General features: G+C 44.9%; 1 protein-coding gene and 1 pseudogene across 1 annotated transcript in view; one reads left to right on the top strand and one right to left on the bottom strand.

Moving 5' to 3' along the window:
- LOC125545147 overlaps positions 1-4,780 on the top strand; it is a 5,115-nt gene extending 335 nt beyond the window's left edge. Inside the window, exons 1-8 of the mRNA XM_048709027.1 lie at positions 1-22; positions 813-957; positions 1,033-1,183; positions 1,267-1,392; positions 1,473-1,553; positions 3,112-3,304; positions 3,397-3,667; positions 4,225-4,780. The exon at positions 1-22 is cut by the window's left edge and continues 335 nt beyond it. Coding sequence (XP_048564984.1) covers positions 1-22; positions 813-957; positions 1,033-1,183; positions 1,267-1,392; positions 1,473-1,553; positions 3,112-3,304; positions 3,397-3,667; positions 4,225-4,430 — 1,195 coding nt within the window. The 3' untranslated portion in view covers positions 4,431-4,780. The remainder of the gene's footprint in view (positions 23-812; positions 958-1,032; positions 1,184-1,266; positions 1,393-1,472; positions 1,554-3,111; positions 3,305-3,396; positions 3,668-4,224) is intronic.
- Positions 4,781-12,525: 7,745 nt separating this feature from the next.
- LOC125546982 lies at positions 12,526-47,744 on the bottom strand (annotated as a pseudogene).
- Between the last annotated feature and the right edge of the window lie 24,345 nt (positions 47,745-72,089).

Raw genomic sequence — 72,089 nt, 5'->3', positions numbered from 1 at the left:
GTTCCGCAACATCCAGCTCCAGGTACGCCTTTTGCCCGGGTGTCTCCCTGTCAATTGTGGGCGTCATTGGCGGTGCCTGGCATGGGTTGGTGGTGGTTTAGGGTTTAGGAGAGGGTTGCTTAAAGATCTTTACTTTTTCGGATTGCGGGAGGGTTTGGAACCAGGGATGTGATTTATGAGTGCTAGGCGAGGAGGAACTGTGGCCTGCGGTCATGCTTAACAGTTAACAGGAGAAAATTTAGATTTTTGAACTACTTGTTTGTACAGCCTTTTTCTTGTGCGCCAGCTTCACTTTTGGTTAAGTAACTGTCTGACTGAGCTGTTAGGGTGCATCCTGGAATCACATCAATAGCAGTGTATTGGATGACACTAATAGGAGAAAGGATTACTTCTTGGTGTTGTATTCCAATGTGTCGACGCCTTGAACGGCCATCACTGGGATAATTTGGTCTGTATAGGAGGGCATCTTATAATTTGATGAAAAAATTTGAACTTGGGCCATGAGGCCTCGCTTTGGCATTTCAATTTCCCAGTCTTGGAAAAGGATAACATTTCAGGTAACTATGAGAACATGGAAGTCATGAATAGGTTTCACAAGCTACATTTCAATGGCTGATTCAGTTAGTCTGCTCACTCACTCTATTTTGAGATTAAACCTTGACCAGTGAAGTTTGCTACCGTTCACTCACTCAGTTTTTGGCGCTTAATGCTCAGCGAGTGTTGAATTGCCTGACAGTGTGAATCTGCCAGTGACATGCCACATGCTATCTAGGATTCTTGATTTGTTTTATTTTTCTCATTCTTATTTGTAGGAAGAATTTGATACATATGATCCTAAGGAGAACAGTTCGCTACTACCTTACTTGAGGAAGCGGTCTGAAATTATCGAGATAGTTGGAGCCCGTGATATTATCTTTGCTTTATCACAGCTGGGAGTATGTGCTGCGTTCAGTAGAGGTACGCCTGTTTTGAGCTTTTGTTAATGACTGGTCCTGGTTCAAACTACCATCCTTATATTCTCTTTGTTTCCAGTGACAAACCAGCGGATTTGCTTTCTGAATGGAAGTCCAGATGAAGTCATCCGTAGTTTGTTCTATAACAAGAACAATGACTCTCTTATAACCGTATCAGTTTATGGTTCTGAAAATTTCAGTGCTTTAAGATGCAGGACAACTCGAATCGAGTGAGTTGACTTCCTATGATCCTGTTACACCGCTAGCCTTCTACTTTTGCCATATTATAGCTAAACAACATTTTACTCTCAAGGTATATACGCCGTGGAAAGCCAGATGCTGGTTTCCCTCTTTTTGAGACAGAATCGTTAAGGTGGCCAGGTTTCGTGGAATTTGATGATGTAAACGGAAAAGTGCTGACTTACTCTGCTCAAGACAGGTGATTGAACTACCTACCTTTCTAACAGGAAGAAAATATACTTTGTTCAAATTATGACACTGTGTTCTCATTTGAAACAGTACTTACAAGGTGTTTGACTTGAAAAATTACACACTTCTGTATACGATATCTGATAAAGATGTTCAAGAGATAAAAATCAGGTAAGGAAATCTCTCTTTGTTTGTTTTTCTAATTTACATTGTTCACATTGTGCAATGATCCTGTTCTTGTTTCTATGTCACCTGGCTGTTCTCGTGCAATACTGACAGAGTATTTTTGTTTGACATCTTTTTTTCCTCATATTAGAAGTACAAGTACAAGTCACCCCTTTACGCTCAATTTGGGGTTGCTGAACTGTGTTGTGCTGAACTTATTTTATAATCTGCTGTGAGAAAGTAGGTGTGGAGATAGACAAAAGTTGATTAACCAAACAGTCAATGAAATAGGCAAAAGCTGGTTAGGCAGACACGAGTATCGTAATTCAACGTGATGGCAAACAATGGCCTTAGTCCACGTAGTGACTGCACAGTACATTGGTCTGAATTCTATATTAATCTGGAGACCATATTATATGTGCAACAATTCTGTTCCAATGTTTCTCCTCTCACCTTCAATCTCATATATGTTCTAGGACGCAAATTTTTTAGCAAGTTAACTAAGAAAAAGAAGCAAAGAGCAGTAACCAAACACCCAATTATCTCAGCAAGCAGTAACAAAACACCCAAGGTCTCAGAAAGCAGTAACGAAACCTTAAATTATCTAAAAGCAGTTCAACCCAACAGGACTATCATAATCAATGCTAAATGGATTCTAACTTCATGGCTGAACGGTGAGTTGTCCTCTTTTGTAAGAGATACTTATGAGTTATGACTGCTTTGATTCTAAATGAGCTCTTGTATGAAACCAGCAATAGAAGATGGCACAGTTATAACTTGATATTGTTGGCACATTTAGAAATGCCATTCTCAATCCCTACCCGTAGGTTATGATAACCGAGGTTTCAAGATAAATATGTGTGGTTGCACTAGTGCTTCTTTGTAGAAATGATTGTCACTACAAGCCACGATTGACATAGCATATACCATATCTCTTGCACTATTTTGTGCAGCAGCAACAGGGTACCTTTCATGTGAATTGTACCACGTGAAACGGTATCATGGACGGTTTAGAGGATAACTCAAATGCATGGCTTTTCTTGTTCCCCAAATTAAGTTAGGTTTGGTTGTTATCTACTAATTGCATCCAAATGTCCATTAGCTATCCATTGTTTGGGGCTGGACTGTATATAAGCGATGCCAGCATTACCTCTCAACAGGAAACAATAAAGAATAAACAAGTACTCCCTCTGTAAGCTAATATAAGATCTTTTAGATCACTAAAAGATCTTGTATTAGTTTACAGAGGGAGTAATTTTTTCCTCTAGTCTCCTGTCTTCTCTAAAAAAGCCATGCTGCTGAACTGCCCTGGTGGCTGTATTTATTACGTAAAGATCTAAGGACCATCACATGTGCATTATGTTTGCTTTATGGAGAAGCTAATAGTTAGCATGTGGGGATGAGAGAATTGTTTCTTTGCGACTTCCAAGATGGGATTAGTGTACCTCTTTTCTTTCAAGAGAAGTTGGACACATTCAGTTTTATTTCTTGTGCACATTTCTATTCACGAGGAATTGCTCACAAAATTAGTTATAACTTATTGCTTCTTGTTTCCTTCTCACAGCCCTGGTATAATGCTATTGATATACTCTAGAAAAAAGGGCTATATTCCTCTTGAGATTCTTTCTATTGAAGATGGTAAGCGCTTGAAGTCATTCAGGCATCTTCTTCATCGCAACAAGAAGATCGATTTCATCGAGCAATTCAATGAAAAGCTTCTAGTTAAGCAGGATGGGGAGAACCTTCAAATTCTTGATGTAAGCATTTGGCCTGTATTATAGGTCGTGGGAAATAAAGCAAACCAATTTTCTATTTCTTATTTGTAACGAACTTCTGTGCAATGCTGCAGGTAACAAACTCTAAGATAACAGAAGTGAGCAGCAATGAGTTTGTGACTCCATCAGCTTTTATTTTTCTGTACGAGATGCAGTTGTTCCTGACCTTCCGTAATCGATCAGTATCAGTTTGGAATTTCCGTGGTGAACTGGTGACATCCTTTGAGGATCATTTGTTGTGGCATCCTGATTGCAATACAAACAGTATTTACATAACTAGCAACCAAGACCTAATTATCTCTTACTGCAAAGCTGAACCGGATGATCCATCTTCAGAAGACAATGGTAAACTTTAAACTTTCTGGTGCTTCAACATGTTCTGTTGAAATGTTGATGTGTTTAATTGCTAATTGATTTGTTATGGTTGCTAATCCTTCCTGGCAATGCATTTACCTTTATCCATTATACTCCTCATGTTAGACTTAGTCGCAAGCACTGTCAGTTTTCTCTTTGACGGGAGGCAGTGTTCCCGAGCTTTTTAGTTTTATATAAGTTTGATGATTCATGCATGCAATTTCAGTGCTGATCAAGTGTGTGTCACCAAAGTTTTATCTCTCCGTTTTAAAAGTCAATACAAACGCCAGAATAGGTGTTTATTTCGAGTAGCTGGTAATCACTTGATTTTGCGTGTGATGCTTTCCATAGATTCTCTACTTAGTAAGAAAGATGTGTCAGGAAGCATGTTGATGGATGCGCACGTTGCCTAATGTGCCTTTTTGTTTTGAAGTCATGTTTTCAAATGTATGCTCGAAGAAAATCTGCTCTAACTTGCTGCCTTAGATACATGGGGATGATGTATCTATCCCTGCATGATCTTATTTGTACTTTGCATCCTTGTGCAGCCTGCTCTATAAACATCAGCGATATATTGACTGGGAAATGCATGGCCAAGATAAAGGCAGGGAACCTGTGCAAACAGAAGTCGTCGAAGTTCCTGTGTACGCCTCTAGAGGCCCTCGGCGACATCACATCTCTGTACTACGATGAAGAGCGTGAGGAGATCATCACCGGCAACCATCAAGGCCTCATCCATGTGTGGTCAAATTAACAGCTTGGTCCAGTGCAGGCAGGTTACATCAGGCATCAGGGGATCCTCGTTAGTATATTTAGCTTGTAGTGGCACCAGTTTAGTGGGCAGCCTGACCTAGCCGTGGGTATCTTTCGCCGCATGGGCCTTCATGTTGGGAATGTTTGTGTATAGTACTGTAGCTCATCCATCGCCAGCCTCTTAGCTATTTATCAGCTGCCGAGTTGACATTTGTCATGTGTTTTTTGGGGGATCCGTGTAGCTTTAGGAGATGCTTATCATAGGGGCATCGAAGAGGGAAGGTTTCGGGTGTATCGCATGTAAGCATTATTGACCTTTAAGCTATTTATCCGATTCTGATTTTGGAGTGCTGTTCGATGTGCAATTTTTGTGAATTCCTCTTTAACATTACTTGTTATATGTGATGATCCCAAAGGTCTACAGAATGCCCTAAGAAAATGTTGGCATTGTTTTGAGCACCTCCTGTCCCTAACCCTAGCTGCCGCCCAAAGGTCTAATCCGTGCCACCGCCTTCTCTTCCTGTCCGATGGCCTTGGCAGCAGAAAGAGGAGCGAGGGCCTGTCTGATTTCTTTTCTTTTTCTTAGGTTTTGTTTTTGTGGCGGCGTACACTAAGGTGGCGGCGACGATGTCGTGCTCCAATAAGATCTCTCTGTACCTCGGCGACGTTTGATCTGGTGTCATTGAAGGGCTTAACAGAGGTAAGTATTTTCCTCAGTTATAAAACCAAGATTATCAATCTAATAGAACCAAATAACACTATGTAAATAGCACGTGTATACAAACAATAAATACTTGCAACCCAACATGTAAAGGGATTGTCAATCCCTCAACGGTATTCAGATAGATTAAATTATATGAGATTTAATAAATAGATCTAACTAAAACACACAATAAAATAAATAAAATAAAATCGCGGCAAGGTATTTTTGGTTTTAATATATGATAGAAAATAGATCCTGGGCCATAGTTTTCACTAGAGATTTCTCTTGAGAAAATAATATACGGTGGGTAAACAAATTACTGTTGTGCAATTGATAGAAAATCAAATAATTATGGTGATATTCAAGGCAATGATCATGTATATAGCCATCACGTCCAAAATTAGTAGACCGAAATGATTATGCATCTACTACTATTACTCCACACATCAATCGCTATTCAGCATGCATCTAGTGTATTAAGTTCATGGAAAAACGGAGTAATGCATTAGGCAAGATGACATGATGTAGACAACTCATGTATGAATAAACCCCATCTTGTTACCCTTAATAGCAACGATACACGCGTGTTATGTCTTTTTCTGTCACTGAGATTGACCACCGCAAGATCGAACCCATCACAAATCACCTTTTCCCATGGCAAGATAGATCAATCTAGTTGGCCAAACCAAACCAATAAATCAGAGAAGAAATACGAAACTATAACAATCATGCATAAAAGAGTTCAGAAAAGACTCAAATAATATTCATGTATAGATCTGATCATAAACTCAGAATTCATCGGATCCCAACAAACACAACGCAAAAAAGAGTTACATCAAATATATCTCCAAAAACATCGAGGGGAACATTGTATTGAAGATCAAAAAGAGAGAAGAAGCCATCTAGCTACTAACTATGAGCCCGTAGGCCTGTGGTAAACTACCCACGCATTATCGGAGGGGCAACAAGGATGATGAAGAACACCTCCGTGATCGTGGTTCTGGAGCTTGCGGCGACGGAAAAAGTATTTCGTCCACTCCCCTAGGGTTTTTGGGATTTTAGAGTATTTATAGAGGCAGAGGTAGGTCAAGGGGGTGCTTGTGGGCCCCACTACCCATCAGGGCGCCAGAGGTCCCTGGCGCACCCAGGTGTCTAGTGGGCCCCATGGGCCTCCTCCCGTCTGCTCTAGAAGCTTTCAGGGTCTCTTATCACTAGAAAAAAAATCTCCAAAAAGTTTCGTGGCAATTGGAATTCGTTTGGTATTGATATTCTGCAAAGTAAAAAACAAGCAAAAAACAACAATTGACACTGAGCAATAGGTTAATAGGTTAGTCCCAAAAAATGATATAAAGTTGCTAGTAAATGTATATGAAACATCCAAGATTGATACTTTAATAGCATAGAACAATCAAAATTCATAGATACGTTGGAGACGTATCACCCACCGTGCTGCACCGGTGAGCACACCTGTGCCCAATTCACCTTGAAGTGGCCGCCGATGAGCTCTAGGCCACCCGCCCAGAGGAAGCAACTGCAGACCTTGTCGATTTCCTTGAAGAACTTGATTGGCACCCTGAGCATGGTGAGCGCGTACGTTGGCACGGCGGCCAACACACTCCAAACAAGCAGCCTTCTGCCGACCATGGACAGTAGACGCCCCTTCCGCCATGCAAGACGGGCTCGAATTTGGTCTAGTATGAATTGGAGATGTACCAAGCATAGCCTAGAGATGGTGATTAGCAGGCCTAGATATGTCATTGGGAAGCTTACAATTCTACCTCTGAAATCGTCGAGCACATAATGCAGGTCTAAGCCCTCACATCTAACCGCGGCAACAAACGTTTTCTATGGGTTTATCTTGAGGTCCGCTGCGTCACTGAATAGCTCTAGGATGGCCATGAGGTTGTCAATTTCTGGTCTACTAGGGTCGGCTAAGAGGACCACGTCGTCCACGTAGAGGCTGACCCTAGTGTTGACACAGCAGTCGGGGAGGGGGGCTAACGATGGTAGGATAAATAGCAATGTCGACAGAGGGTTTCCCTGGTGGAGGCCGCACGCGTGCATGATGGCTACACCTGGCACGCCTCTTAGGATGCAAGACGATGAGGCTGAAGACAGCAGGAGCGCGACCCAGTCGCGCCAACATGCACTAAAACCTAGCCGCTACAGAAGCTCATGCAAGTAATCCCAGGCTACAAAATCAAAAGCTCTGGCTATATCCAATTTAATGAGAAGCGCTGGTTTTCGATTTCTATGCAGAGCTCGAACAAAAGTTTGCACATACATGAAAGAATCATGTATGCATTTCTTTTTCTAGAATGCGCTTTGCACCAGCGAGATGACGCTCTGGATTACTCCTAACAGACGAATCGAGAGCACCTTAGCCAGTAGCTTGCTTATCGAGTGCATACGACTGATCGGTAGGTAGTGCCCAATCTCAGAGGCCCCATTTTTCTTCGGGAGAAGTGTGATCATGGTCGTGTTGATTGACTTGCATTTGCACCTCCCAGATGATAGAACTTCTGAAACACATGCATGATATCATCTTTGATAATTGGCCAGCAAGCTCTGTAGAACCCCCTCCCCCTCCCGAAATCCATATGGCCCTGGTGCCTTCTCGATAGGAGACAGTTTGATAGCATTCCAGACCTCATCTTCAATGAACGGCATATCCAACCCTGCCCCATCGACTTATGGCAAATTCAACTCCTCCCGGTTTATCGTGTGTGACTGTGCATGCCTACCCCCAAGCAGGTTTGAGAAGTGATCATGGATGATCCGAGCCTTTTCATCATGTTCAGCAGCAACGTGGCTCCCCTCCTGCAATGAATGAATGTGGTTTTTTCTTGTCCTCGAAATTAGCTTGGCGTGGAACAATTTAGTGCTTGCGTCGCCAGTGCGCAGCCAGGTGATGCGCGATGCATGCCTCTTCCTTGTGCGCTCGAGCTCAACAACGAGGCCTAGGATTCTGTGTTTCAACATCTTCCGGAGTCTGAATTCTGGCAATGTTAACTGCCTTCTTTCCTGAGCAACATCTAGTCACAGCACTTGTCGGATTCAGGGCTCCGCAAACCCAAGAGGGTTCGAACTCTGGACTCGAAGGTGATGTTGGTCTCAGGCGTCGCCCGACCTAGAGGAGCCCCCTGCTGCGGCTGGGCGGCCCTCACTTGCCGAAAGAGCTGTTTGACGTGGCGGCTCGAAGCCGGGGCCTGCGACCTACCGATGATGGATGCAACCACGTGATGTGCTAGTTTTGCAAAGCGCGCGATGAATAGGCCGCGCAACTCCTCCCATGAGGTCACCGAGGACTCCGGCAGGTTGAGCAGCCAGGAGCGTGGTACGCCCGTGAGGGCCATGGGAAGCCAGTTCGACATGACCTTGTCATCGCCGCCCGCAGCCCAGACAACCTGTGCGTACAGCCGAAGGAACTCTTCGGGGTCCGCCGCGTCATCGTACCACGGGGGCAGCACTGGCTTGAACTTCTTCGGCCACTACACCTGCCTCAGGCTGGGGGTAAATGCCCGGAGGCTTGCAGCGCCTCCATGGCGCCCAGCGGCCCGGCAGGCGGGGCAGCTTCTCCCATGGGAACCAGGAAGCGTAGGCGAAGCGAGGTTGATGAAGAGGCAGGACTTCGACACACCCCCTACCTGGCGCGCCAAATGTCGGATTTAGGGCTCCGCAGACCCAAGAAGGTTCATACTCTAGGGCATGCATGAAGAACTCGACCTCTCAAGCTTGCCTACGCGTTGCCCAATAGCCTAGCCTAGCCAGACTCACGTGAAGGCGAGGGAGAAGATGATCACATCAGTTTCCCCAGGTTTGGGCCACCTTGCGGTGTAAAACCCTACTTCTGCTTTGTGGTGGATTGGCCTCACGAGGGATTGAGGATGAACTAATACAAGGGATGAACAACCTCGCGAGGTTCGGGGGTGAGGGAATGAGTCGATCATCGACCGTCCCCCTCTATGGTGGTGGCTAACCTATACTTATAGTGGCCTCGGTCCTCTTCCCCAAATCGTAGGCGGGAATGAATCCCACAATGGCCAATTTGAAAGGGGGCAAGTAGTACATCTTATCCTGATGAAAGTTGGTCTTCGCTTGCAAAGCTTCTGGTCGTGACGCAGCGGTGGGCTCGACGATGACATCTCAGTCCTGCCATGCTGGTGGTCTTGGTCTCGTTGCACCGGAATGGAAGCCTTTGCCAGATTCCTCGGGAACCCACGTCTGCGCTTGCCTCCTTAGCACCAAAGAGGAAATTGCCTCCTCTGCGCCCGCTGGCGCCCGCCTGGCCTTGGTCGTCCTAGCTTGTGTCATCGCAACCTCACGAGGTTGGGTACATGCATAGAAATCTCTGCTCCTCAGGAGGCAGCATGGGAAGGCTGATCCCTCCGGAGGTCCTGGTGTCATCCGCCTCGCGAGGGTCTTGTCTTGATGGCCTTGGAGGTGGGCGTACCAGGCCATCGAAGGAGCCATGCCGCGGGCCACAGGTAGGCAAATCTGGGTACCCTGGTTCCTAGAACACCGACAACACTACCTCTAAAGCTATGTGGAATTTCAGACGTGCTCCACTGAAAAGTGATTTTCTCCAAATCTTAATATCCGTTGCTACCCGCTTCATTTTGATCTTGATCCGTATATATGGGTATATGTGATTAATAGGGTGCTGCCAGGATCGTGTCACTGTTTTGTGGAAATGGGGAAACTTGGGCCAGAAATTTTCATATCTGAATTTTGCCTTTCGTGGCGGTGCAACGGTGCAGGCCAGCAACAACTGGCAATGATCGAAGATAGAAGTTGATGCAGCCATCAACAATAGCCCTGGTGTTCCATCTCCCATTGCATGCTGCAAAAGAATTTGTCTATGCTGCACATTGTTGGATCCTCTCTTTCATTTGTCCATGTGAACTTTCTGTTCTTGCACTTTATCTCACGCAGCCCTGCACTGTTAGTTGTGTTTCCGAACCTCCCCATCATGCGCCTATTGATGTTGTTGTTGCTTTTTGCCCTTGCTTCAAAAATGATGTTGAAATCACCATAGATCAACCATGGCTCTCCGGCCGTGGGGGAGTGAAAGTGCAACTATCCCTTGGTGGTTTTGGTAATTCCTAACAACATATAGCTCATTGAGCTAATGCTACTTGAAGATAAATATTTCAGGAAAAGCTCAATGATTGGCATGGCATGGATTAGAAAGTGGACCCCTCAAAATGCTAAGGACAAAAGATTGTCTCAAGCTCAAAGCACAAGACTCTACATTTTACTTTTAGTGATCCAATATCACATTGAGTCCATAGGAAAAGCCAATACTATTAAAAGGGGGTGAGGTGTTGCTTAATGAGTTGCTTGCTCAAAATGCTTAGTGATATGCTCCAAAAACCCTCAACTACTTTCTCATATACACATATGTCCCAAACCAAAAGTCAAACTCGGCCTCACCGAAATCTTCTATCCGGCGCCACCGAGTTCACTTGACATAGCTACTGCCAGAAACCCTAGTCACTTCGGTCTCGCCGATAGGGATCTCGGTCTCATCGAGATGGGATTGCAAACTCTCTGTTTCCCTTCGTAACGTTTCGGTCCAACCGAGATGAGCGATCGGTCCCACCGAGATTGCAATGCAAACTCTCTGTTTCCCCTTCGTAACGTTTCGGTCTAACCGAGATGAGTGAATCGGTCCCACCGAGTTTGCGTGACCAACTCTCTGTTTGCCTATTACCAAAATCGGTCCCACCGAGTTTGTGTAATCGGCCTCACTAAGATTATGTTATGCCCTAACCCTAATGGAATCGGTCCCACCAGTTGACATATCGGTCCCACCGAAAATCCTAATGTTCACATTTTGAACTAAATCGGTCTGACCGAGTTATATGATTTGGTCCCACCGAGTTTGGTGATTTGTGTGTAATGGTTAGATTTTTTGTGGAGGCTATATATACCCCTCCACCCACTCTTCATTCGTGGAGAGAGCATCACAACATGCCTACACTTCCAACATACATTTTTTGAGATATTCCATTCCAACCACAAGTAATCAAACAAGTAATCAACCTACACTTGTGTTGAGGTCAAGATATTCCATTCCAACCACATAAATATTGATCTCTAGCCTTCCTCAAGTTGCTTTCCACTCAAATCGTCTTTCTACCAAATCAAATCCTATGAGAGAGAGTTGAGTGTTGAGGAGACTATCACTTGAAGCACAAGAGCAAGGAGTTCATCATCAACACACCATCTATTACCTTTTGGAGAGTGGTGTCTCCTAGATTGGTTAGGTGTCACTTGGGAGCCTCCGTCAAGATTGTGGAGTTGAACCAAGGAGTTTGTACGGGCAAGGAGATCGCCTAGTTCGTGAAGATCTACCCTAGTGAGGCATGTCCTTCATGGGCAATGGCCATGGTGGGATAGACAAGGTTGCTTCTTCGTGGACCCTTCGTGTGTGGAGCCCTCCGTGGACTCGCGCAACCGTTACCCTTCGTGGGTTGAAGTCTCCCTCAACGTGGATGTACGATAGCACCACCTATCGGAATCACACCAAAAATCTCCATGTCTACATTGCGTTTGCTCCCTCCAAACTCCTCCCTTTACCTTCATATGCAATTTTTTTACATTCCGTTGCTATACTCTTAGAATTGCATGTGTAGGTTAATTACTTGTTTGTGCTAAGTTGCTGAAACCTGCCAAGACTTAAAATTGGGAAAAGGCTAGATTTTTATTTGGTCAAGTAGTCTAATCACCCCCCTCTAGACATACTTTCGATCCTATAGGGAGGGGGGTGCAGCACTGGCCAGCTCACGGAGGAAATCCTCCTTCTGACCATCCTCTGATGGCCCATACACATTGGTTAGCCAGTACCAGTGTGAGGAGAGCAGCGAAGTTACTTTTCCTATGATTGAAAACTGCCTGGCTGCATGAGTTTGCACATTCAGAGAGGACTTGTCCCAGAATATGGCCATTCCTCTGGTTCCAATTGCAAGCAACACCGCACATGCTTCCAGGGCCGAGCCACCTACATCTCTGACCATAACCGGCGACCATAGCTCAATTTTTATTTCCTGCAAATAGAGGAGGCCGATCCTATGTGATGAAGCTATTTCATTGATAGCCAATCTCCTTGCGGGCGCTTTCGAACCTCTAACATTCCAAGACATAATTGATGGGTTGTGGCTACTCATGGGGACACAAGAGATCACTCCGCCAACTGAAATTTCTACTAAGAAACGAACAATATACATCCATGCTAACAGGGGGGCGATGACAGCCACCAGTAGTCCCAAGATCATGCTATCGTCTATCTAGCCTAGCCGCAGTTCCATCACAATACATAGATAAACCTACTCAAACCAGCCTAGGGCTGATTGTTTGCGAAGCCTATCTAAAGATGTAACTAACATGATCACACATTGACCTCCTTGGTCCTGGCATCTCGGCCGACCATGGCAACAGCGATCCGGAGAGCAGCAACGTCCATGTCGGTGAGCTTTGCGATGGCCTGAGGGTCGCTCTCTGTCAACAACTCATCAAAGCGCTTGATGAGGGCCACTGCAGCCTTTGTCATCATCTTGTCCTTGGGGCCTAGTGCACCAAGCTCCTGGATCATCCTGAGCGTGGCCCGCTGCGCCACGAGCATGGCAGAGTGGATAGCCGCCTGCCTAGCACTCTATCTTGTCGGCACTGGACTCTCTCCGCATTTTCAAGTGCCTTCATTTTGGGCTGCTCATTGAATGTGATACCAATTTCTATGTACTCTTCCTTAGTCTCGTCAAAGTATCCTGAATGGTTTCCATTCCAGAAAAATGTGACATGGCCAAACTTACCTGTTTTAATGTCATGAATAAATAAAAAAAATCATAAATACAAATGTGTAAAAACATAGGATCAATGTCTAAGCATGGAATGAACTTTAGAACTCAAAACAACTGAAATAACAGTTTGCAAACATAATAATTCCCTCACAATTACCAGAATAGGGGCATCATCAGGCCAATAAAAGCTCAATGACCTTTCCAAAAAATACTCAATTGTAGATAATTTCAAGTACTGCCACTGTAGTTAAGCTTTGCCCCCGAACAACTATACTAATAGGTTCCAGAAAGTACGATAAACCAAAGGAATCACTTCTCTATTTTGGTGATTGAGAGATGATTAGCAACAAGTGTAAAGCCTCATCTGACCCCGTGTATTCACATTTTACCCAGTACTTGACCCACATTTGTTTTCAATGGGAGTATGCTATACTGACTTAAGTAATGTTGCATGTGATCAAGCACTGAGTCATGACTAACTAACGACCAGGAATTATAGTATAGAGATGAACATGAAGAACCAAGTGCCTTAGCATTTTTTTTAGAGAAAAGGCTATTGCCCGACTTTATAGATAAAGCCATACGAATGAGTACTGGATGAACAGAGATCCACGACAAACCAAGTCTCACAGCCAAACCACAGCGAAGACAAACAAGAGTTTATAGGCGGCACGCAGGCCCAAATGAGAGAAAGGGGCATGCAGGCCACCACCTATACGACAAAAGAAACGACAGCTACGACGCAACATCATCGGCTGGGGAGGACAGCAGATTGGCAAACGCCTGCACTTTGGTGATCAACCTCTCCAGCACGTCACGGTCCTCCTCCCTAGTCAATAATTTCCACCGCTGCAAGAATATAGAAATTTTGAACAAAACATGAACAGGTTTGTTAGGGAAGACACCCTCAATAGTAAACTTGTTCCGAGTGGTCCACAGAGCCCAGCAGAGGGCACCCATCCCAGTCCAAAATAACCTCCTGGTCCGGCCACTCAGGCCATTCGAAATGGCTCGCACATCGGCAAAGTTGCCAGGAGACCAAGATCTCGAATACCAAGATCGAACACACCCCCAGGCCAGTAGGGCCAGTTCACTCTTAAAGAAAATGTGGTTAGAATCTTCGAGGGAGGAGCATAAAGAGCAAAAAGTGGAGCCAGGCCCATTCCTTTTCTGAATCTGGTCAGCCGAGGGGAGCCGGCCCCGAAAGGCTTGCCATAAGAAGATTTTAATCTTAGGAGGAATCCTAGCCAACCAAATACACTTGAACCTCGAGGAGGCAGAACCAGCTATAACACGCCTATACAGAGACTTGACCGAAAACTTCCCCGAAGCCAAATGAGGCCAAGAAACGGAGTTCGCCTCCTCCAAGAACACATGGAACAAGGTAGCAAGGCGATGCTAGTCGCCTAACTCTTCAAGAGAAAGGGACCTCCAAAAACCCAGGTCCCAACCGTTAAGAGATAGCTCAGAGATAGAGATCTCGGGGTGGGAGCAGTAAGAAAAAAGAACTGGGAAAGAGGACGCCAAGGGGGCGTCCCTGGTCCACCAATCCAACCAAAAACGAGTCGAGGCTCCATCATTGACCACGAACTTGACATTGGAACGGAACACATCCCGAACCTTGACAAGGTCTACCCAAAACCGTGAAGCCCCACTAGGAGTCGCAAACATAGGACTACCATTCGGGAAGTATTTTGCTTTTAAGATACGAAGCCACAACGCATCCGGGTTAGCCGTCATGATTCTCCACCACCATTTAACAATAAGACAAGTGTTCATCGCCCGGGTGTTCAGAATCCCAAGCCCCCAAGGCTTTTAGGTCTGCAAATGATGTCCCATTTAACCAGCCTGTATTTACGCTTGTTCTTAGCCGAATTCTAGAAAAACACACCTCTATGTTTATCAAAGACCGCATGTGTCCCTTTGGAAAGTCTAAAGAAGCCCATGGAAAACATTGGGAGGGAAGAGAGGCAAGAGTTGGTGAGGGCCACTTTGCCCGCAACCGAATTGTATGTGCCTCGCCAAGGGAGAACTCTGGTCCCCACCTTGGCCACCAGAGGCTTAAACTTGCTAGAGAACAGCCGCCAAGGGGAAATAGGGAGCCCTAAGTACTTGAAAGGGAAGGTACCCATGGAGCAATTAAGCAAGCGGGAGATCCTCAGAGCCTCCGCTTCATCTACACCCGTAACAATGGCCTCACTCTTAGAAAGATTGATTTTGAGCCCCGACAAGGCTTCAAAACACAGGAGAATAAACTTGAGATTGACAATACACGAGCCATCAGCCTCCACCAGAATGATCGTGTCGTCTGCGTACTGGAGATGAGTGAGACCCTGAGGTATTAGCTGGGAGATCACACGAGAGATATGGCCAGCCGAGGCCGCCCTGTTCAGCATGCAAGAGAGTGCATCAACAACAAAATTGAACAAGATGGGGATGCCGGATCCCCTTGCCGAAGGCCGCGACCGTTGGCAAAATAGTTGCTGACAGAGCCATTGATAGACACGATAGTGTGACCCCCAGAAACCAGTTGCATCAGCCGATGTACTACTCCAGTCGAAACCCTTAGCGCGAAGGACTTTTCTAAGGAAATCCCAACTTACTGAATCATAAGCTTTTTCGAAATCGAGCTTAAGAATTAAGGCTTTGGAGCCCTCTTCCCGAGATCACGAACTACCTCGTGTAAACACAGGAAGCACACAGGAAGCCATCGAGGATAAACCTACCCTTTATGAAGGCAGGCTGGGATGAGTTGATGGTGCAATGAGCCATAGGGGTTAGCCTAGTCGCCATGCACTTGGCAAATAGAATGGAAAACTAGGTACTTGTCTGCAAGCGAAGGTGCGGACACCATTCTTCACCAAGTATTCTCTAGATGTCCTCTCAATCAAAGGTGGGGAAACAAGGTACTTGCTTGGAAGCTTCAACTCACCATCAATTGAAACATCCCAACGTACTTAATTTTTGGTACATGAACACGGTCAAATTTATCAAAATCGGGAAACTCTAGTGCTTTCTCAAGCATAACCATGCGATCAACTCTGAAATTGAAAGTCACAATTGCATCACCGTCTACTATAGGACCAACCGATTTGTCATTCTCATCAACTATCACAAAGGGGAGCAAATACTGATCATTGGCCTTGGGCTCTGCTCTTAGAGTCTTCACAACTTCAAGTGCATTTTGGAATTTGTATGCTACTTCTCCAAGTACGTGGGCATCCCACCCACACTTGACCACACTCCACTCATTCTGCAATGTATCAAAAAACATGACTTCAATTTCACCAAGAAATTGTTTATTTTTTCAACTAAAATATAACATGACCGGGGTATGAAAATAAATCTTGTGAAATACGGAGTAGCTATGTAATATATACGTAATATAACAATAAAGGGAGGAATATTTCTGGGTTCTTCTTTTGTCATGGATTTATCTATACCTAATAATAATGGAAGGAAGATTTCTTTGTTCTTCTTTCATCACCCCTTTATATCCATTAATTTTATATTAACCACAAAGGTTGACACTTGAGATTTAAAAGAAGGGCCGTTTATGATCGTATGTCCGGACGTCAAGTTTTTTACGTTGAGTTTTTATCTGTCGTCTTGCTTGTGAGCCACCATGCCCACAGGAATCAATCAAGGCATGCAAAATGTGTTCGAGTAGGAGAGACCATGAGAAATAAATTCATAGCATTGGTACTACATGTACTCATGAGTACATCCAATAGGGATCCAAGTTCTGATGCCGTAAGGGCATTTCTAACCAACCCCCTATCCGGTGTTAGAGGAGTAAATAATCGGTTTTATTCCTCTAATGCGCACCTAACCGATACCCAGTCCATTATAAGGGAGTAAAAGTTATACTCTGACCCGTATCCCTTCCCTATTTTTACACCACCACTCCGTCTCGGAGTAAAAATCTCGCGCCTCTCTCGCCTCGCCCTGCTGCTCCTGCGCTTAGCCGCCGGGCCTGCGATGCCGCCCCCGTTCCCGTACTAGTCGCAGTTTCGACGAGCTCCGCGCCATGGCCTCCATGGACGAGCACTGTCGCAACATCCATTGCTGGGAGCACCATGAACACGTTGTTGATGAACCACTTCATGTTCCCGTCCAGCTTGTTCTGCGTGTTGAGCAGCTCGATGCGGCGGTCCGACGTCACCGGCGATTGGGGGTGCGCCGACGCGAGCTTTGATCTGGTGAAAGTGCAACTATCCCTGGGTGGTTTTGGTAATTCCTAACAACATATAGCTCATTGAGCTAATGCTACTTGAAGATACATATTTCAGGAAAAGCTCAATCATTGGCATGGCACGGATTAGAAAGTGGATCCCTCAAAATGCTAAGGACAAAAGATTGGCTCAAGCTCAAAGCACAAGACTCTACATTTTACTTTTAGTGATCCAAGATCACATTGAGTCCATAGGAAAAGCCAGTACTATTAAAAGGGGGTGAGGTGTTGCTTAACAAGTTACTTGCTCAAAATGCTTAGTGATATGCTCCAAAACACCAAAAGCACGCTCGACGCCCTTCCTAGGTCTCTCTTGCTCTTGGGAAAATCTTTTCCTCTTCGCTCCGACAGGGTTGGGGATTTTCTTCAATAGTGGTCCACTGAGGATAGATACTATCACCAAGGTAAAATCTCGGTGGCCGTTGATGGTCAAGGGTTGATGGTAAAATTAACCTGGTAGTAGTTGTGGCCGTTGATGGTAAAATTAACCTATAGTGATCCGACCTCAGACGGTCAAATCTCTGTGCTTCAGTGTCATCCCTGGATCGGTAATGCTGACACACACAATACTTGAATGGATTTATAACAGAGTAGCAAGCTGATACGTCCATTTTGCATCATATGACAAGAATTATATGAGTTGTTGTTCTAAGAATGATCATGATGTCCTCATGTCCGTATTTTATTTTTATCGACACCTCTATCTCTAAACATGTGGACATATTTTTCGATTTCGGCTTTTCGCTTGAGGACAAGCGAGGTCTAAGCTTGGGGGAGTTGATACGTCCATTTTGCATCATGCTTTTATATCGATATTTATTGCATTATGGGCTATTATTACACATTATGTCACAATACTTATGCCTATTCTCTCTTATTTTACAAGGTTTACATGAAGAGGGAGAATGCCGGCAGCTGGGATTCTGGGCTGGAAAAGGAGCAAATATTAGAGACCTATTCTGCACAGCTCCAAAAGTCCTGAAACTCCACGGAAAACGTTTTCAGAATATATAAAAAATACTTAGCGGAAGAGATTCACAAGGGGGCCACACCCTGCCCACGAGGGTGGGGGGCGCGCCCTACCCCCTGGGCGCGCCCCCTACCTCGTGGGCCCCCTGGTGGCCCTCCGGTGGCCATCTTCTGCTATATGAAGTCTTTGGATGGGAAAAAATAACAAGCCATGTTCTTGGACGAAACTCCGCCGCCATGAGGCGGAACCTTGGCGGAACCAATCTAGGGCTCTGGCGGAGCTGTTCTGCCGGGGAAACTTCCCCCCGGAGGGGGAAATCATCGCCATCGTCATCACCAACGCTCCTCTCATCGGGAGAGGGCAATCTTCATCAACATCTTCATCAGCACCATTTCCTCTCAAAACCCTAGTTCATCTCTTGTATCCAATTCTTGTCTCCAAGTCTAGGATTGGTGCTAGTAGGTTGCTAGTAGTGTTAATTACTCCTTGTAGTTGATGCTAGTTGGTTTAATTAGTGGAAGATCATATGTTCAGATCCTATATGCATATTAATACCCCTCTGATTATGAAAATGTTTATGCTTTGTGAGTAGTTATGTTTGTTCCTGAGGACATGGAAGAAGTCTTGCTATTAGTAGTCATGTGAATTTGGTATTCGTTCAATATTTTGATGAGATGTATGTTGTCTCTCCTCTGGTGGTGTTATGTGAACGTCGACTACATGACACTTCACCATTATTTGGGCCTAGAGGAAGGCATTGGGAAGTAATAAGTAGATGATGGGTTTCTAGAGTGACACAAGCTTAAACCCTAGTTTATGAGTTGCTTCGTAAGGGGTTGATTTGGATCCATATGTTTCATGCTATGGTTAGGTTTACCTTAATACTTTTGTTGTAGTTGCGGATGCTTACAATAGAGGTTAATCATAAGTGGGATGCTTGTCCAAGTAAGGGCAGTACCCAAGCACCGGTCCACCCACATACCAAATTATCAAAGTACCGAACGCGAATCATATGAGTGTGATGAAAACTAGCTTGACGATATTCACATGTGTCCTCGGGAGCGCTTTTCTCTATATAGAGTTTGTCCAGGCTTGTCCTTTGCTACAAAATGGATTGGGCCACCTTGCTGCACTTTATTTACTTTTGTCACTTGTTGCTCGTTACAAATTATCCTATCACAAAAGTATCTATTACCACTTATTTTAGTACTTGCAGAGAATACCTTGCTGGAAACCGCTTATCATTTCCTTCTGCTCCTCGTTGGGTTAGACACTCTTACTTATCAGAAGGACTACGATAGATCCCCTATACTTGTGGGTCATCAAGACTCTTTTCTAGCGCCGTTGCCGGGGAGTGAAGCGCCTTTGGTAGGTGGAATTTGGTAAGGAAAAATTTATATAGTGTGCTGAAATTTACTGTCACTTGTTACTATGGAAAGTAATCCTCTGAGGGGCTTGTTCGGGGTATCTTTACCCCGACCAGTAGAGCAAAGAGTTTCTCCACAACCTACTGAACCTACTGAAAATGAAAATGTCTGCTTTGAAATTCCTTTGGGTATGATAGAGAAACTGCTAGCTAATCCTTATGTGGATGAAGTTTGTGGATTATTTAAGCTTGTAGGTGTACCCGAAGATGTTGTTAATAAGAAGGTCTTCCCTTTATCTTTGAAGGGAGATACATCGACATGGTATAGGCTATGTGATGATATGGGGTCTTGGAATTACAAACGATTGAAATTGGAATTTCATCAGAAGTTTTATCCTATGCATCTTGTTCATCGTGATCGCAATTATATATATAATTTTTGGCCTCGCAAAGGAGAAAGCATCGCTCAAGCTTGGGGGAGTCTTAAATCAATGTTATATTCATGCCCCAATCACGAGCTCTCAAGATAAATGATTATTCAAAAAATTTATGCTCGGCTTTCTGATAGCAATCACACCATGCTTGATACTTCTTGTGCTGGCTCTTTTATAATGAAGACTATTGAATTCAAATGGGATTTATTGGAAAGAATTAAACGCAACTCTGAAGATTGGGACCTCGACAAAGGTAAGGAGTCAGGTATGACACCTAGTTTTGATTGTGTTAAGTCTTTTATGGAGACCGATGTTTGCCGTAAATTTAGCACTAAATATGGACTTGACTCTGAGATAGTAGCTTCTTTCTGTGAATCTTTTGCTAATTATGTTGATCTCCTCAAGGAGAAGTGGTATAAATATCATCCTCCCATAGACGTAAAAGTAGCTGCACCTATTAAAGTTGAAGAAAAGATTGTCACTTATAATGATCCTATTGTTCCTACTGCACATGTTGAGAAACCACCTTTCCCTGTTAGGATAAAGGATCATGCTAAAGCTTCAACCGTGGTTCGTAGAAGCAATATTAAAACTTATACACCTCATGAGCAAATTAAAGTTGAACTTGATATTGCTATTGTTAAAGATCTCTTGTTTGATAATATTGATGGGCATGTCATTCATTTCCTTGATGAAACTGCTAGAATTGCTAAACCTTGCGCTAAAGATAAAAACAGACCGGTGGTAGGCATGCCTGTTATTTCTGTTAAAATAGGAGATCATTGTTATCATGGCTTATGTGATATGGGTGCTAGTGCTAGTGCAATACCTTATTCCTTATACAAAGAAATTATGCATGATGTTGCACCTGCTGAGATAGAAGATATTGATGTCACAATTAAACTTACCAATAGAGATACTATTTCACCAATGGGAATTGTTAGAGATGTTGAAGTCTTGTGTGGGAAAACTAAATATCCTGCTGATTTTCTTGTTCTTGGTTCCCCACAAGATAGCTTTTGTCCCATTATATTTGGTAGACCTTTCCTGAACACTGTTAATGCTACCATAGATTGCAAAAGGGATGTTGTTACTATCAGTTTAGATGATATGACTCATGAATTTAATTTTTCTAAATTTAGTAGACAACACCGTGAAGAAGAATTACCTAGTAAGGATGAAATTATTGGTCTTGCCTCTATTGCCGTACCTCCTAGTGATCCTTTAGAACAATATTTGCTAGACCATGAAAATGATATGTTTATGAATGAAAGAAGGGAAATAGACGAAGTATTCTTTAAACAGGAACCTATTCTGAAAAACAATTTTCCTGTTGAAATCCTAGGGGATCCCCCTCCACCCAAGGGTGATCCCGTGTTTGAGCTTAAACCGTTACCTGATACTCTTAAATATGCTTATCTTGATGAGAAAAAGATATATCATGTTATTATTAGTGCTAACCTTTCAGAGCATGAGGAAGAGAGATTATTAAAAACTCTGAAGAAGCACCGTGCTGCTATTTGGTATACTGTTGATGATCTTAAGGGCATTAGTCCCACTCTATGTCAACATAAAATTAATTTGGAAGAAGATGCTAAACCAGTTCGTGACCATCAACGACGGCTGAATCCTAAAATGAAAGAAGTGGTAAGAAAGGAAATACTAAAGCTCCTTGAGGCAGGTATAATTTATCCCGTTGCTGATAGTCAGTGGGTAAGTCCTGTCCATTGTGTCCCTAAGAAGGGAGGTATTACTGTTGTTCCTAATGATAAAGATGAATTGATTCCTCAAAGAATTATTACAAGTTATAGGATGGTAATTGATTTCCGCAAATTAAATAAGGCAACTAAAAAGGATCATTACCCCTTACCTTTTATTGATCAAATGCTAGAAATATTATCCAAACATACACATTTTTGCTTTCTAGATGGTTATTCTGGTTTCTCTCAAATACCTGTGTCAGCCAAAGATCAATCAAAGACTACTTTTACTTACCCTTTTGGTACTTTTGCTTATAGACATATGCCTTTTGGTTTATGTAATGCACCTGCTACCTTTCAAAGATGCATGATGGCTATATTCTCTGACTTTTGTGAAAAGATTTGTGAGGTTTTCATGGACGATTTCTCTGTCTATGGATCTTCTTTTGATGATTGCTTGAGCAACCTTGATCGAGTTTTGTAGAGATGTGAAGAAACTAATCTTGTCTTGAATTGGGAAAAGTGCCACTTTATGGTTAATGAAGGTATTGTCTTGGGGCATAAAGTTTCTAAAAGAGGTATTGAAGTTGATAAAGCCAAAGTTGATGCTATTGAGAAGATGCCATGTCCCAAGGACATCAAAGGTATAAGAAGTTTCCTTGGTCATGCCAGATTTTATAGGAGGTTCATTAAGGACTTCTCAAAAATTTCTCGGCCTTTGACTAATTTATTACAAAAAGATATACCATTTGTCTTTGATGACGATTGTTAGAAGCATTTGAAATATTTAAGAAAGAATTGATCTATGCACCTATTGTTCAGCCACCTGATTGGAATTTACCCTTTGAAATTATGTGTGATGCTAGTGATTATGTTGTAGGTGCTGTTCTAGGGCAAAGAGTTGATAAGCAATTAAATGTTATTCAATATGCTAGTAAAACCCTAGATAATGCTCAAAGAAATTATGCTACCACTGAAAAAGAATTCTTAGCAGTTGTATTTGCTTGTGATAAGTTCAGACCTTATATTGTTGATTCTAAAGTAACTACTCACACTGATCATGCTGCTATTAAATATCTTATGGAAAAGAAAGATGCTAAACCTAAACTTATTAGATGGGTTCTCTTGCCACAAGAATTTGATTTGCATATTGTTGATAGAAAGGGAGCTGAGAACCCCGTTGCAGACAACTTATCTAGGCTAGAAAATGTGCTTGATGACCCACTTCCTATTGATGATAGCTTTCCCGATGAGCAATTAAATGTCATAAATGCTTCTCATACTGCTCCATGGTATGCTGATTATGCTAATTGCATTGTTGCTAAGTTTATACCACCTAGTTTCACATACCAGCAAAAGAAAAAGTTCTTCTATGATTTGAGGCATTACTTTTGGGACGACCCACATCTTTATAAAGAAGGAGTAGATGGTGTTATTAGACGTTGTGTACCTGAGCATGAACAGGAACAGATCCTACGCAAGTGTCACTTTGAAGCTTATGGAGGACACCATGCTGGAGATAGAACTGCACATAAGGTATTGCAATCTGGTTTTTATTGGCCTACTCTCTTCAAGGATGCCCGTAAGTTTGTCCTATCTTGTGATGAATATCAAAGAATTGGTAATATTAGTAGACGCCAAGAAATGCCAATGAATTATTCACTCGTTATTGAACCATTTGATGTTTGGGGCTTTGACTATATGGGACCCTTTCCTTCCTCTAATGGATATACACATATTTTAGTTGCTGTTGATTACGTTACTAAGTGGGTAGAAGCTATTCCAACTAGTAGTGCTGATCATAACACTTCTATTAAAATGCTTAAAGAAGTTATTTTTCCAAGATTTTGAGTCCCTAGATATTTAATGACTGATGGCGGTTCACATTTTATTCATGGTGCTTTCCGTAAAATGCTTGCTAAGTATGATGTTAATCATAGAATTGCATCTCCTTATCACCCTCAGTCTAGTGGTCAAGTAGAATTGAGTAATAGAGAACTCAAATTAATTTTGCAAAAGACTGTTAGTAGATCTAGAAATAATTGGTCCAAGAAACTTGACGATGCATTATGGGCCTATAGAACTGCATATAAAAATCCTATGGGTATGTCTCCGTATAAAATGGTTTATGGAAAATCATGTCACTTACCTTTCGAACTAGAACACAAGGCATATTGGGCCATTAAAGAACTCAATTATGATTTTAAACTTGCCGGTGAGAAGAGGCTATTTGATATTAGCTCACTTGATGAATGGAGAACCCAAGCCTATGAAAATGCCAAGTTGTTTAAAGAAAAAGTTAAAAGATGGCATGACAAAAGAATACAAAAGCGTGAGTTTAATGTAGGTGATTATGTATTGCTATACAACTCTCGTTTAAGATTTTTTGCAGGAAAACTTCTCTCTAAATGGGAAGGTCTTACGTTATCGAGGAGGTCTATCGTTTTGGTGCCATAAAAATCAACAACTTCGAAGGCACAAATCCAAAGGTGGTGAACGGTCAAAGAATCAAACATTATATCTCAGGTAATCCCATAAATGTTGAAACCAATGTTATTGAAACCGTGACCCCGGAGGAATACATAAGGGACACTTTCCGGAACGTTTCAGACTCCGAAAAGGAATAGATATGTGGTACGGTAAGTAAACCGACTCCAAAACAGTTTTAAGGCAATATTTCTCCGTTTTGGAATATTTAGAAAAATAGAAAAATAAGTAGCAGCCCGGGAAGGACACGAGGGCTCCATGAGGGTGGAGGGCGCGCCCTACCCTACTGGGTGCGCCCCCTACCTCGTGGGCACCTCGTGTGCTCTCCGGACTCCGTTTTCGTACACGTTACGTATTTTGGCCGGTAAAAATTCATTATATAATCTCCCGGGGGTTTTGACTCCCGTATCACGCAAATATCTCTTGTCTTTGTTTTGAGCTGTCCTGCTGCAAACAGAGCAACATGTCGTCCCAGGATTCGGAAGGAGAAAGCTATGTGGCTGATTACCTTGCAGATCCTAAGGTCTATGGGGATGTGGAGCATTGCGGTTGGACTACGGAAGAAGAAGAGGACTATGAACCCAAGGGAAAGGAGGAGACGAGCTCAGATGAAGATGAAGTCCCACTACCTCAACCTGGGGACATGCATGTGGAGTTCAAAAAGTAAAGCCTCCCGGATAGGGTAAAGAAACCTAAGATTGAGTTTATCCCTTTTCGCCTCTTGAAGGAAAACAAGCAGGAACTATGCAAAAAGATACTGAGCCTGGAGCAGGAGATCGAGGACCTAAGGGACCAAAATTCTGTCCTCAAGCGCAAATTAAGGAAGAAGCCTACGCCATCAACAAAACCATCATCTTCTCCACCAACAAAGAAGAATTGAGTATCTGGTATGGGCACTCCCCTTGGCAACTGCCAAGCTTGGGGGAGTGCCCCGGTATCATATCACCATCACTTTTATCTTTACCGTTTTTCTTAGTTCGATCCTTTTGGTAATGTCTTGATCTAGTAGAGTAAAAGTTCTTAGTATGATCTAGTCGTGAGTTTTGCTTTATAATTATTCTATGTAATCGAGTCCGTGAGCTATATAATAAAGATTAGTGTTGAGTCAAGGGCTTGATTATTTTGCCATGATCCTGAGGGAATAAAAGAAAAGAGAAAGAAATAAAAAGAAACAAAGAGATCATATGAGTCTTATGGAGAGTAATGAACTCACATACAAAAAGTATGATGAATAAAAGTTGTTGAGGGTTGACAAACATAGTTTTGGTCATCGTTGCAATTAATAGGAAGTAATAAAGAAAGAGAGGTCTTCACATATAGATATACTACCTTGGGCATCTTTTATGATTGTGAACACTCATTAAAATATGACATGCTAAAAGAGTTGACGTTGGACAAGGAAGACAACGTAATGGATTATGTTTTCTTACATCTGAGATAAATTATATTGTCATGGATCATCCAACATGGTTGAGCTTGCCTTTCCCCCCTCGTGCTAGCCAAATTCATCGCACCAAGTAGAGATACTACTTGTGCTTCCAAATACCCTTAAACCAGTTTTGCCATGAGAGTCCACCATACCTACCTATGGATTGAGTAAGATCCTCTAAGTAAGTTGTCATCGGTGCAACCAATAAAAATTGTTCCCTAAATATGTATGACTTATTAGTGTGGGAGAAAATAAACTTTATACGATCGTGTGATATGGAAGAAATAAAAGCGACAAACTGCATAATAAAGGTCCGTATCACAAGTGGCAATATAAAGTGACGTTCTTTCGCATTAAGATTTTGTGTATCCAACCACAAAAGCGCATGACAACCTCTGCTTCCCTCTGCGAAGGGCTTATCTTTTACTTTTATCTCCTACATTGCATAAGAGTCATGGTGATATTCACCCTTTCTTTTTACATTTTATCCTTTGGCAAGCACAGTATGTTGGAAAGATCCTGGTATATATGGCTAATTGGATGTGAGTTTTCATGAACTATTACCGTTGACATTACCCTTGAGGTAAAATGTTGGGAGGCAAAAACTATAAGCCCCTATCTTTCTCTGTGTTCGATTAAAACTCCATACCCATAAGTATTGCGTGAGTGTCAGCAATTGTGAAAGACTATATGATAGTTGAGTATGTGGACTTGCTGAAAAGCTCTTATATATTGACACTTTCCTATGTTATGATAAATTGCAATAGTGACTGAGATTATAGTTTGTTAGTCTTCAATGAAGTTTACTATTCATACTTGAAATTGTGATTGAATTATTACTCTAGCATAAGAAATCATATGACAAGAATTATATGAGTTGTTGTTCTAAGAATGATCATGATGCCCTCATGTCCGTATTTTATTTTTATCGACACCTCTATCTCTAAACATGTGGACATATTTTTCGATTTCGGCTTTTCGCTTGAGGACAAGCGAGGTCTAAGCTTAGGGGAGTTGATACGTCCATTTTGCATCATGCTTTTATATCGATATTTATTGCATTATGGGATATTATTACACATTATGTCACAATACTTATGCCTATTCTCTCTTATTTTACAAGGTTTACATGAAGAGGGAGAATGCCGGCAGCTGGGATTCTGGGCTGGAAAAGGAGCAAATATTAGAGACCTATTCTGCACAGCTCCAAAAGTCCTGAAACTCCACGGAAGACGTTTTCAGAATATATAAAAAATACTCAGCGAAAGAGATTCACAAGGGGGCCACACCCTGCCCACGAGGGTGGGGGGCGCGCCCTACCCTCGTGGGCCCCCTGGTGGCCCTCCGGTGGCCATCTTCTGCTATATGAAGTCTTTCGATGGGAAAAAATAACAAGCCATGTTCTCGGACGAAACTCCGCCACCACGAGGCGGAACCTTGGCAGAACCAATCTAGGGCTCTGGCGGAGCTGTTCTGCCGGGGAAACTTCCCCCCGGAGGGGGAAATCACCGCCATCGTTATCACCAACGCTCCTCTCATCGGGAGAGGGCAATCTTCATCAACATCTTCATCAGCACCATTTCCTCTCAAAACCCTAGTTCATCTCTTGTATGCAATTCTTGTCTCCAAGTCTGGGATTGGTGCTAGTAGGTTGCTAGTAGTGTTAATTACTCCTTGTAGTTGATGCTAGTTGGTTTAATTGGTGGAAGATCATATGTTCAGATCCTATATGCATATTAATACTCCTCTGATTATGAAAATGTTTATGCTTTGTGAGTAGTTACGTTTGTTCCTGAGGACATGGAAGAAGTCTTGCTATTAGTAGTCATGTGAATTTGGTATTCGTTCGATATTTTGATGAGATGTATGTTGTCTCTCCTCTGGTGGTGTTATGTGAACGTCGACTACATGACACTTCACCATTATTTGGGCCTAGAGGAAGGCATTGGTAAGTAATAAGTAGATGATGGGTTGCTAGAGTGACAGAAGCTTAAACCCTAGTTTATGCGTTGCTTCGTAAGGGGTTGATTTGGATCCATATGTTTCATGCTATGGTTAGGTTTACCTTAATACTTTTGTTGTAGTTGCGGATGCTTACAATAGAGGTTAATCATAAGTGGGATGCTTGTCCAAGTAAGGGCAGTACCCAAGCACCGGTCCACCCACATACCAAATTATCAAAGTACCGAACGCGAATCATATGAGTGTGATGAAAACTAGCTTGACGATATTCACATGTGTCCTCGGGAGCGCTTTTCTCTATATAAGAGTTTGTCTAGGCTTGTCCTTTGCTACAAAATGGATTGGGCCACCTTGCTGCACTTTATTTACTTTTGTCACTTGTTGCTCGTTACAAATTATCCTATCACAAAACTATCTATTACCACTTATTTTAGTACTTGCAGAGAATACCTTGCTAGAAACCGCTTATCATTTCCTTCTGCTCCTCGTTGGGTTCGACACTCTTACTTATCGAAAGGACTACAATAGATCCCCTATACTTGTGGGTCATCACAAGCACACACTTATTACATTGATAATCTCAATAGAGAACTTATTACAATAAATATGGCTTAAGGCCATCTAAATAAGATAACAACAGAAGGCTTGGACGATAAAGTGAGTCCATCAACTCCAACGACATAGCTGAGTGCACGACAAACGACCTAGCGCACCTTACTCTTCGTCTGGAAAATCTGCAACATGATATGTTGCAGCCCGGAAACGGGTCAGCACATGGAATATGCAGGCAATATAACACGGTAGAGCAATGAACAGAATAAATGCTATCACTACATGCATATATGGCTGGTGGAGGCTCTATGGTTATAATGTTTTGCGAAAAGCTGAGTTTTCCCTAAAACAAAGGAATATTTTTTATTTAACTATCATGGTAGTTGAAACATTGAGAAGGTACCCCCATCTCAATCCCAATTAAAAGTAATTATCAACACAACAAATTAAATTAGAGTGATGAGGTCAACATGATAATCCAAGAACCCGATACTCAAGTTGTCCATAACCGGGGACACGGATAACCATGATTAGTTCGTACACTCTGTAGAGGTTTGCGCACTTTTCCCCACAAGACTCGATCTCCTCCGTTGGATTCCTCGCACTACATGGTGTTTGAGAAACGGATGATTGAGACACAGTCTTTCAGAAGCATTAACTCTAACCCCGGGTAGACAGTACCAACCTACATCCCCTACATATGCTAGCCTACTGCTACGTCTTGAGGTTGCCTTGTTTTTCCCCGAAGAGGAAGGGATGATGCAGCAGAGTAGCGTAAGTATTTCCCTCAGTTTTTGAGAACCGAGGTATCAATCCAGTAGGAGGCCACGCTCAAGTCCCTCGTACCTGCACAAAATGATAGCTACTCGCAACCAACGCGGTTAGGGGTTGTCAATCCCTTCACGGTCACTTACGAGAGTGAGATCTGATAGATATAATATTTTTGGTATTTTTGGTATAAAGATGCAAAGTAAAAAGTAAAAGCAAAGTAAAAAAGCAAAGCAAGATTAAAGTGATGGAGATTGATATGATGAGAATAGACCCGGGGGCCATAGGTTTCACTAGTGGCTTCTCTCAAGATCATAAGTATTCTACGGTGGGTGAACAAATTACTGTTGAGCAATTGACAGAATTGAGCATAGTTATGAGAATATCTAGGCATGATCATGTATATAGGCATCACGTCCGTGACAAGTAGATCGAAACGATTCTGCATCTACTACTATTACTCCACTCATCGACCGGTATCCAGCATGCATCTAGAGTATTAAGTTAAAAACAGAGTAATGCCTTAAGCAAGATGACATGATCTAGAGAGATAAATTCATGCAATATGAAATAAACCCCATCTTGTTATCCTCGATGGCAACGATACAATACGTGCCTTGCTGCCCCTTCTGTCACTGGGTAAGGACACCGCAAGATCGAAACCAAAGCTAAGCACTTCTCCCATGGCAAGAACTACCAATCTAGTTGGCCAAACCAAACGGATAATTCGAAGAGAGTTGCAAAGATAACCAATCATACATTAAAGAATTCAGAGAAGATTCAAATATTATTCATAGATAGACTTGATCATAAACCCACAATTCATCGGTCTCAACAAACACACCGCAAAAAGAAGATTACATCGAATAGATCTCCACAAGAGAGGGGGAGAACTTTGTATTGAGATTCAAAGAGAGAGAAGAAGCCATCTAGCTACTAACTATGGACCTGAAGGTCTGAGGTAAACTACTCACACTTCATCGGAGAGGCTATGATGATGTAGAAGCCCTCCGTGATGACGGCCCTCTTCCGGCGGAGCTCTGAAACAGGCCCCAAGATGGGATCTCGTGGATACAGAAAGTTGCGGCGGTGGAATTAGGTTTTTGGCTCCTGTTGTGATCGTTTGGGGGTACGTGTGTATATATAGGAGGAAGAAGTACGCCAGAGGAGCAACGAGGGGCCCACGAGGCAGGGGGCGTGCCCTAGGGGGGCTCCCCCCACCCTCGTGACCGCCTCTTTTGTTCCTTGGAGCAGGGTCCAAGTCTCCTGGATCATGTTCGGTGAGAAAATCACATTCCTGAAGATTTTATTCCGTTTGGACTCCGTTTGATATTCCGTTTCTTCGAAACACTGAAATAGGCAAAAAACAACAATTCTGGGTTGGGCCTCCGGTTAATAGGTTAGTCCCAAAAATAATATAAAAGTGGAAAATAAAGCCCAATATAGTCCAAAACAGTAGATAATATAGCATGGAGCAATAAAAAATTATAGATACGTTGGAGACGTATCAGGCATCCCCAAGCTTAATTCCTGCTCGTCCTCGAGTAGGTAAATGATAAAAAGAGAATTTTTGATGCGGAGTGCTACTTGGCATAATTTCAATGCAAATCTTCTTAATTGTGGTATGAATATTCAGATTAGAAAGATTCAAGACAAAAGTTTATATTGACATAAAAAATAATAATACTTCAAGCATACTAATAAAGCAATTATGTCTTCTCAAAATAACATGGCCAAAGAAAGTTATCCCTACAAAATCATATAGTCTGGCTATGCTCTATCTTGACCACACAAAGTATTTAAATCATGCACAACCCCGATGACAAGCAAAGCAATTGTTTCATACTCTAACTTTTTCAAAACTTTTTCAATCTTCATGCAATACATGAGCGTGAGCCATGGATATAGCACTATAGGTGGAATAGAATGGTGGTTGTGGAGAAGACAAAAAGGAGAAGATAGTCTCACATCAACTAGGCGTATCAACGGGCTATGGAGATGCCCATCAATAGATATCAATGTGAGTGAGTAGGGATTGCCATGCAACGGATGCACTAGAGCTATAAGTATATGAAAGCTCAAAAAGAAACTAAGTGGGTGTGCATCCAACTTGCTTGCTCATGAAGACCTAGGGCAATTTGTGGAAGCCCATCATTGGAATATACAAGCCAAGTTCTATAATGAAAAATTCCCACTAGTATATGAAAGTGATAACATGAGAGACTCTTTACTATGAAGATCATGGTGCTACTTTCAAGCACAAGTGTGGTAAAAGGATAGTAACATTGTCCCTTCTCTCTTTTTCTCTCATTTTTTATTTTATTTGGGCCTTTTCTCTTTTTTATGGCCTCTTTTTATTTGGGCTTCTTTGGCCTCTCTTTTTTCGTCCGAAGTCTCATCCCGACTTATGGGGGAATCATAGTCCCCATCATTCTTTTCTCACTGGGACAATGCTCTAATAATGATGATCATCACACTTTTATTTTTCTTACAACTCAATACTTAGAAAAAAATATGACTCTATATGAATGCCTCCAGCGGTGTACCGGGATATGCAATATGACAATGATGGAGTGTGTCATGATAAACGGAACGGTGGAAAGTTGCATGGCAATATATCTCGGAATGGCTATGGAAATGCGATAATAGGTAGGTATGGTGGCTGTTTTGAGGAAGGTATATGGTAGGCGTATGATACCGGCGAAAGGTGCACGGTATTAGAGAGGCTAGCAAAGGTGGAAGGGTGAGAGTGCGTATAATCCATGGACTCAACATTAGTCATAAAGAACTCATATACTTATTGCAAAAATCTAGAAGTTATCAAAGCAAAGTATTACGCGCATGCTCCTAGGGGGATAGATTGGTAGGAAAAGACCATCGCTCATCCCCGACCGCCACTCATAAGGAAGACAATCAATAAATAAACCATGCTTCGACTTCATCACATAACGGTTCACCATACGTGCATGCTACGGGAATCACAAACTTTAACACAAGTATTCTTTAAATTCACAACTACTCAACTAGCATGACTTTAATATTATCACCTCCATATCTCAAAACAATTATCATGCTTCAATCTTTCCTTAGTATTCAACACACTCAAAAGAAAGTTTCACAAATCTTGAATACCAAGCATATTATTATTAAGCAAATTACCATGCTATTAAGAGACTCTCAAAATAATTTAAGTGAAGCATGAGAGATCAATAGTTTCTTTAAAACAAATCCACCACCATGCTCTAAAAGATCTAAGTGAAGCACACAGAGCAAAAATTGTAATGCTCAAAAGATATAAGTGAAGCACATAGAGCAAAACTACATGGCTCAAAAGATATAAGTGAAGCACATAGAGCAAAACTACTTAGCTCAAAAGATATAAGTGAAGCACATAGAGTATTCTATCAAATTTTAATTCACGTATGGCTCTCTCAAAAGGTGTGTACAGCAAGGATGATTGTGGCATACTAAGACACAAAGACACAAATAATACAAGACGCTCCAAGCAAAACACATATCATGTTGGTGAATAAAAATATAGCTCCAAGTAAATTACCGATGGAAGTGGACGAAAGAGGGGATGCCTTCCGGGGCATCCCCAAGCTTTGACTTTTTGGTGTCCTTGGATTATCTTGGGGGTGCCATGGGCATACCCAAGCTTAGGCTCTTGCCACTCCTTGTTCCATGATCCATCAAAAGAATTCACCCAAAACTTGAAAACTTCACAACACAAAACTCAAAATAGAAAACTCGTGAGCTCCGTTAGCGAAAGAAAACAAAAGACCACTTCAAGGTACTGTAATAAAATCATTCTTTATTTATATTTGTGTTAAACCTACTGTATTCCAACTTATCTATGGATTATAAACTATTTTACTAGCCATAGATTCATCAAAATAAGCAAACAACACACGAAAAACAGAATCTGTCAAAAACAGAACAGTCTGTAGTAATCTGTAGCTAGCGCAAGATCTGGAACACCAAAAATTCTAAAATAAATTTCTGGTCGTGAGGAATTTATCTATTAATCATATGCAAAAAGAATTAACTAAATATCACTCTTAAAATAAAAATGACAGCAGTTCTCGTTAGCGCTAAAGTTTCTGTTTTTTTCAGCAAGTTCAACAAGACTTTCCCCAAGTCTTCCCAACGGTTCTACTTGGCACAAACACTAATTAAACACAAAAAACACAACCAAAACAGAGGCTAAATAATTTATTTATTACTAAGCAGGAGCAAAAAGCAAGGAATAAAAATAAAATTGGGTTGCCTCCCAACAAGCGCTATCGTTTAACGCCCCTAGCTAGGCATAAAAGCGAGGATAGATCTAGGTATTGCCATTCTTGGTTTTAGAGAGAAAGAGATAAAACTTGTTATCTATGGAATTAATATTTCTATTTTGACAAAGTACATGTCCATTAATGGTAGAAGAAATATTAAGTATGTTGCGGAAATTGGCATCTAGGCTAGCTTTTATCTCTTTAATAGATTCGTTTTGGTAAGAAAGCAAGAGAGATGTGATTTCAGCTTTCTCATTAATGGGGTGCCCAAATATAGTTTTCATCCTCTGATAGGTATCTATGGGGTCCCCTTCAAGAAAACCCCCCTCTAAAATAGAATCTAAAACTTGTTTGAATGAAGCGGGTAGCCCAACATAAAAGCTTTTTAAGTAAACCTCAATTTGATATTGAGGTACATAGCTAGCCGGGATCTTTAACAGCCTATCCCAAGCATCTTTCAAAGATTCATCAAGTAAATAACGAAGAATTCCAGAATCATCTTAATCAAAATTACTAAGGTTCTCATTGATAACTCCGGCAAGTTGTTCTATAGTATTCCGATTCATGAGTTTAGATAAGATAGCAGAATTGTCTAAAGCACTAGAACTTGGGAGAGAACCCCCAACTCTTCTTGGTTCTGACATGGCGAGGGAAAAAGGCAAATAGAGAGGGAGGATAGAGAAAGAGGGTGAATAAAATGACAAGGGTGAATTGGGGGGAGAGGAAAACGAGAGGCAAATGGCAAATAATGTAATGCGAGAGATAGGGATTGTGATGGGTACTTGGTATGTTGACTTTTTGCGTAGACTCCCCGGCAACGGCGCCAGAAATCCTTCTTGCTACGTCTTGAGCTTGCATTGGTTTTCCCCGAAGAGGAAGGGATGATGCAGCAGAGTAGTGTAAGTATTTCCCTCAGTTTTTGAGAACCAAGGTATCAATCCAGTAGGAGGCCACGCTCAAGTCCCTCGTACCTGCACAAAATGATAGCTACTCGCAACCAACGCGATTAGGGGTTGTCAATCCCTTCACGGTCACTTACGAGAGTGAGATCTGATAGATATAATATTTTTGGTATTTTTGGTATAAAGATGCAAAGTAAAAAGTAAAAGCAAAGTAAAAAGCAAAGCAAGATTAAAGTGATGGAGATTGATATGATGAGAATAGACCCGGGGGCCATAGGTTTCACTAGTGGCTTCTCTCAAGAGCATAAGTATTCTACGATGAGTGAACAAATTACTGTTGAGAAATTGACAGAATTGAGCATAGTTATGAGAATATCTAGGTGTCGGTGTCAAAACCGGCGGATCTCGGGCAGGGGGTCCCGAACTGTGCGTTTAGGTGGATGGTAACAGGAGACCGGGGACATGATGTTTTTACCCAGGTTCGGGCCCTCTCAATGGAGGTAAAACCCTATGTCATGCTTGATTAATATTGGTGATATGGGTAGTACAAGAGTAGATCTACCACGAGATCAGAGAGGCTAAACCCTAGAAGCTAGCCTATGGCATGATTGTATGTTCGTCCTACGGACTAAAACCCTCCGGTTTATATAGACACCGGAGATGGCTAGGGTTACACAGAGTCGGTTACAATGGTAGGAGATCTACATATCCGTATCGCCAAGCTTGCCTTCCACACCAAGGAAAGTCCCTTCCGGACACGGGACGAAGTCTTCAATCTGGTATCTTCATAGTCCAGGAGTCCGGCCGAAGGTATAGTCCGGCTATCCGGACACCCCCTAATCTAGGACTCCCTCAGTAGCCCCTGAACCAGGCTTCAATGACGACGAGTCCGGCGCGCATATTTCTTCGGCATTGCAAGGCGGGTTCCTCCTCCAAGTACTTCATAGAAGATTTTGAACACAAAGCTAGTGTCCGGCTCTGCAAAATAAGTTTCCACATATTGCCATAGAGAGAATAATATTTACACAAATCTAATCTGTTGACGTATTCCGTAGCGTGACATCACACCACGGCCAGGTCTTTATTCGAATCGTTTTACTGTCCCACCATAGCGCGTTTAGCGAGGCGGTTTCCTCGGCACGTCTTGTCAAAGCAGAGATCGTGTCCCCCTATTCCGGGATTCTCATCAATGCGGGCGTGGGTAACCCAACCGCTCCATTGATTACGGCGCTTGGGAGATAAGCGAGTTTTACCAGGCTGGTGGGGACGCATAGTCGCGTCCGCCCATATAAGGGGATAAGGATCCACCTTTTCATCCACGCCTTCTTCCTTCTTTGCCTATCCATTTCCGTGCACTCGAGCTCCAGCACCCAAGTCCGCACACCCCACCTCAACCTTCTCCAGCCATGTCCGGAGCAGGAGGCAAGTGGATGGTCTCCTCCGTCACGGAGGGACACATCAAAAAACTGAGGAAGGCCGGATACTTGTCTAACGACATTGCGCACCGGCTTCCCGAAGAGGGGCAGCTCATCCCCACCCCTAGGCCCCATGAGAGGGTGGTGTTCCTCTCCCATTTCCTCCGTGGACTGGGCTTCCCTCTCCACCCATTTGTCCCGGGGCTCATGTTCTACTATGGCCTGGATTTCCATGATCTGGCCCCAAACTTTGTCCTCAACATCTCGGCGTTTATCGTCGTGTGCGAGGCTTTCCTCTGCATCCGCCCCCATTTCGTCCTATGGCTCAAGACTTTCAATGTCAAGCCGAAGGTGGTGCGCGGCACCCAGGCCGAGTGCGGAGGCGCCATGGTGGGCAAGATGCCCAACATCCTATGGTTCGAGGGCTCCTTCATGGAGACCCTAAAGGGGTGACAATCGGGGTGGTTTTACATCACCGAGCCACGCGACCCTGAATGGGTCGTAGCCCCCGAGTTCCGATCCGGACCCCCTACGCGGCTCACCTTCTGGAAAGAGACGGGCCTGTCGTGGGGTAAAAAAGGAGAGCTTACCAGACTCCAAACATGCGTCCAGACCCTGGTGGACAAGAAGCTCAAACTTGTCAACGTAGTCCAGGTTATGCTCATCCACCGGATCCTCCCGTGTCAACAACGGGCTTTCAACCTGTGGGAGTTCGACTCGGCGCAGCACCAAACTCTGAGCAGGCTCTTTGACACGACGTACGAAGATACCTGGAAGGTGCTTTTCAAGGGCGCCGAGGCCCCCACATCCGCTACCGAGGATCGCGGATTCAGCACACAGCGTCATGCTAGTGCGGTAAGCTGTTTTTACCTTTTACAGGGTATCAGTTTTTCATAGTTTGACTCCATGCGGGATCTAAGCTCCCTTACCTTTGACAGGATTGGCAGGAGACGTCCGGACAGATCAACTGTCCGGCTCCTTTGCCCGAAGGCCCAGCGGACGCTCGCTTGGTGAAGCTGCTAGTTCCGGCACCCTATGTGGTGCCAGAGAAGAAGGCCAAGAAGAAGGCCACGGGGACTCGAAAGAGTGCCCGGCGCCAGGAGGTGTCGGATTCATCATCCGACGACTCCAAGACGCACTCCTCCCATGAAGACGAGGAGGAGGAAGAAGAGACCTCCCCCCCTCCAGCGGGGGGAGGGAAGAAAAGGAAGGCCGCCCCAACTGGGGAGGCCGAAGGGTCCAAGAAGGGGAAGACCCTTCCTCCGGACTACTCCACCAACACCGACGACGGTGAAGAGGAGTGGCCGCACAGGGCCAAGCCCCTGGCGAGATCGTAAGTATTCGGACACCAGAGCAATTCATAGTGTTCCTTTCTTGCACAGCTCCTCCTTACGCCGAATATGACTATGCAGTCCGCCCAAGGCCGGGCTCGACGAGTCGTCGAGTGGCTCCCTGGATTCGTCGGATGTGAATTTGCTTCCGACGGCTACCTCCCCCCACCCTACGGACGACACCGAAGTGGTGTCCCAACAGGTTCCAAGCCAGGAGGAGGTGGTCCTCGAGGCGCCGCAAGGCGACCTCCCGGACTCCAGGCGTAAAGGGGGTAGAACCCCCAAGGGCTCCAAGTCCGGCCTTGAGCCGGACACCGCGCAGGAACCTTCAACGGTTCCGTACTCCGGTAGGAAGCCTCCTTCCAAGAGGAGCAAGCCTACCGAGCCGGTGACCTCCATCCAACCGGAGGCACCGGACAATTTGTGGAGGTTCTTAACGGCGCCTCCGTCGACGAGGAGCACCGCACTATTATGAGTGCGGTGATCCAGAAGGTTCAGTCCGCCAAGAGCGGACTGACTGAAGCCTGTGACAGCCTTCTAAGAGGCTTTGAGGTAAGTAAAGAATATGTAAAAATATTACCGCATAGACAGTAGCCCCTGATGCTCTGTTCGGCGTTCGGAAAGAAAAGCCGAATAGAGGATCTAATAACATTCGTAGGAGTCTAACATAATCAAGTCAATATGCGTATGCAGGCTTCGCTGCTGGCCTCCGCCGCACTGACTGCGGAGGTGGATACGCTGAAGCAAAACCTCGCGTGGTCCGAGAACGAGCTCGGCCATGCCAAGAGGCAACTCGAGGAGAAGGAAGCTAAGTAATACCTTGCGCCAGTATATAGAGAAGATGTGGTTGCAAAAAATGACAGGATCAATGTGCTATTATAGGGGCCACGACCGAGGTGGCGACCCTTAAGAAAGCGCTGTCCGAGGCCGAAAACAGAGCGGCCGCGGAGCGCACAGTGAGAGGGAAGCAGGAGGCACGGGTGGAGGAGGTGCAGAAAGAGCTCCAGGCTCTAGTGAAAAAACACGAGAGTTTGGAGCTTGACTCAAAGACGCAAGCGTCCGAGCTTGCGGCAGCCCTCGAAAGCGCGAAGTCTGCCAAGGCCGAAGCCCAGAAAGCCCTCCAAGAAATTGAAGCGATGAAGAAGATAGCGGTGGGTAAGGCATTCATTATGCAAAGCAAGCACATGAAAGTGAATTACTTGTTACTTACCCGAGTCTGGAGCTCTCCAGGAGCATCCGCAGATTTGCCCCGCAGTGCTCTGATGCCGCCGCCTACTATCGAGCCGAGGAGGGGAGCTCGACGGAGAAGGTGTTCTGGTCTCAGTATGCTGAGGCCGGACACCTGGTGCCTTTGAGCGACCAGCTGAAGCAAATGGTCGAGCTCCACAAGGTGGCCGAACAGGCCATAAAGGGCCTCATAGTTCGGCTTTGGCCTGGAGAGGCTCTACCTGGGAGCTACTTCGGGCTGGTGAGGCGGCTGGTGGATGCCTGTCCATGGCTTGAAGTAATCAAGCGCTCCATCTGCATCGAAGGTGCCCGTAGGGCGCTTGCCCGTGCTAAAGTGTACTGGGGCAAGATGGATGCGGAGAAGCTGGTGAAGGACGGGCCGCCGCCGGGCAAGGAGCATCACGTCCCGGAAGCGTATTATGAGGGCGTCCTGAAGGGTGCCTACCTTATAGCGGATGAATGCTCCAGAGATGTAATTTTTGAGTAAACTCGCATTTGTGATCCTGTACGCTGAAAACTTGTTCATATGCGCTAAGCAACGCTTTTGAATTTAAAATATTACCTTATGTGCGGCCTTTTATCAAATTTGAGAGATGGCGAGTCATCGGCTTCTGCCCCCATGCCACGAGTGCTGGGGTGTTCGGGATAAACATGAGCGCTCTTTTTCCCATTCTTGGTTCCTTCGAGGGAGGCGCTCAACACAAGGAACAAGGCAATCGGACTATAATGCTTGTGAAAGGGCATTTCCCTACTTTATGTTTTGGATGATGATGACAACCCTTTGTGGTCTAACCGTATGCTATATGTTTCAGGTTCTCAATGCTTAGGCCTACATCGGATTGCTATTGCCTCTCGAAGGAAAAGATCGAAGACGTGTCCTCTACGCTTTTATTTTCTTTGGTCGTAGAGTACCCGTACTATCAAGAGGGAATCCTCATTAGGAAGCTCTGGGGGAATTAGTTCATGTACACTTTCCTCCCCTTTCTTTGTCTTCCTCAGTTGCGTGAGAGAGAGTTTCCCCCTGTCTTTCCCTCTTGTTTCTGCTCTTCCCAGCGGTTGTACCGCTCCCTGGAGCGGTTGTACCGCTGGACCTTGACGCTCTCCAACTTCTACCGAGCGGTTGTACCGCTGCCTCCGGGCGGTGGTACCGCCACCTTGCTCAACAAAGGCTAGGACGGTGGTTCCGGCCATGCACCGCTCAAGTACCGCTCAAGGCTCTGTTTTGATGCGGTTCTCGGGCGGTGGTGGCCCGGTTGATCCGGTCGATCCTCGTTGACCGGTACCACCGGTGGTCTGAGCGGTTTTTCCGCTCAGAACTTTGCCGTCCAAGAGCTCAGGGCCATGCGGTTGTTCCGGGCTTGCACCGCTCAAGTACCGGTATCGTCTCTGTTTTGAGGCGGTAGTTGTGCGGTGGCTGGGCGGTTGGTCCAGTCATTCTCTTAACCAGTTCCACCGCCTAGTGGCCCGGTTGTACCGCTTGGTAGGGTTCGGCAGCTACACCGTGAGTCCCGGTTGTACCAGGACAAGGACCGGTTGTACCGCTGCGGGGCTGAAAATGCAGCAACGGCTGGATTTTTAGGGTTATTATATAAGAGTGTTTCTCCCACCTACCACTCTCACCTTTGACCTCTCTCACCCCACCATTAATGCACTTCAAGCTCTCTTGCCCGATCTCTCTCTCTAGCCACTCAAACTTGTTGATTTGCTAGGGATTGAAGGAGGAGACCTAGATCTACACTTCCACCAAAGGATATTTGCTTCCCCCATAGTTTCTTGTGTGGATTTTGTTACTCTTGGGTGTTTGAGCACCCTAGACGGTTGAGGTCACCTCGGAGCCATATTCCATTGTGGTGAAGCTTCGTGGTTTTGTTAGGAGCCTCCAATTAAGTTGTGGAGAGAGCCCCAACCTTGTTTGTAAAGGTTCGTTCGCCGCCTTCAAGGGCACCAATAGTGGAATCACGGCATCTCGCATTGTGTGAGGGCGTGAGGAGAATACGGTGGCCCTAGTGGCTTCTTGGGGAGCATTGTGCCTCCACACCGCTCCAACGGAGACGTACTTCCTCTCAAAGGAAGGAACTTCGGCAACACATCCTCGTCTCCACCGTCTCCACTCTTGGTTATCTCGTGCCCTTACTTGAGCAAGCTTATTTGTTTCATATCTCTTGCTTGCTTGTGTTCCTATCCTTGTTGCATCATATAGGTTGCTCACTTAGTTGCATATCTAGACAACCTACTTTGATGCAAAGTTTAAATTGTTAAAGAAAAGCTAAAAATCGTTAGTTGCCTATTCACCCCCCTCTAGTCAACCATATCGATCCTTTCAATTGGTATCAGAGCCTCGTCTCTTTATTAAGGACTTTACCGTCCAAAGAGTATGGTTGATACCGTAGATGGTGTGGAGGAACACTCCGTTGTGAATCCTATCTCGTCTACGGGCGATGGGGGAACCTCGATCTCTAGTGAGGAGTTAAATGTGGCCTTGGAGACATTGAAAACCTCCATGACGACCGAAGTTGAGAGCATGTTTACTAAATTTCTTGAGGGGCTTAAACTATCCACCGCACCGTTGAAAGTGGGTGATCCCGCCAACAAGGTGACGGATGCTATCCCCGACAAGGGGGAAGCTAGTAGTGAAAAGGCTCCTTCTTCTAGTGGTAAGAAGGGCACCGACATCTTTGCCCATGTGGAACCACCACTTGTTTATGGTGGACCGATTCCTTCCACTCATTTGAATCATGCCAGTCCTCCTCCTAAGATTGTGAAAAATGAGGACTTTGATTCTTGGGTTTACCGTTTTAAATGTCATTTAAATCATGTGAACACTAACCTTTGGAGAATCATTGAAGAAGGTTTCTATCCACATGATCCAAGCAACTTCACTCCTCGAGAAGCCGCAGACAATCAATTCAATGAGAATGCTCTCTTCATCATTCAAGATGCAATTCCACCCGAAGACCTACCTCATCTTCGTCCCTTCACCTTGGCCAAGGACGCATGGCATTGTGTTGTCTCTCCCTACCGGGGAAGTGCAAGCATTCAATGCTCCAACTATGAAGTGGTACAAGATGAGGCCGATGAGTTTGCAATGAAAGAAGATGAAGAACCTCGTGAGCTTTATCGGAGAGTAACCAAACTCGCGGTCTCACTACGAGATCACGGGAGCAAGGACACGGATGACAATTGGATCAAGCGCAAATTCCTCAAGGCAATGATGCCCTATCACAAGGTCATGTCCTCCGTCATTCGTCAAAGACCGGACTTCCACACTTTGACCTCAAGCGAAGTGTTGGATGAGTTTGTGGCCATGAACATTTTGGACAAGACCGCCGACAATGCGGTGCTCCGTTCTCAATGGGCAAAGAAGCCTAACCTTGCATTGAAGGCCAAGCTCACCGTGGAAGAAGAAGAAGAGGAAGAAGAGGAGAGCAACCCCGAAGATACGAAGTATGCATATCATGAACACATGGCACTTGCTTCAAGGCAATTTTGGAGCAAGAAAAACTCGAGGCCAAACTTTAGCAAAAGCAACTCGAGTGGCACAAGGGGCAAGCAACGTGTAAGGACTTGCTACAATTGCGGCAACGTGAGTCATTTCGTTGCGGAATGCCCGTATGAGAAGAGGGAAGACAATGGTGGCAAGCTCATCCGAAAGGACAAGGCCAAGTCGTTCCCCAACAAGAACAACTTCACCAAGAAGAATCCTCCCAAGGCTTTGGTTGTGCAAGAAGAGTACAATGAGGATGATGACGATGATGAAGATGGTGAGTCGGTTGCCATGGCCTCCGTTGCCATTGCAACAACGTCACAGGTGTCTCTCTTTGACTCACCCAACAAGAGCATCACCGCCAAGTGCCTCATGGCTAAAGCCACCAACAAGGTAACCTCCAACATCAAAACTACCATCATTAATCATCCTTCCCCGACGGATAGCATTAATGAACTTGAGGGAGCTAATGTGGAGGCTAACGAGTTTGAGGCCTTTATGGGCAAGCTCAAGGGAAAATCCAAGAAGCACTTTGTTGCTCTCTTGGAACAACTTGGTGAAGCCAATGACATGATCAAGGATCACGAAGACACCATCTCTAAGATGGAAGGGCATAGTCGTGACTATGCCGATGAGATTTTGGATCTTTCCAATGCTCTTGAGGAAGAGCGTGGTCTTCGTTTGGCTCTTGAGGAGTCACACAACGTTGATCATGCTAAGTTAAAGAAAGATTATGATCATGTCCTCATTGTTTCTTATGTGCTAAATTCCGAGAAGGCCAAACTCGGGGTTGATCTTGCTAGACTCAAAGAGGAGTTTGATATACTTGACAAGGCCCACAAGGCCTTGAAGGGTATTCACGCTAGTCTCAAGGAGTCTCATGATCAACTCCAAGTGAAGCTAACTAAGGAGAAAGCAACTTTTCCTCATATGGTTTTAATTGATAATGCAAATGCTACTAACCCGTGTTGTGAGCATATACATCTTGTTGAGGAAAATGCGAAGTTGAAGGAGCAACTTGAGAGAGGTCTTGCGACTTTCATACAAGGCAAGAAGAACCTCAATGATCTCTTGATCGACCAAAAGGGAGGTGTGGCCAAGGAAGGGGTTGGGTACATGCCCGACTCCAAGAACAAGAAGAAGAATGACAAGACCAAACGACCTCCTCCCCTCATGCAAACCTTTGTGAGGGAGGGAGAGAGTGCCCCCGAGGAGAAGAAGAAGAACAATGTCAAGAAGGGCAATGTCACCCCTCTCAACAAAGCCGGTGATTTTAACCCTTCTTATGTGTTATGTCGTGCTAGTGATGGGCATGCTTATGCCAAATTTGTTGGTTCTCTTCATGAGTACATTGAATGGTCTATTTGGGTTCCTAAGACCCTTGTTACTAACATCAAAGGACCCATTACAAAATGGGTACCTAAAACCAAGCATTGATCTCTTGTAGGTGTTTGCTTCCGGTGGTGGATCATGGTTGCTCGATAGCGGAGCTACAAATCATATGACCGGAAGCAAGGACTTGGTGGTGGACGTGCACAAAGTTCCATCTATGCCCACCAATGTCGCGTGGGGTGACGCCTCATCTTCTAAGGTATTGGGACTTGGCAAGGTGGTCATCTCTCATGATCTCACGATCGAGAAGGTCATGCTTGTTGAGTCCCTTGCATACAATTTACTTTCCGTTCGTCAACTTGCTATCATGGGCTTTGCCACTTTCTTTGATATCGATACCGTGGCCCTCTTGTGGAGCAAGACTCTTAAAGTAGCTTTTGTTGGGCATGTCGAGAACGGTCTCTATGTGATTAACTTTTCAGAGCGACCCACTAAGACCGCGACATGCCTAATGGCTAAAGTTGATGTGGGATGGCTTTGGCATCGCCGTTTAGCCCATGTCAATATGAGATCTTTGCAAAGTCTCCTCAAGGGGGACCATGTCCGTGGACTAACGAATGTTAGCTTTGCTAAAGATCGTGCTTGCAGTGCCTGTATCGAAGGAAAGCTACATGAGAAGGCTCACCCTCCCACGACTATCATTTATTCAAAGAGGCCTTTGGAGCTCCTTCACATGGATCTCTTTGGGCCTCCATCCTTCGATAGTCTTGGAGGTAGGAAGTATTGCTTGGTGATTGTGGATGACTACTCAAGGTACACATGGGTGTATTTCTTCAAGAGGAAGAGCGAGACCCAACAAACCGTCATTGACTTTGCAAATGAAGCACAACGTCAACACAATGAAAAGATCTTGACAATAAGAAGTGACAACGGCACCGAGTTCAAGAACTACACCTTGGATGAATTTCTTAGTGATGAGGGAATCAAGCATCAATATTCCGCACCATACACCCCTCAACAAAACGGTGTTGCGGAGAGGAAGAACCGGACGTTGATGGATGCGGCAAGGACCATGATGGCGGAGTTCAAGTCTCCGTACAACTTTTGGGCCGAAGCCATCAACACCGCATGTCATGCATCCAATTGGCTCTATCTCCGCAAGGGCTTGAACAAGACTTCATACGAGATACTCACCGGTAACAAGCCCAACCTCAAGTACTTCCGGGTATTCGGGTGTAAGTGTTTCATTCTGAAGAAAGGTGCTCAGTTGTCTAAATTTGAGGCTAGAGCTTATGAGGGAATATTTGTTGGCTATGCTACAAACTCTCATGCTTACCGTGTCCTCAATAAATCCACGGGACTTATTGAGGAGATGTGTAACGTGGAGTTTGATGAGAATAACGGCTCCCAAGTGGAGCAAAGTGGCACTTGTGATGTAGGTGATGAAATTCCTCCCCAAGCCATAAGAAGAATGGGTGTTGGCTTTATCCTACCCATTGAGGAACCCCTTGTGGCCGAAGGAGAAGGACAAAGCTCCACTCAAGTGGAGCCATCATCAACCCAAGGCCCACACGCTTCCGAAGAACAACATGGAGGCTCTCATCCTCAAGAACATGACCAAGGGCAAGATCATACTCAAGACGGTGTGGACACACCAAGTGATGCCCAAGGTCAAGTTCTCTCCCCCGAGCAAGTTCAAGATCAAGAACAAGTTCATGACGGCGCTCAAGATGATCAAGTAACCGCTCCTCAACTCACCACCGAGGAGGAATTAGAGCGTCGTACCGCCAAGGTTGCTTCCAAGCTCTCCACCAAGGATCATCTCATGACGAATGTGCTTGGAAGCTTAAGAAAGGGGGTAAGCACTCGTAGACAATTAGCAAATTATTGTGAGCATCACGCGTTTGTCTCTTGTGTGGAACCCCACAAGGTCTATGAAGCGCTAGAAGATCCGGACTGGCTCAACGCCATGCATGAAGAACTCAACAACTTCGAGTGCAACAAAGTGTGGAGATTAGTGCCAAGACCAACCGGGAATCACAATGTCATAGGAACCAAGTGGATATTTAAGAACAAGCAAGATGCCCATGGGATTATCATTCGCAACAAGGCTCGTCTGGTAGCACAAGGCTACTCCCAAGTCGAGAGTATCGACTACGGTGAAACCTTTGCTCCCGTTGCTCGTCTTGAATACATTCGCATGTTGATTGCATATGCTTCTCATCATAACTTTAAGTTACAACAAATGGATGTGAAGAGTGCTTTTCTTAATGGTCCCATTAATGAATTGGTTTACGTCAAGCAACCCCCCGGGTTCGAGGATCCCTACTTTCCCGATCATGTGTATCAACTCGATAAGGCACTCTATGGCCTTAAACAAGCCCCACGTGCGTGGTATGACCACCTTACCGAGTTGTTACAAGACCGTGGTTTTGAAGTTGGGCTAATCGACCCCACTCTTTTTACTAAGAAGGTCAAAGGGGAGTTGTTTGTGTGCCAATTATATGTTGATGATATTATCTTTGGTTCTCTTAACAAAGCTTTCAATGAGGAATTTGCCGCTCTCATGACCTCAAAGTTCGAGATGTCCTCCATGGGAGAGTTGAAGTTCTTTCTAGGGTTCGAAGTGAAGCAAAGAAGAGAAGGAACCTTCATCAATCAATCCAAATACACTCAAGACATGCTCAAGAGATTCAAGCTAAGTGACGTCAAGCCGGCTTCCACTCCAATGCCCACCAAGTGCCAACTTGACTTAGATCCCAATGGTAAAGTGGTGGATCAAAAGGTATATCGTTCCATGATTGGATCCTTGCTTTACCTTTGTGCATCTAGACCGGACATCATGTTGAGTGTGGGAATTTGTGCACGGTTTCAAGCCGCACCTAAGGAAAGTCACTATGTGGCGGTCAAACGAATCTTTCGATATTTGGCTCATACCCCAAACTTTGGCTTATGGTACCTAAGAGGATCAAACTTCAAGCTTGTAGGGTACTCGGATTCCGATTGGTCGGCAGACAAAGTGGATAGGAAGTCCACTTCCAGAGGGTGCCAATTCCTTGGTTTCTCTTTGGTAAGTTGGTCTTCCAAAAAGCAAAGTTGTGTGTCTCTCTCGTCCACTGAGGCGGAGTATGTTGCCGCCGGTAGTTGTTGTGCTCAACTCCTATGGATGAGGCAAACTTTAAAGGATTACGGTGTCACTTGTGACAAAGTGCCTCTTTGGTGTGACAATGAAAGTGCCATCAAGATCTCTCTCAACCCGGTGCAACACTTCAAGACGAAGCATATTGAGATCCGGTATCACTTCATTCGGGATCACATTAGGTGAGGAGAGATCGAGCTCAACTATGTCAACACTCATGATAACCTTGCAGATATCTTCACGAAGCCCTTGGATGAAACAAGATTTCGCGAGTTAAGGCATGAGCTAAATATCATTGATTCGAGCAATGTTGCTTGAACTCTTGCACACCCCACCGTACTCAACATGTTGTCTTATTTAGATGTAGGCATGAACATAGGGGGAGTGATGTTCTCTCAATGAACTCTCCCTCCCCCCATTATGCATAAATTGATCGAGTCTTTCACATTAGCCATGTTTGATGGTACTTGTGCTTCAAAGACGAGTTTTGGTCATGGACCCAAGGATAATTCTTCGCGGTGCCATACCAATTGACTCAAACATAGGTGGCCTCGGCCACCGTCCTCTCTTCGGGAGGTTGGAGTTAGCCTTGTTGTTCTCGTGTTGTTTTCTCTTGTTCTGTCTTTGCTCTTTGTGTTGGGTTCTCCTAGGGTGTTGCTTCTCTCCTGTTTTGCGCCCCTTCTTCCTCCCTTCGGATTGCACTCATTTGATCTTGGCTTGGTCATAGGTGGTCGGGCGGTACAACCGGTATCACGGGAGGTTCTACCGCTGGTACCGGTTTGTGTCGTCCCAATGGGTCTCCGTTCGGTGCTTGGGCGGTTCCACCGCTCAAACCCACGGTAACCTACATCCGGTACTACCGGTTGACGCCGTGCGGTACTACCGCTGCCTCCCAGGCACCGAAACTATTGCCTCCAACCACCGGTCTGTACCAAACAAGTGGTACAACCGCTCCCCTAAGCGGTTCTACCGGGGCGTGTCTACGGGCCTATATATACTCAACGGGGCTGAAGGGTTGTCTTTTTCCCTTCGTTCTCGTTCCTCTTCTCTTTGCCCTAGCCGCCGGCCATCTCAACCCCTGCCCCGGAGTGCGTCTCGCGCTTCGGATCCTTGGCTCTCCGTGGATTCTCTCCATGGAGGCCTCCCGATCACTTCCCATGGATGGTGGTAATGCCTCGTATTCTTTACTTCTAGATCTTTCTAGGGTTCTTCCTTGTCTAAGGCATTACTTAACTTTTTGCGTTTAGTGTTCGAACTATGGTATAGAAGAGATCTTTGTTAGCCTCCTGTCTTGTTTGCAGCACTTAAAATTCGGAATATTACTTGTGTGATTTGTATGCCTCGGTTAGATCTATCTTCCCTGGTAGTGCCACTGTCAGCGGTTCTACCGCCCCTACGGGCGGTACAACCGCTGGAGCGGTACTACCGGCGGAAGACCCGGTTCAACCAGAGTATATCAACCACAAAGCACTGTTCTATCTTCTCTGGTGTTGCAACTTGTTCCTTTTCTGCTAGTGGGTGCAATCCTCTCATCCTTGTTGGGTTTTTGTGTGTTCTTTTCGTGTGTGTATTCAGGTGGCTCTAGTTCTCGCTCTGCTCCTCACAAGACCAAGAAGAGGGCACGAAGGACCTTGCGCCCAGTTGTGTCTGATGATGAAGAAGAAGTTGTGATTCCCACCAAGCCCACTCACCGTGAAAAGTCTGCAGCTGCTAAGAAACGTGTGGTTATGCCATTGCATCGTTGGAAAGCCAAGGATTGGGAAGCCTTCCGATCAAAGAATCCGTATGAGGTTCCCATTGCTCCCCGTTGGAGCACCGTTCAGTTTCGGAATGAGATGCAAGTGCGGATTGTTCATGAACTCTTTGAGCACAATAAGAACAGATATGCCAAGCAGTGGACAATTGATCTTGACCATTGGAGGAACAACATGGAGTATTTTGGTGAGGCGCTGGCTCTCTGCGAGGAGTTTGATCTTGTCAAGCTCATGTCAGTCAACTGTGACTTTGATGTTCAACTCATCCATCAGTTCTATGCCACGGTTCATTTTGGAGAAGATGATGCGCGCACTCTCACCTTCATGTGTCGCGATGAATTGTTTCACGTTCCCTGGAGGGCATTCTGCAATGCTATTGGGTACGAGGATACCGGTCTGGAAGGAAGGGGTGGCATTCGTCCTCATGATTTTCCTGAGTCCATGCCTAAGGAGAAGCTTGCCCCTCTATACATTCGGGGCCGTGGGATTATTGGAGAATCCAAGGATTTGGAGAAGGTCTATGACATCATGCACCGTGTGTTCCGCAATGTGCTCTTGCCCAAGGTGGGCAATCAAGATGAGATTCATGGTTATCTGGTTGATTTGATGGTTGGTATGAAGACCTTGGTGGGGACAGGAGCAACGTTTGATGTGGCATGAGATGTACAACATGGTCATCTACCGTAAAGTCCCAATCTATGCCCCGTTTGTCATGTGCCTTCTGAACTCTGTGTGGGCTGTTCGTCGTCTTGGAGAGCTCCTCACTTCTCCAGACAACCTCACTGTTCATGAGGTCAAGCTCCTTAAGAAGAAGAAGCATGCCGAGCCTCACTTCCCTGAAAATGCTCCTGAGGATGTCTATGCTACTTCTGACGATGAGGACTTTGAGCTGGAGCCAGGGGCCAAGCCTTCGTGGGTGGCCAAACTTACTGCCAAGGTGAAGAAGACCTTTTGTCTCCAGGCTGACATCCAGAAAAAGATGTATGAGGCACATGTCAATGAGAAGCTTGCACGGCGTCGCCAAATTGCAATGATGAGGCACCTCAACATGCCGGTTCAGAGTGGCTCTGAGAAGAGCATCACCCCAGAGGAGCGTTGGATTTCTACCCATAGCACCTGGACTGATGATGAAGCCCCTCCCCAGCCATCCTCCTCGTTTGCAGCAGCTGACAATGTCATGGAAGAATCTGATCACGACGACGATGACGACTCTAATGATGAGGATCCAGATGCGACCGAGGAGTTAGAGGAGGACGCCTGAGCTTTGGGACACTAGCTTCGCTCTTTTCCTTTTTGGTGTCTTAATGCCAAAGGGGGAGAGAGTTCTATAGGTCTCGGGGATTTTCTTGTTTTTGTTCGTGGACTTGTTTCGTTCCTTGCTGTGTGTGAGACTTATGTTACTTCTTTTACCTTTCCATTCATCGGCCTTTATCATTATTATTGCACTCTAAGTATTATATTATTTCTCCTTTTGTGCTTAGAGTGGTGAGTCTATAAAATCTAGGGGGAGTCTAGTCCTGAAAGTGTGCCCACGCTTTCTAACAGCTAGTTCCTGTTGGGGAACACATTCAGGGGGAGTTCCGTCTAGATTTCATTGACTTATCTCTTGCAAATCGTGTTGTTGTCATCATCCACCAAAAAGGGGGAGATTGAAAGGGCATTTCCCTACTTTATGTTCTCAATGCTTAGGCCTACATCGGATTGCTATTGCCTCTCGAAGGAAAAGATCGAAGGCGTGTCCTCTACGCTTTTATTTTCTTTGGTCGTAGAGTACTCGTACTATCAAGAGGGAATCCTCATTAGGAAGCTCTGGGGGAATCAGTTTATGTACACTTTCCTCCCCTTTCTTTGTCTTCCTCAGTTGCGTGAGAGAGAGTTTCCCCCTGTCTTTCCCTCTTGTTTCTGCTCTTCCCAGCGGTTGTACCGCTGGACCTTGACGCTCTCCAACTTCTACCGAGCGGTTGTACCGCTGCCTCCGGGCGGTGGTACCGCCACCTTTCTCAACAAAGGCTAGGACGGTGGTTCCGGCCATGCACCGCCTAAGTACCACTCAAGGCTCTGTTTTGATGCGGTTCTCGGGCGGTGGTGGCCCGGTTGATCCAGTCGATCCTCGTTGACCGGTACCACCGGTGGTCTGAGCGGTTCTTCCGCTCAGAACTTCGCCGTCCAAGAGCTCAGGGCCATGCGGTTGTTCCGGGCTTGCACCGCTCAAGTACCGGTCTCGTCTCTGTTTTGAGGCGGTAGTTGTGCGGTGGCTGGGCGGTTGGTCCGGTCATTCTCTTAACCGGTTCCACCGCCTAGTGGCCCGGTTGTACCGCTTGGTAGGGTTCGGCAGCTACACCGTGAGTCCCGGTTGTACCGGGACAAGGACCGGTTGTACCGCTGCGGGGCTGAAAACGCAACAACGGCTGGATTTTTAGGGTTACTATATAAGAGTGTTTCTCCCACCTACCACTCTCACCTTTGACCTCTCTCACTCCACCATTAATGCACTTCAAGCTCTCTTGCCCGATCTCTCTCTCTAGCCACTCAAACTTGTTGATTTGCTAGGGATTGAAGGAGGAGACCTAGATCTACACTTCCACCAAAGGATATTTGCTTCCCCCATAGTTTCTTGTGTGGATTTTGTTACTCTTGGGTGTTTGAGCACCCTAGACGGTTGAGGTCACCTCGGAGCCATATTCCATTGCGGTGAAGCTTCGTGGTTTTGTTGGGAGCCTCCAATTAAGTTGTGGAGAGAGCCCCAACCTTGTTTGTAAAGGTTCGGTTGCCGCCTTCAAGGGCACCAATAGTGGAATCACGGCATCTCGCATTGTGTGAGGGCGCGAGGAGAATACGGTGGCCCTAGTGGCTTCTTGGGGAGCATTGTGCCTCCACACCGCTCCAACGGAGACGTACTTCCTCTCAAAGGGAAGGAACTTCGGCAACACATCCTCGTCTCCACCGCCTCCACTCTTGGTTATCTCGTGCCCTTACTTGAGCAAGCTTATTTGTTTCATATCTCTTGCTTGCTTGTGTTCCTATCCTTGTTGCATCATATAGGTTGCTCACTTAGTTGCATATCTAGACAACCTACTTTGATGCAAAGTTTAAATTGTTAAAGAAAATATAAAAATTGTTAGTTGCCTATTCACCCCCCTCTAGTCAACCATATTGATCCTTTCAGCTTGAACACTCTCACTTAGCCATAGAATTCTATAATTTTAGATTTCGGCGAAGCCCCTAGTGTTCGGAAGACCGAGTTCGGGGCGCTATCCACTCCTAGGCCGGACAAAGCCGACTCCTTGCTCTAAGCAGCATGAGTCTTTAGGGACTCGAAAACCTGTCGAACAGCGACCAGCTCTCGCCTCATCATGACGGTCAGTTTTAGCTTTCTCTACTGAGGTGCTTAGCCCAGCTCAACTGGGGCACAATCGCAGTAGTTCTCCTAGTGCTACCTTAGCCGATATAACAGAACGTAAGGTACCAAAACATAGGAGCTGGGCAAACCCAACTATTGACCCAAGACATGATTCAGAGCCGATGCATATAATGCTATAAGTTCGGGGTGCCACACTTGTGAAAGTGTTTGGACTTCTCACACCGTATTGTGGGGTACTTAAGCCCCTGGCGTATTTGCCGTACCAAAGTGTATGGGTGCAACATGTCATTAATGAACATATATTCGTAAAAAGGAGTAATGCAATAATAGACGGAAGCTATGCATTATTTATTTAAAAAAGCTGCGATCAAAGTAGAACGATACAAATAGTGCAATAGGAAAAAGATGGGACTATTTAAGACGTCCTTTCCAGGGGCGAGCTGTGGAATGGTATGTGAAACAGGTATACTGCTCGTTATAGAGACCACCTTAGAGTTCCATAGTGCGGCGTAGCTTTCTGCTTCCCTGGTTGTATCGTTTGTGCGGCAATTGTACTGTCGGACAAGCCTTCCGAAGAATGGAGTCCTGAAAATGAGAGAAAATTAAGAAATCGACAGCCCCTAGTGCGGTTTAAGTCGCATTTCGGGCGTGCCGTGATAGTGCCCCTCCCCCTGTGCCCATGGTATTTCTAGAGCGTAGTTATGTACATGCAACATTGGTTTCGCAAGTTCGCGAGGGCTGGGGTTGGGGCCGCATTGCTACGCTTGCTCGGAACGTGCCAGGCGGTCTTGTTGTAGGTTACTCCGGGCGCGCTTGACGGTGTCCAGACGTTTGATGGCCGGACTGGAGAATTGCCTTGAGAGGCTGTTTTGTACTTCCGCTGCGATAGCCGCTGTATGGTCCTCCGTTCGGAGAGAGCGTTCGGTGTTTCCATTGACCGTGATGACTCCTCAAGGGCCTGGCATCTTGAGCTTGAGGTATGCATAGTGCGGCACCACATTGAACTTGGCAAATGCGGTTCGCCCGAGCAGTGCGTGATAGCCACTGCGGAACGGGACTATGTCGAAGATTAACTCCTCGCTTCGGAAATTATCCGGAGATCCGAAGACCACTTCAAGTGTAACTGAGCCTGTACAGTTGGCCTCTACACCTGGTATGACGCCTTTAAAGGTCGTTTTAGTGGGTTTAATCCTTGAGGGATCGATGCCCATTTTCCGCACTGTATCCTGGTAAAGCAGGTTCAGGCTGCTGCCGCCGTCCATAATGACTCTTGTGAGGTGAAATCCGTCAATAGTTGGGTCTAGAACCAATGCGGCGAATCCGCCATGACGAATGCTAGTGGGGTGGTCCCTTCGATCAAAAGTGATCGGGCAGGAAGACCATGGGTTGAACTTTGGGGTGACTGGCTCCATCGCGTATACGTCCCTTAGCGCACGCTTCCACTCCCTCTTGGGGACGTGGGTTGCGTATATCATGTTCACCTTTCGCACTTGTGGGGGAAAACCTTTCTGTCCACTGCTGCTCGGCGACCGGGGCTCCTCCTCATCATCGCTATGCAGCCCCTTGTCTCTACTTTCGGCATTTAACTTGCCTGCCTGCTTGAACACCCAACAATCCCTGTTGGTGTGATTGGCTGGTTTTTCGGCGGTGCCATGTATCTGGCATGAGCGGTCGAGTATTCGGTCCAAACTGGACAGGCCCGGAGTATTTCTTTTGAATGCCTTTTTCTGCTGACCGGGTTTAGAGCCTCTGAATCCGGCATTAACTGTCGTATCCTCAGCATTGTCGCCGTTAATGTGGCACTTTTGCTTGTTGCGACGCGACCTGCCACTGATGTCCTTGGTATCCGAATTACCAGGGCTCTTGGTCATGTTATTGCTGCGAGCTAGCCGGCTGTCTTCTCCTGCGCAAAAGCGGGTCATAAGTGTCGTGAGGGCTGCCATATATTTCGGCTTTTCCTGTCCTAGGTGCCGTGCAAGCCAATCGTCGTAGATGTTATGCTTGAAGGCTGCTAGGGCCTCTGCGTCCGGACAGTCAACGATTTGATTTTTCTTGGTTAGGAACCGTGTCCAGAATTGTCTGGCCGATTCCTCTGGCTGTTGAATTATGGGCTTAGGTCATCGGCGTCTGGTGGTCGCACATAAGTGCCCTGGAAATTGTCGAGGAATGCGGCTTCCAGGTCCTCCCAACAACCAATTGATTCTGCTGGAAAGCTGTTAAGCCAATGCCGAGCTGGTCCTTTAAGCTTGAGTGGGAGGTATTTGATGGCGTGTAGGTCATCACCGCGGGCCATGTGGATACGAAGGAGATAGTCCTTGATCCATACCGCGGGATCTGTTGTGCCATCATATGATTCGATGTTCACGGGTTTGAAACCCTCGGGGATTTGATGATCCATTACTTCATTTGTGAAGCATAGTGGGTGTGCGGCGCCTCTGTATTGGGCTATATCACGACGCAGCTCAAACGAGCTTTGTCTACTGTGTTCGGCCCGGCCGGATTTACTGTATCCGGAGTGACGATTACCGTCTCGTGCCATGGGGCGCCCACACGATCCATAGATCGATCTTTTTTGCCTTGCCTTGTCCTCCAATATATCTCGCAGGTCTAGCGCGTTTTCCCGTGCCTTGGTATTTTTTGAGCGGCGCCAGGGTGCGGCTGGAGTGGAGGGCCGAGAGGCCTCTCTCTCACGGCCACGGGGTGGCCGGTCGGCCGCATCGTGCGCTGGTGATGTAGGTTTAGGTGATTCCTCCTCTAATCGGGGTAGCAACCTGTGCTTTGGGTAGCTCTTGGAGGGGCGTTCGAGTTCATACTCTTCGGCCGCAAGGACTTCAGTCCATCTGTCGGCTAGCAAATCTTGATCAGCTCTAAGATGTTGCTGTTTTTTCTTGAGGCTTCTCGCCGTGGCCATAAGCCTGCGTTTGAAACGCTCTTGTTTGACGGGATCCTCCGGCACGACAAATTCGTCGTCGTTGAGGCTTGCCTCGTCTTCGGAGGGAGGCATATAATTATCGTCCTCGACCTCTCTGTCTGCCGCTCTCTCATGAGGGCTGGCTTCTCCATCCTCCTGTGCTGAATCTTGCTGGAGGTGGTTGTCTTCGGCACTGACCTGGGTGTTATTATCTCCTGTGCCGGAATCACCGTTTTTGCTTTGGCGGGATTTAGAGCGGCGCCGCTGACGCCGGCGCTTAGGCTGCTTCTTGGAGGGGTCATCCTCCGTTGTTCCATCGCCATTGCCTTCTTTTGGGGAGTCCACCATGTATATATCATACAACGAGGTGGCTTTCCAGTGCCCTATAGGCACTGGTTCTTGATCGTCTCCTGCATCGGCGTCCATACCGTCGATGTCTTCGGAGTCGAAGTCGAGCATGTCGGTTAAATCATCGACAGTGGCTACGAAGTGGGTGGTGGGTGGGCTTTGAATTTCTTCATCATCCGCATCCCAACCTTGCTGACCGTAGTCCGGCCAGGGCTCTCCTGATAAAGAGAGAGACTTTAGTGAATTCAGAATATCGCCAAAGGGCGAGTGCTGAAAGATGTCCGCGGCGGTGAACTCCATGATCGGCGCCCAATCGGGTTCGATCGGTAGGGGCGCGGAGGGCTCGGAGTCCGGAGAGGAGTCCGGCTCCTTGGAGTCACGGGCTTCGCAGAGAATAGGGCTGGTGTTCGGCTCGATCGCCGTAGGGATTGCAGCCCCCGAGGCGGTGTCCAACCACCCATCCTCGATTGGCGCAGTTGGCTCCGAATTAAGGGTCGGAGCTGATGCGGGTGCGGCCTCCAGGGCACTATTCAATGGCAGAGCTAGATCATGCCCATCGTGACAGTGCGGCACGCTCGGCTGCGGCTCGAATCCTTCGAAGATCAAGTCTCCGCGGAGGTCGGACGTGTAGCTCAAACTTCCAAATCTGACTTGATGGCCAGGGGCGTAGCTTTCGATCTGCTCCAGATGACCAAGCGAATTGGCCCGCAGTGCAAAGCCGCCGAATACGAAGATCTGTCCGGGGAGAAAGGTCTCACCCTGGATCGCATCGCTGTTGATGATCGAAGAAGCCATCGGGCCTAAAAGTGACAACACACAGGAACTCTCAATGAAAGCACCAATGTCGGTGTCAAAACCGGCGGATCTCGGGTAGGGGGTCCCGAACTGTGCGTCTAGGCGGATGGTGACCGGGGACACGATGTTTTTACCCATGTTCGGGCCCTCTCAATGGAGGTAAAACCCTACGTCCTGCTTGATTAATATTGATGATATGGGTAGTACAAGAGTAGATCTACCACGAGATCAGAGAGGCTAAACCCTAGAAGCTAGCCTATGGTATGATTGTATGTTCGTCCTACGGACTAAAACCCTCCGGTTTATATAGACACCGGAGAGGGCTAGGGTTACACAGAGTCGGTTACAATGGTAGGAGATCTACATATCCGTATCGCCAAGCTTGCCTTCCACGCCAAGGAAAGTCCCTTCCGGACACGAGACGAAGTCTTCAATCTGGTATCTTCATAGTCCAGGAGTCCGGCCGAAGGTATAGTCCGGCTATCCGGACACCCCCTAATCCAGGACTCCCTCACTAGGCATGATCATGTATACATGCATCACGTCCGTGACAAGTAGATCAAAACGATTCTGCATCTACTACTATTACTCCACTCATCGATCGCTATCCAGCATGCATCTAGAGTATTAAGTTAAAAACAGAGTAATGCCTTAAGCAAGATGACATGATGTAGAGAGATAAATTCATGCAATATGAAATAAACCCCATCTTGTTATCCTCGATGGCAACGATGCAATACGTGCCTTGCTGCCCCTTCTGTCACTGGGTAAGGACACCGCAAGATCGAACCCAAAGCTAAGCACTTCTCCGATGGCAAGAACTACCAATCTAGTTGGCCAAACCAAACGGATAATTTCGAAGAGACCTGCAAAGATAACCAATCATGCATAAAAGAATTCAGAGAAGATTGAAATATTATTCATAGCTAGACTTGATCATAAACCCACAATTCATCGGTCTCAACAAACACACCGCAAAAAGAAGATTACATCGAATAGATCTCCACAAGAGAGGGGGAGAACTTTGTATTGAGATTCAAAGAGAGAGAAGAAGCCATCTAGCTACTAACTATGGACCCGAAGGTCTGAGGTAAACTACTCACACTTCATCGGAGAGGCTATGATGATGTAGAAGCCCTCCGTGATGACGGCCCTCTTCCGGCGGAGCTCCGGAACAGGCCCCAAGATGGGATCTCGTGGATACAGAAAGTTGCGGCAGTGGAATTAGGTTTTTGGCTCCTGTTCTGATCGTTTGGGGGTACATGTGTATATATAGGAGGAAGAAGTACGCCGGAGGAGCAACGAGGGGCCCACGAAGCAGGGGGCGCGCCCTAGGGGGGGCCCACCCTTGTGACCGCCTCTTTTGTTCCTTGGAGCAGGGTCCAAGTCTCCTGGATCACATTCGGTGAGAAAATCACGTTCCCTAAGATTTTATTCTGTTTGCACTCCGTTTGATATTCCGTTTCTTCGAAACACTGAAATAGGCAAAAAAACAGCAATTCTGGGCTGGGCCTCCGGTTAATAGGTTAGCCCCAAAAATAATATAAAAGTGGAAAATAAAGCCCAATATAGTCCAAAACAGTAGATAATATAGCATGGAGCAATCAAAAATTATAGATACGTTGGAGACGTATCACCTACCACTTGAAGAGGTCATGCAACCTACTCAACTATGCTAGATCCCATAATAGCTTGTGGCTGCACACGAAAGTTTGTAGCATGAATAATCTTATGATCCCTTTGAGCCTGGGTGGCGGACCATAGGAGGATCAATGGTATAACCCTGGGATCTCCTAGGACAACACTGGTATAACCCCAGGTGCCCAAACCAACAATCCACCCAGATGTGTATTAGAGTTGCCACCTTAAGTTGAAGCATTAATTAACAATCTCACATCTGTCATGGATACACTCAAACCCAATTAACGTCTACGAGCATAGCATATCAACATAAGCTTAACACAGAGTAACTCCCAAGGGTTTGAAAATAAAACAGGCAATAAGTTCTACCTCATCATCTACTTCCCAATACCCACATGTTGTCGACTCCTAACCATGCAATGTTTGAGGGTTGTAACTAATACATAAAACCTGGGTATGAAAGGAGTATGATCAATGTGTTACTTGCCTTGCTGACGATCTGCAAACGCTAGAGACTCGTAGTAGCATGCTTCGCACTCCGAGAATTCTATCGCAAACAAACAATAGCATACATAACCAATCAAGCAAGGATGCACGGGTAAAACTTAAATAAGAAGATCGAATCTGAAAGCTCAACTAAAGAGATTCGATCTGCAAAAAGAAATCAATCGGATCGGATCTACGGAACTGAAACTACGGTCAAAAGAACTTCGAAATCAAATCTGCATGAAACCAAATTTTGAATTATCAAAACCTTGTTCAAGTTGATTAAACATAAATAGGGGCTCGATATGAAGATTTTGGCGTTGGTTTCACTGGATTTGAACAAACGGTTGAAAAGTTACAAGGGTTTGAAGATCAGGGGCTAATCTACGATAAAAATATTCGCGGATAGGTCCCTGACCGAAAAAGAAAATAAAAAGAAAAAACTACGGCGCGAACGTCCGCTAACAAAACCAATGTAACGAAAATTGTTCACTAACAGATCTAACGAATTAATGTTCCTTGAATAAACTAAACCGAATAAAACCGAAATAAAACCCGATCTAAAAAAACTGATATAGGTTTTTACCGAAATAAAACCGACAAAAATCGGCGAAAAAACCAGCGGCGAACGGCGACGGCGGATGGCGGCGGGTGGCAGCGGCGGTGGCTGGCGGCGCGGGCAGCGGGCGGCGCTAGGGTTTGGGGCGGCGGGGCGGCTGGGTGGGCTGAGGCGGACTCGGCCTCGCCTTATAAAGGCCTGGCGCGGCAGTGTCCGGGTCGGGCACTGCCTGCTAGGTCGGTGCGCGTTTTTTTAAACGGACGGAGTAAAATAAATAAAAGAAATACCAAACAAAGTCCAAAAATCCTAAAATAAAATTTCATGGTCCTCTAATAATATTTCAGACAAAGTGAACATTTATTTGGGCTAAGAATGCAATTTTGAAAAATGCATATTTTTCTAATTCAAATAAAATAGCAAAAAAATCCGAATAAAATTATTTATTTGATTTTAACATTTTTCCTCCAATATTTCATTTAGTTTGGAGAAGTCATATTATCTCCTCTCATATATTTTTATTATGAAATATTTTTGGAGAGAAAAATAATAAAACCAAAATGATCCTCTTTCCAATATTTGAAAAAAAATTCAAATATGAAAATAGTGAAATCCCCAACTCTCTCCGTGGGTCCATGAGTTGCTTAGGATTTTCTAGGATCTCAAAATAAAATGCAATAAAATATGATATGCATTGATGACCTATGTATAACATTTCAAATTGAAAATTTGGGATGTTACAAACCTACCCCTCTTAAGATGAATCTCGTGCTCGAGATTCGGGTTGGCTAGAAAATAGGTGTGGGTGGTCTTTGCGTAGCTCTTCCTCTCGTTCCTAGGTGGCTTCATCCTTGGTATAGTGGCTCCATTGAACTTTGCAAAACTTAATAACCTTACTGCGTGTAACTCGGCTGGCAAACTCCAGAATCTTGATTGGTTTCTCCTCGTAAGTCAAATCACTATCCAACTAAATTGCTTCCAGGGGCACTTTATCTCTTAGAGGAATATCGGCCATCTCGGCATGACACTTCTTCAACTGGGAAACGTGAGACACATCATGAACTCCTTACAGTCCTTCGGGTAACTCCAACTTGTAAGCCACTTCTCCTATACGTTCCAAAATTCGATATGGTCCTACAAATCTCGGGGCTAACTTTCCCTTAACTCCAAAGCATTTAACTCCTCGCAGTGGTGATACATGAAGATACGCTCAGTCTTCGATTTCATAGACTACCTCCTTGCATTTGGAGTCTGCGTAACTCTCCTGCTTGGACTGAGCTACCTTCAGTCTATCTCGAATCAGCTTAACCTTCTCTTCTGACTCTTTAATCAGATCTGGTCCAAACAACTGACGGTCTCCAACTTCATCCCACATCAACGGTGTTCTGCATCTTCTTCCATACAAAGCTTCGAAAGGTTCCATCTTCAAACTGGCTTGGTAACTGTTGTTGTATGAGAACTCCGCGTAGGGCAGATTGTCATCCCAACTAGATCCATAATCTAGCGCACAAGCTCTCAACATGTCCTCCAGAATCTGATTGACTCTCTCGGTCTGTCCATCTGTCTGCGGATGAAAGGCTGTACTGAACTCTAGCCTGATATCCAAAGTCTGGTGGAGTTGGTGCCAAAACTTCGAAGTAAACTATGTTCCTCTATCTGATACGATGGTCCTTGGAACTCCGTGCAGACATACGATCCTGGTCATATATATCTTGGCCAACTTTGCACTTGTATAGATGGTCTTCACTGGGATAAAGTGAGCCACTTTGTTCAAATGATCCACTACTACCCAGATAGAATCATATCCGATCGGGTCCTGGGTAATCCGGTGATGAAATCCATGCCAAGCTTGTCCCACTTCCATTCGGGTATCGGCATAGGCTGCAGTAATCCTGCTGGCTTCTGATGTTTTGCCTTCACTCTCTGACATACATCACATACTGCTACATACTCGGCAATATCCTTCTTCATACCAGTCACCAAAAACGCTCCTTCAAATCCAAATACATATTGTTGTTTCCGGGGTGTATCGAGTATGGTGAATCATGAGCTTCCTGAAGTATCAACTTCCTGATCTCTGCATTATTGGGCACATAAACACGGTCCTCAAACCACAAGGTGTCGTGCTCATCTTCGCGAAAACCTTTGGCCTTTCCATTGCTCATTCTCTCCTTTATCTCGGCAATTTCCTTGCCATCCTTCTGAGCTTCTCGAATCTTTCCCAATAATGTTGACCGAACCTCAAATGCTGCAACAAAACCTCTAGGAACTATGTCCAAGCATAGCTCCCTGAGATCTTCAGCTAAGTCCTTTGGCAATCCTCCGCCTACGAGGGTATTGGCGTAACTCTTCCGGCTCAAAGCGTCTGCTACGACATTGGCCTTGCCTGGATGATAATGCAACTTCATATCATAATCCTTTATAAGCTCCAACCATCTCCTCTGCCTGATATTCAACTCCTTCTGTGTGAAAATATACTTCAAACTCTTATGATCTATGTACACATCACAATGATTTCCAATAAGAAAATGTCTCCAGGTCTTGAGTGCATGCACTACAGCTGCTAACTCCAAATTATGTGTGGCATAATTCAACTCATGCGGTCGAAGCTGACGTGAGGCATATGAAACAACTCTTCCGTCTTACATAAGTACGCCTCCAAGTCCTAAGCGAGATGCGTCGCAATACACATGGAAATCCTTGCGTATATCCGGCAGAATCAGCACCGGGGCTGTAACCAAATGTTTCTTCAACTCTTGGAAACTTACCTCACATTCATCTATCCACTTGAACTTGGTGTATTTCTTCAACAACTCCGTCATGGGCTTCGCTATCTTAGAGAAATTCTCAATGAATCTCTGATAATATCCCGCGAGTCCCAGAAAATTGCGGATCTCTCCAACTGAGGTGGGTGCCAACCACTCAGTGACTGGCTGAACCTTAGTAGGATCTACTGCTATACGTTCTCCTGATATAAAATGTCCAAGAAATCCAACTTCCTTCAAGCAAAACTCACATTTGCTGAACTTGGTGTATAACTGATGTTCCCTGAGCTTCTCAAGAACTAAACGCAAATGCTCCTTGTGTTCCTCTTCATTCTTTGACTATACCAAAATGTCATCAATGAACACCATGACAAATTTATCCAAGAACTCCATGAACACCTTATTCATCATACTCATGAAATAGGCTGGGGCGTTAGTCAATCCAAATGACATAACCGTGTACTCATATAGCCCGTACCTTGTGGTGAAGGTTGTCTTGGGTATATCCTGTTCTCGGATATTCAGATGGTGGTATCCTGATCGAAGATCGATCTTGGAAAATACTTTAGCTCCTTGCAGCTGGTCAAACAAATCATTGATCATCGGCAGTGGGTACTTGTTCTTGATCATCACTTCATTCAATGCACGATAATCAACCACCATTCTCAGAGATTTATCCTTCTTCTCAACCAAGAGCACTGGGGCTCCCCATGGTGACGAACTTCGTCGAATGTAACATTTCTCCAACAACTCCTTGATCTGCTTCTTGATCTCTTCCAGATCATTTGCGGGCATCCGGTATGGTCTCTTCGATATCGGGTCGGTGCTTGGCAATAACTCTATTAAAAACTCAATGTCTCGATCCGGCGGCATGCCTGGTAATTCCTTTGGAAATACATCCGGATAATCCTTCACTACACGCACGTCCTCCTGAACAACTCTCGTGAGAGAATTTACTTGGGTCCTCCTCCGCGAATGCCTGGATATATACTTGATCCTTTTTCCCTCCGAGGTGGTGAGTAGAATTGACCTACTAGCACAGTCAATTTTTCCTCCATACTTCGATAGCCAATACATTCCTAGTATCACATCCAATCCTTGCGACTCCAAAATTATAAGGTCTGAGGGGAAAATATGGCTACCAATGGTTACGGGCATCCGATCGCACCATCGGATGGCCATATACTCTGCACCTGGTGAGCTTACTTGCAAGGGTGTCCTAAGGGATAAGGTGCGTAACTTAAACTTGTCCACAAATCCCCTTGAAATGTATGAATGCGATGCACCAGTATCAAAAAGAACGAGAGCGGTAAATGACTTAACCAAAAACTTACCAATCACTACGTCTGGTTGCTCTTCAACCTCCTCCATGTTCATGTGGTTCACTTGTCCCCTGTTGAAAGGGTTGGGCTTCTTCCCAGAGCTTCCATTCCCACTGCCATTCTTCAACTCAGGGCAATCATTGGCGTAGTGCCCAGTCTTCCCGCACTTGAAACAAGTAATGTGACTTTGATCCTTCTTGGCGGGTGTGGCTGGGTTAGAGCGGTTCTGATTGCTACTTGCTCCATTCCCGTTTCCATTCTTGGAACCACTGTGGTTATGCGAACTTCCTCCATTGTGGTTATGACCTCCATGGTTATGGGTATATCCTCCCGAGTTCGGGGTAAAACGTGGCTTCTGCTGAGCTCCTGAATTGTACTTCCCTTGTCCATTCTTCCTTTTGCGGCTCTCAATTTGCTGCTGCTTTCCTTCAATCATAAGAGCCTTATCTACTAACTCCTGGTAGTTGTTAAAGGTTGCCACCATCAACTGCACACTCATCTCATCGTTCATCCCTTCCATAAATTTCTCTTGCTTTGCGGCATCTGTGGCCACATCATCCGGGGCATAGCGAGCTAACTTGCAGAACTCCTCCACGTAATGCCCCACAGTACGGTTGCCCTGGCGTAAGTTGCGAAACTCACGCTTCTTCATACTCATAGCTCCAGTTGAGACATGAGCAGTGCAGAATGCTTGCTGAAACTGATCCCAGGTGACATTGGCTATAGGGAAAGTGGTCGTGTAATTCTCCCACCATGCGGCTGCGGGTCCATCCAATTGGTGTGCGGCAAAACGCACCTTCTCCGCATTTGTGCAACCGGCGGTGGTCAACTCCCTTCCTATCCTGCGTAGCCAGTCATCAGCAACTATTGGCTCGGTGCTACTGGAAAACACCGGCAGCTGCAACCTCAGAAAACGGGCTAAGTTGTCGACTGGCGGTGGTGGTGGTGGGTTTTTGTTGTTGTTGCCTTGGTTTTGGACTAGTAGCTGCATCAAGGCATTCTGCTGTTGGATCAACTGAGTGAGCTTCGGTGGGAAGACAAATCCGGGGTCACGTCTTGGAGGCATCCGATGGGTTTAGAGGGGAGAGATTAGAATAGAATGAGGTCTAATGAGAAAGCACTACCCATATGCACATGAGACAAACACAAACATATCACTCCAAAACAATTTCAAGCAAGGGCATACAATCGGTCTAGAAGTATCGTTACATTGCTCGGACTACTACTATGTACATGGGGGAAATACTACTAATCATATGGTGGTCATCTAGAAGTTTTGATCGGTGGAAGACTCCATGATATCTGCTCCAGCTTCGTCTTCATAATAATCATCACTGGGGTCGGAGTTGGTGTCGTCGATGATGATGTAATCCTTGGGATGGTCGTCATCTCCTCCTGGCGCATGGTCTCCCATGAATACTCCTAACTTCATTATCAGGTCGTCATTCTTCTCCACCAGTATTGTGATTTCCTCCTCATATCCGTCGCGTGTAGACTTGAGTTCCTCTTCCAGCTCCATGTTCCTAGTCATCACCTTCTTCAAATCTATCATGCTTGCGCACATCTGGTTCTCCTGTCGATGAATGTGCTGGTTTAACTCCTGGATGAAAGCTGCAATGGACCTGTCTCTCCTGGTGCTGATCATCTCCCATTGCTCATCTCGGCACCCACATATCTGGTAGATAGTGTCCTTAAGCTCCTTGTGATAAACTTCGTCGATGCGTCCCATGGCGATGTGGGCTGCCATGCTTTTTCCTAGACTCCAGGTTGGTGCATCGAAGGAAAACTCTATGGGCTCAGTAACTGGCGTGAATGTCCTTCCTAGAACTTCAACTCGAATCACCCAACACTCCTCTTCTGGTAAAGTGGCGGTGTAGGTCCCGGTGAAGCTTGGTATTCCAATGTTCAGGTACCTAGTGACTTCCTTCAAGTGTCGTCCAAAGGGTGTGTCTTCATCGGGTTGTGCAAACTTGTTCCTTGTGTCCGCCATCCTATAGAGTAGAAAATGGAGAGGAGTCAGAAATGGGTAGAGAAGAGCGACCTATGGCTCATCTTAGTGGTCATGTCCTACATTCAGCATGTGCTATGATACCATATTGTAGCGATCCGACCTCAGACGGTCAAATCTCTGTGCTTCAGTGTCATCCCTGGATCAGTAATGCTGACACACACAGTACTTGAATGGATTTACAACAGAGTAGCAATCACACACTTATTACATCGATAGTCTCAATAGAGAACTTATTACAATAAATATGGCTTAAGGCCATCTAAATAAGATAACAGCGGAAGGCTTGGACGATAAAGTGAGTCCATCAACTCCATCGGCGTAGCTGAGTGCACGACAAACGACCTAGCGCACCTTACTCTTCGTCTGAAAAGTCTGCAACATGATACGTTGCAGCCCGGAAACGGGTCAGCACATGGAATATGCAGGCAATATAACACAGTAGAGCAATGAACAGAATAAATACTATCACTACATGCATATATGGCTGGTGGAGGCTCTATGGTTATAATGTTTTGTGAAAAGCTGATTTTTCCCTACAACAAAGGTATATATTTTTATTTAACTATCATGGTAGTTGAAACATTGAGAAGGTACCCCCATCTCAATCCCAATTAAAAGTAATTATCAACCCAACAAATTAAATTTGAGTGATGAGATCAACATGATAATCCAAGAACCAGATACTCAAGTTATCCATAACCGGGGACACGGCTAACCATGATTAGTTTGTACACTCTGCAGAGGTTTGCACACTTTTCTCCACAAGACTCGATCTCCTCCGTTGGATTCCTCGCACTACATGGTGTTTGAGAAATGGATGACCAAGACACAATCTTTCAGAAGCATTAACTCTAACCCCGGGTAGACAGTACCAACCTACATCCCCTACATCTGCTAGCCTACCACTTGAAGAGGTCATGCAACCTACTCAACTATGCTAGAGCCCATAATAGCTTGTGGCTGCACACGAAAGTTTCTAGCATGAATAATCTTATGATACCTTTGAGCCTGGGTGGCGGACCATAGGAGGATCACACGGTATAACCTCGGGATCTCCTAGGACAACACTGGTATAACCACAGGTGCCCAAACCAACAATCCACCCAGATGTATATTAGAGTTGCCACCTTAAGTTGAACCATTAATTAACAATCTCACATCTGTCATGGATACACTCAAACCTAATTAACTTCTACGAGCATAGCATAACAATATAAGCTTAACGTAGAGTAACTCCCAAGGGGTTGGAAATAAAACAAGTAATAAGTTCTACCTCATCATCTACTTCCCAATACCCACATGTTATCGACTCCTAACCATGCAATGTTTGAGGGTTGTAACTAATGCATAAAAACTGGGTATGAAAGGAGTATGATCAATGCGTTACTTGCCTTGCTGACGATCTGCAAACCCTAGAGACTCGTAGTAGCACGCTTCGCACTTCGGGAATTCTATCGCAAATAAACAATAGCATAAATAAGCAATCAAGCAAGGATGCATGGGTAAAACTCAAATAAGAAGATCGAATCTGAAAACTCAACTAAAGAGATTCAATCTGCAAAAATAAATCAATCGGATCGGAGCTACGGAACTGAAAGTACGGTCAAAAGAACTTCAAAAACAAATCTGCTTGAAACCAAAATTTTAAATTATCAAAACCTTGTTCAAGTTGATTAAACAGAAAGAGGGGCTCGACATGAATATTTTGGCGTTGATTTCACTGGATTTGGACAAACAGTTGAAAAGTTACGAGGGTTCGAAGATCAAGGACTAATCTGCGATAAAAATATTCATGGATAGGTCCCTGGCCGAAAAAGAAAAGAAAAAGAAAAAATTACAGCGTGAACGTCCGCTAACGGAACCAATCTAACGAAAATCGTTCACTAACAGATCTAACGAACGAACGTTCGTTGAATAAACTAAACCGAATAAAACCGAAATAAAACCCGATCTAAAGAAACCGATCTAGGTTTTTACCGAAATAAAGACGACGAAAACCGGCAAAAAAACGGCGGCAACGTACTCCGGCGGCGAACGGCGACGGCGGACAGCGAAGGCAGCGGCAGCAGCGGCGGCGGCTAGCGGCGCGGGCAGCGGGCGGCGCTAGGGTTTGGGGCGGCGGGGCTGCTGGGTGGGCTTAGGCGGCCTCGGCCTCGCCTTATAAAGGCCTGGCGCGGGAGTGTCCAGGTCGGGCATGGCCCGCTAGGTCGGTGCGTGTTTTTTTAAAACGGACGGAGTAAAATAAATAAAGAAATACCAAACAAAGTCCAAAAATCCTGAAATAAATTTTCACGATCCTCTAATAATATTTTGAACAAAGTGAACATTTATTTGGTCTAAGAATGCAATTTTGGAAAATGCATATTTTTCTAATTCAAATAAAATAGCAATAAAATCCGAATAAAATTATTTATTTGATTTTAACATTTTCCTCCAACATTTCATTTAGTTCCGAGAAGTCGCATTATCTCCTCTTATATATTTTTATTATGAAACATTTTTGGAGAGAAAAATAATAAAACTAAAATGATCCTCTTTTCAATATTTGAAAAAAAATTCAAATATGAAAAATAGTGAAATCCCCAACTCTCTCCATGGGTCCTTGAGTTGCTTAGGATTTTTCTAGGATCGCAGAACAAAATGCAATAAAATATGATATGCATTGATGACCTATGTATAACATTCCAAATTGAATATTTAAGATGTTACATAACCGGTGGGCTGTTGCCTTAGGCAAGCCTAGCAAACACCGGCGAGCGCTGAAGCACATTGATATTATTATTTGATCCGGCCATGCCAAAGAAAGAGTGCCAGATTCAGAGATCTTGAGATGCCACAGCCTCAAGTATGACAGTGCAAGCCCTGACATGGCCCTTATATTGCCCTTGCCAAGTAGAAGGGCAGTTCTTTCACTCCCAGTGCATGCAGTCTATGTTGCCAAGCATCCCTGGGAAGCCCCTGCTGGCATTCATCGTCAACAAATGGGTTGTATCTTCAGGAGTCAGCTCTCTCAAGTACTCAGATCCAAACACAGTAATAACAGCCTTGCAGAACTTATACAGGGAGTCTAGGCATGTAGACTCGCTCATACGGACGTACTCATCAATGAGATCATTGGGCACTCTGTACGCAAGCATTCAGATGGCTGCAGTGCATTTCTGATAAGAGGAGAAGCCAATCTTTCCAACGGCATCCTCTTTGCACTTGAAATAGTCATCGTAGCCGACCACCCCCTCTGTAATACGGTTGAAAAGATGCCTACTCATACGGAAATGGTGGCGGAATTTCTGATGTTTGAACAACGGGTTCATTGTGTCAAAGTAGTCCTTTTAAAGAAGAAAATGCCCGCTCTTTCAGTTGCGATTCAATGCCGGAAGATGCCCCGGATTGGAGCCACAGAACAACGGCCGCTGGCTATTGAGGTGGTGATGGACCAACACGACAGCCAAGATCTCCTCCTCCTCATCAGACGAGGAATCGTCGGAGTCGCAAAAAAAATTGTGAAAAAAGAACTCGTCGGCGAAGTCCATTTTGTACCTTGGCAAACTGTCGAACAGCTTGCGGGCGTCGATGAAGGAGACGGCCGGCGAAGGGAATCGCGCTGCCCTCGGACTAGCTAGCTGCCCTGGCGGCGTCCGACCAGCATGCCGGTGTAAAGACGAAGGATCTGGCCGGGGCGGCGAGGCGGCTTCTTGGTCACGATCGTGGCTATGCCGAGGGAGTGGAGGTAGGAAGCTTTCGGTTCCCCGGCGGCAAGACGACGGTGGTGGGCGGCGTGGGAGGTGGCGGTGTTGCAGGGGGATGTTGTGGCACCGGCAGCTGGCAGAGGCACCAGAAAAATGGGCGGCAACGTCGACGACGAAGGAGGCGGGCGAGAGTTTGCTATTGGAATGGAAGAGGATGGCTAATGTGCCACCGACCAGCGGGCTAGGGAAGGAGTAGGCGGGCGCGTGCGCGTCCGTCTCGTGTCCGAACCGACGCAAATCCGGCTAAAATATAGGCCGAGAATGGATCGACAGGCGGACGAAAAGCAGATACACGTTCGTTTGGGTCGGCGCGTTGGCCGACTTTTCTGCCCGCGTCGATCCAAACGAACACGCGTGGATGAAATGGTCGGCGCGTTGGAGTTTCTCTAAGAGCTCGCATAGTGACTGTTGATTAGATCGGATGGCACAAGACACGTCCCTTCCAATGAGGTTAGCCGCAACACTAGCAGGAGTAGGATGGTGTGCACGAGCTGGAGATGACCTTGTGTTTTTTTCCGTTCCCGCTTTGACATCGTGCGACTACCACAACAAAGCGTCAGGATACTCAAAACAGATGCACTGTTTGTTGTGGAGAGCTACTACCACAACCTCAAATCATCTGTTTGCCGTGGAGAGCTACTACCACAACCTCCTCAGATCATATTTATCTACCCGATCCATAGACTCAAACCGACTGGTTGATTGTTGTGGCGTGAAGGGAGGGGTACTCTGGAGGGACTTCTGCTGGGAGGACCATGTATGGACCAAATTTGCATGTAGCAACATATTATATGCTTAGCTGAAGTGATACAAATAGGGGAATAAACATATACTTACTGTATAGAAATGAATGGAAAGCAATTCAGAAAGTAAAACCAGTCAGAAACGAAAGCAATATTCAAAAACATCTGTTACTACTAGGTAACCAATTCCATAGCAGGTAGCAATAATCCTTACAAGAACATGATGGCTCAAATCATGAATAGATATGATGAAAGGTCTTTAGACTTAAACTTTAACAGAACATAGGTCTGAAGATAGTAATGAGGATTTAGTATCACTCCCACAAGCATGGAGTAAAGTCTTGGAGGCTTGGGGTATCTTGAGGAGAGGTCGCCTCTGCTCCATGCTCTGAAAACCCTCACGCTTCACCTTCTCCACTTCAAGCTTCACGGCGAGGGTGTTATCCTGCTCAACCAGCTTCTTGTTCACTCCATCCTCAAGTGTCTCAATGACCCAGTATCCAACTGCCGAAATGACACTTGAATACGTGGTGACTGATGCCATGAACGGGGTGGAACGAAGAAAAGCTTTGTAGAACCTCTGGCGAGTCTCCTTAGCCATTGAAGTGATCCTAAATAAAGACAAAAGAATCACAAATACAATACAAGGACAAGGGACGATATAAGGACAACACAAGGAATTACAACAACAAGGACAAGGGACAATATAAGGACAACACAAGGAATTACAACAACAAAGACAAGGGACAATCCAAGGACTTATAACAACAAGGACAAAGGGACAATACAAGACATGGGACAATCATAAATAAATACAAGGACTTGTAACGACAAGGTACCACACATAATTCGAATCACATTAAAAGAGGTACCACAAAACATACATACATTCAGCTATCCAATCTACATGCCTAATCGAACAGAACAACACACGAATCTAGATGCCTAATCAGTGGCCATCCTTGGCCACCTCCGCCATAGTTTTATACCAAAAATTTATACATATTTAAAGTTATTTTGTGTCATGATACAATTTATAGACTATAACTTTTATTTGAGTTGGTATAGTCAACCACATAAAAAAATTGAGTATGCCAACCACATAATTTAGTTGGTATAATTAATCATTGTTATTTATCAGCAATAGTAGTGTATTTCACTAATCCTTTTATTTAAGGTAAACTTAATTTAAATGGTGTAACAAAAAAAATATCTTTCAACAATATTTTGTGTCAATTCCATAAATAATATAGTGCATACTTGTACGTATGCGCAGATGTTGTCTATATTTTAGTTTCATTAAAATATCATGTTAGAAGTTTCTAAACAATAATTTCTAACTAACATCTTGATAGTGGTTCTTATTATATTATTATATGGACATACAAATAGAACCTTGTAGAGTCAAAACTTTACCATGTTTTACATATACAATAATCTTTTGAACTTGACCGTTAACAGTATAATTATTACTACTATGTTTAATATTTGTGGACCTCCTTCTCTGGGGGCCAGGGCGGTCGCCCTCTTTGACCGGCCTATTGGTCGGCCCTGTGATACATCTCCGACGTATCTATAATTTTTGATTGTTCCATGCTATTGTAGTATCAATCCTGGATGTTTTATATGCAATTATATATCATTTTTTGGACTAACATATTAACCCAGTGTCATGTGTCAGTTGTTGTTTTTTGCCTGTTTTTGGTTTTCCAGGAAATCAGTACCAAACGAAGTCCAAATGCTACGAAACTTTTTGACAATTTTTTCTGGACAAGAGAGACCCTAGAAGCTTCAGGAGGAGACTAGAAGGCAAATGAGGAGACGACAAGGCAACAGGGCGCGCCCAAGGGGGGTAGGCATGCCCTGATGCCTTGTGGGCCCCTCGTGGCTCCGTCTGAACTAATTTCACTTCTATAAATTCTCAAATATTGGGAAATCAACAGAGAGCCACCCGAAACACTTTTTTCGCCGTCTCTGTTCTTCCGTGATCCCATCTGGAGGCCTTTTTCGGTACTCTGCTGGAGGGGGAATCAGTCATGGAGGACATTTACATCAACCTTGGTGCCCTACCAATGATGCGTGAGTAATATACCACAGACCTACAGGGTTCATAGCTAGTAGCTAGGTGGCTTCTTCTCTCTCTTTGATGTTCAATATCATGTTCTCCCCGGTCTTCTTGGAGTTCTATCTGATGTAATTTCTTTTACGGTGTGTTTGTTGGGATCTAATGAATTGTGGGTTTATGATCAGATTATTCATGAGAAATATTTGAGTCTTTTCTAAACTTATCTATGCATGATTATTATAGCTTTGTATTTCTCTCTGATCTATCCGTTTGGTTTGGCCAACTAGATTGATTTATCTTGCAATGGGAGAGATGCTTTGTAATGGGTTCAATCTTGCGGTGCTCTATATCCAAGTGACATAGTAGGGGACAAGACACGTATTTGTATTGTTGCCATTATCGGGAAACGACGGGGGTTTATTCATGTTGGTTGGATTTACTTTGTCTACATCATGTCATCTTGCTCAACGCGTTACTCTATTTTATACTTAATACTCTAGACGCATGCTGGATAGTGGTCAATAGGTGGAGTAATAGTAGTAGATGCAGGCAGGAGTCCGTCTACTTATCTCTGACATGATGCCTATATATATGATCATTGTCTTGAATATCGTCATAACTACGCGCTTTTCTATCAATTGCCCAAGAGTAATTTGTATACCCACCGTATGCTTTGTGTTCGAGAGGGAAGCCTCTAGTGAAAACTATGGCCCCCGGGTCTACTTTTATCATATATAAAATTCAAAAATATCTTGCTGCACTTTTCTTTTTTCTTTTAATTTGTAATTTATTTTATCTATCTACCACTACGAGATTTGATACTTACAAATAACCGCCAAGAGGATTGACAACCCTCTTGATTGGGTTGGGTGCAAGTATTTGGTTTGTGTGTGTAGGTGTTGCTAACGAGGTTCTGTGTGGCTCTCCTACTGGATTGATAACCATGGTTCTTAACTAAGGGAAATACTTATCTCTAATGTATTGCGTCATCCTCTCCTCTTTGAGGAAATCCCAACGCGGCTCACAAGTAGCAGCAAGAATTTCACGCCGTTGCTGGGGAGACATCACCAAAACCTATCAAGTACCTTCGCATAAACAATCATCTACTTGCTCTTATTTTCATTTGCCTCTTGTTTTTATCTCCCCCACTTCTAAAACAATTTTATAAAAAACATAAAAATATTTCCGTTTGCTTGTTTGCTTGCCTTGTCGCTATGTCTCGAGAAAACACCAAGTTGCGCGACTTTTGCAACACTAATAATAATGATTGTATTAGTACTCCAGTTGGTCCTCCCTCCACTATGTAGAGTCGTGTGATATTAATGTTGCTTTGTTAAATCTTGTTATGAAAAATTAATTTTTTGATAGTCCTAATGAAGATGATGCATCCCATCTTAATACTTTCATTGAATTATGTGATATGCAAAAGAAAAAAGATGTGTATAATGATATTTTCAAGTTGAAATTATTTACATTCTCTCTACGAGATCATGCTAAAACTTGGTTTTCATCCTTGCCTCGAAATAATATCGATTCTTGGGATAAGTGTAAGGATGCTTTTATTGCCAAATATTTTCCTCCCGCTAAGATTATTTATCTTAGAAATCAAATTATGAATTTTAAGCAATTTGAGCATGAA

This window comes from Triticum urartu, chromosome 3 (genome assembly GCF_003073215.2).
Source record: "Triticum urartu cultivar G1812 chromosome 3, Tu2.1, whole genome shotgun sequence".
In the NCBI taxonomy this organism is placed as follows: Eukaryota; Viridiplantae; Streptophyta; class Magnoliopsida; order Poales; family Poaceae; genus Triticum; species Triticum urartu.
The sequence above is the reverse complement of the archived record's forward strand: the minus strand, read 5'-3'. Positions and strand labels throughout refer to the sequence as shown.